The 72,089-nt window shown below is 40.3% G+C and overlaps 3 protein-coding genes across 3 annotated transcripts; 1 reads left to right on the forward strand and 2 right to left on the reverse strand.

Annotated features, from left to right (window-relative positions):
* The first annotated feature begins 11,112 nt into the window (after window positions 1-11,112).
* Window positions 11,113-17,191, forward strand: ninj1 (ninjurin 1). The gene is made up of 4 exons (XM_080846505.1): window positions 11,113-11,193; window positions 13,942-14,179; window positions 15,900-16,072; window positions 16,783-17,191. The coding sequence occupies exons 1-3, from the start codon at window positions 11,143-11,145 to the stop codon at window positions 16,040-16,042; spliced, it is 432 nt and encodes a 143-aa protein (XP_080702631.1). The 5' UTR covers window positions 11,113-11,142; the 3' UTR covers window positions 16,043-16,072; window positions 16,783-17,191.
* Window positions 17,192-17,770: 579 nt separating this feature from the next.
* Window positions 17,771-21,865, reverse strand: card19 (caspase recruitment domain family, member 19). Its single transcript, XM_080845619.1, has 6 exons — window positions 21,733-21,865; window positions 20,726-20,865; window positions 20,135-20,291; window positions 19,953-20,018; window positions 19,039-19,104; window positions 17,771-18,904 (listed from the first exon to the last, which is right to left on the reverse strand). The coding sequence occupies exons 1-6, from the start codon at window positions 21,737-21,739 to the stop codon at window positions 18,792-18,794; spliced, it is 549 nt and encodes a 182-aa protein (XP_080701745.1). The 5' UTR covers window positions 21,740-21,865; the 3' UTR covers window positions 17,771-18,791.
* A 16,444-nt stretch (window positions 21,866-38,309) lies between these two features.
* LOC308371249 (cation channel sperm-associated auxiliary subunit delta-like) lies at window positions 38,310-45,315 on the reverse strand (the record flags this gene model as incomplete). The annotated part of the gene is made up of 21 exons (XM_080846095.1): window positions 38,310-38,511; window positions 38,646-38,800; window positions 38,887-39,073; window positions 39,190-39,324; window positions 39,463-39,537; window positions 41,058-41,110; window positions 41,210-41,285; window positions 41,510-41,550; window positions 41,673-41,762; window positions 41,867-41,980; window positions 42,147-42,323; window positions 42,439-42,521; window positions 42,646-42,732; window positions 42,855-43,014; window positions 43,098-43,172; window positions 43,253-43,372; window positions 43,466-43,536; window positions 43,660-43,777; window positions 43,890-43,959; window positions 45,145-45,224; window positions 45,304-45,315. The coding sequence occupies 21 exons, from the start codon at window positions 45,313-45,315 to the stop codon at window positions 38,310-38,312; spliced, it is 2,181 nt and encodes a 726-aa protein (XP_080702221.1).
* Between the last annotated feature and the right edge of the window lie 26,774 nt (window positions 45,316-72,089).

The raw sequence follows: 72,089 nt of genomic DNA on the forward strand, positions 1-72,089 counted from the left end.
ATTACGTTTCCTTAGCTAGCTAATTAGCTAGCGTAGCAACTGGATAACCATAGAAGCCAGGTAATACAACTTAAACTGCAATTTAAGTTTAGTTTCTCAAAATCAGCTCACCAATAACTTGGGTTTTATGTGATCACAAACCCCTTGTGTGATGTTAAATGGTTTCACATAGACATTAAACAATCCTAAAAAAAATAATGGGAAATCAACGGAGCTGCCACTGTACGCAGGGGCGTAGCCAGGACATTATTTCTGGGGGGGGGGGGGAGCTCTGGCCAGTCTTTTATTTGGGGTGGCACTTGATTGTCAAAAACTACTATTTTAAAACTTACACACTGCATCACTCAGATAAGCAGTTTTCTTACGGATCATCTAGCCATAAACAATGGATTTAACCTTCCTATGGACACTACCGATGTCATATTGATAATCCCATGTTATTGGATTTGGTTTGTGTCTTGCGCTGTTGATGGGGGCGTGGCCCAACATGCTTCGAATATGGGGCTTGTAGCGTAAGTGACAAATGACAAGACGACTTGATAAAAAAAAATACTAATGCCTTTATTTCAGCTTTATACTTTCTGTTCAGGGTTTTTTTGTATATATTTTTTTTGCCGTCCTGTTAGATTGCCTGTCTGTACGTCCAACCAAATGTATTCTTGAGGTTCCAAACATTTTCAAAGCAATTTGGCTTTGAATGTGAGAAGTCGATCGAGTTATCTTCTGTCCCGTCATTTGAAGCATACCTTTTAGCTCCGGCATTGGTCTCCCATTATTGATCACTTCACGTTTTGATTGAGAGTCCAGTTTTGAGAAATGTTTTAGCTTAGCAATAAAATCTTCCATTTTCGGGGTCAGGGTCAAATATAAGTGTAAAAGAGAAGCAACGGCAGAACCAGCATAAACCGACTTTCTGGGGTAGGCACTGCCTCACCGTTGCGTTCAGGGCTGTAGTGGAGGGTAAACGCAAGTAAATGCCGTTTACGCACCTCTGGAATTTTGGAAATAGCGTTAACGCACCTCTAAAAGGCGTTTACCTGCACCTTAGTTCCCTGAGCCTTGTATTCTTCCGTTGGAACAATCCGAAATAAATTTGGTGTCATTTAAAAAGACCTAAAACCAATATTGTTGAACACATAAAGGCAGTAGTCGGAATCATTTTCACCTGCGTATTATGGTCTGTGACCCTCCAAGCAGTGCCTTGGTCCAGGAAGTATGTAAACACATAGACTCTGTTCCATTTTCCCTACCTACCGTACCTACCGTACCTATACTTATACGCAGTACACAGTACACACTCACTAGGTACGCAGATTCTCAGCAGGTGAGTGCTGCTCCAAATCTAATACTCCGTGGTGCACTTACCGGAAATTACGATCGCGACAAGCCCCGCGTTCGTCTTTTTCGAGCTGAGCGGCTCTGCCTGGGTCCGCCTCTTCCGCTACGTTGACAAGATGGCGGCCGTTGAGAATGGACAGTGTACCCTGCTTCCACACTCAGCGTTTTGACCGTTATGAGTACAGATACGGGTCCTTTGGGTATACTTCTTTTCGACGCGGAAATGGGAAATCGGAAAACGGAACACCCTACATACTCACACTAAGGATGGTAGGTACGGTAGGTAGGGAAAACGGAACAGAGGGATACACTTTGTGGATTAGCCTGCCTGCCTCCCTTTTCGGTATGGATTAATTAGCCATGGATATCAGGTGATTTTTGAAGAGACCATCGACCTCCCCGACAGATGCCCGCAAAAGGCCTCGGGGCTCTCGCACACCACCTTTATTGTGGCATAGGTACTGTTTGCCTCCCATCCGTGTTATTTCACTGCGGTTTTATGTTTATCTAGATAGTTCTTAATCCAGCAATTGACTTGTTGTGTTGACATCGGATGTTTATCCAATGGTTAAAGAACAGGGGAAGTGTTTAATTGCAGCATGGTTTCTTTTCATAATCTACCTTTTCATAATCTACCTTTAATCTACCTTTCTTTTGTCTCCCCCACCACCCCCTTCATTTTTGTGAGCCCTACAGATACTTTTCTTTACTGTTTTCTTGAAATTTAATAAACTACAAACTTTAAACACATCTATTCACTGTCATTGATTTAATTTGACTTTAACTGATAACATAATGTAATATAGCCAGGACAGCCTTACAGATTTGTGTTGCGTTGCTTCGCGCTACGTTGCAGGCGTTTCTGATCATAAAATTCATAGTTTACCCACCTCTAATTTTACCACTACAGCACTGGTCTCGTTGTCTCCTGTCTGTTTGAACAGGACATGCACAAATTAAGCAATTTTGATTATAAAAATGCCCGGAATCATGCAGAAATTACATTTATAGCACAGATCACTAGATCATTTTTTTTATTTTTTGTATAAATTTTTGTATACTGTGTATAGTGGAGAGCCTTTATAGGCCTTTGCATACTTTCGCTTCACTATCCCTGTCAGGCTTTACTCGGGGTTTGGACCAGAGTAGCTGGATTTGTGAACCAGCGTCTTAGACAGGTGAGCTATTGAGGGGACCCAGTTGCAGGATGTCGTTCTCGAAGTTAGTTTCTTTTTATTTTCAAAAACACAAAAGATACCTCCACAGGAGAAACTCCAAAAAACACAAAAGATCAGCAAAAAGGGCAAAAGGCATAAACTAAATAATATACTAAATGTAGCTCTCAGGCGAGCCTGAATGAGAGCTGCCTGAGGGAAGCTTCACAAAGGCAAAAAGCAGCTTGAGAGATGCAGAGAAAGAGCAGGGAAACTAGGCTAATTGTGAGTCAGGTGGCAATCACACAATGCAAGACAGGTGAGGGCACACAATAGGAAACAGGTGAGGGCACACAAAGAAAACAAACGCTTGTGTGAAAACATGTAAAACACCAAGTCTGTGAAAAGGTCCTTTTGCCACCAGAGACCGCCAAATTGTGGCAATGGCTGCCACGATCGTGACAATCCCACCCTTCATTCAAAATGAAATCCATTTACAGTGTGACGCTTGTTGGTAGATATCTTCCCTTAGTTTTTCTGATGATCACAACAAAGCGGAAAACTGGTACATCCTTTTCATTTTGCTAAGAATTAGAAACGAAAACACCAGGGGGCTACTCGATTACTTTCCCTCCCTAAAGTGCAATTTATGGTTGTATTTTACGTAGGCACGCAAGAGCCCCTTCCGTAGTGATGTACCCCTTCTTGCGTGCATCTCCCAATCTTTGAAACTATCCAAGAACGCTACGCCAGCCGCAAGGCAGAGATTGGTATAAACCCTTGTGGGAGAGGAGAGGAGAATTTTGCGTCTCAAACGTGACTTCAATCCATGGGTCCGTACGCTGCCGGAATACTTGGCAGCAGTTCAGTTCTTGGTCCAAAACTTTGTTTGACTTTGCCTGCTATTATTATTATTATTATTATTATTATTATTAACCTAGGGTATTTAGAATGATGCAGGATTTTTGCTCTAAAAGTTGGCTATCTTTAAAGGTTTTTTTTATCATCCCGATAAAAATACCATGTGTGTATAATAATATTCTGAATTAAAGTTCATGGTTGTGAAATTAATGCATTTATATATTTATGATTGTGTAATCAATTCATTGGGATGTGCATGTGGGCCATAGTGGTTCACATTGCTCTGCTCACAATTTCGGGCTGTCGGACTAATGAGTTTAGTGTTGTTGGGGTATAGGGCTACCATAACTTTGCTATCTGGACAGATTAGCATATTTTCGGAATTCCGAGTTTTCAGAATACTGGGCTTTCGGAACATTGACATGGCACCTGCTCAGACACCTCACAAATCCCCTCAGACGTTTTTTTAATACACCCACAACAGTCGGAGAGGCATAAATGAAAACGAGTCCCTTGATGCAACTTCCTGACCATGCAGTAACGCAGTTGTAGAAGCATATTTCACCCTTTACACTTACCAGACCCAAATTAACTTTGTGAAAAGGGTCTGACCATGCTCCATTGGGGTTTGTCTCCAGTCGCTTTATCCTAATTGGCATAGACTTCAGGCATATTTGGAAACCAATGGACCAGTCTTTAACCAATCAGCATAAACCACTTAGCTTTAAGTGGAACTTGAGAGCTGCTATTACATCATGAGAAGGCATAGAGACAGGGCGCAAATAAGTCCTGAAATTCAGTCCCACAATTCATTGCTCTCCATTGACTTTGTATTTGTATTTCGTCTGCTGACTCAAGCGTAACTTTTGCGTGCTGCAAAACAGCGTGAACACAAACACTGGCAGCCAAACGGAGGAACTTAAGAAACATAAGGTTTGAAAATACACAGGACCAGGGGTGCAACTGCCCAGTGTCAGGGGGGTATGCAGCAACAATTTTGCGCCCCCCCCCCCCCCCCACACGTTTTTTTTCTTTTCTTAAACAAATAAATAAATAAGTGTGCCAGACATCATCATGTATGGGCTTTAAATAATAAAGGGTTATTTTAAAGTATATCACTGCATGCCTACCATAATGGTAATGGTACGCTATGGTGCATACAGTATATACTGTACACACACACACACACACACAAATATATATTAGTAAATAATAAACAGTTGCAAACATTAACATTATAATGATAACCATTGCAACATAATGCCTTAAAACGCAAGAGTAAGCCTGCAAATAAAGATCTTTAAAGGTGATGATGTGTAACAATGCTGCTACCAAAATATTCTAGAGTGCTCTTTAGTTGCTACTAAATAATAACACGCCGTGCCTTTGCACTTGCCCATTCATCTAGTATTGCATCATGCCATTAGATAGCCTGTATGTTTGACAGCACAGCTAACATGAACAGCTAATGGTAACCATGGTAAACAGAGTTACGTTTCCAGCTTCTTGTTAGTTACTGTGAATGCGACCAGAGCCCGTCTGCCACCTTATATTTACCAGTTGTTATTTTTGCCTTAATAAAATTGAGATGTGTCATACATGGGATTGGTACAGTAGGGGTTTAACCAAAATCTAAATATATCATCAGCCTAACTGATGAAGCTTAAGCTAGCCATAAACCCTCATTTGGCTGCTACATTTCTATGTTAGCAAACGCTAGCTAGCCTGCTAGCTAGTCTGTTAACATTATTTGCAAGCCTCCAAGCACAAACTTAAAGTCACCTTAAAACCTACCTGTTGCCTTTCACCATCCACTTATTTAATTGCTGTCGCATCCCCTGACATGTCTTCTCCTTTTCCCTCTTTCTTTTTCTGTTCCCAAAGCTCCCAACAGCTTTTTTGCTTTATCCATCTTCCATCCATCCAACCAACTCACTACTCGTAGCTTAGTTCGAACTGCTTGTGTGTTTAGCGGTCACGGCCTCACGCTCCCTCTTCTATGTCAAAATTCTATTATGGAATCTTAAGAGATAAGGCGCCTACTCTAGCCTGTTTAGTCCTCTTAAATGTTATAAAATTAAGGAAATGCAGAAATGATTTAGAAACGCACAACAGCAGCTACATATAGAAAATACCCCAAACATGTTTTTTTTTTTTTTTACCATCGCTTTGGCGCTCCCATGGTGCGGCGCCTCTATGCGCCGCATACAGCGCATACCCACTTTTTGCGCCACTGCACAGGACTAAATGAGAAAATAAGACAAAGATGAGCAGGGACCAACGAGCAGGGGCGGACTGGCCATCGGGCAATGGGGGGAAATCCCCGGTGGGCCGACGGCCCAAACCGCTGGCCCATCAGTAACACATTACGGCTCACTTATTGTGTCTGTCGGTCTAGCTACCATTATACCTTGTAAGAGAGCGGAAGCCTAGTTTTCTCTTGGACCTAATTTATATGAATAGCACTGACTGAATTTTATACTCCTACTCGTGATCTGTCTTCACACTTATGGTGCCAGCAAGCTAGCGCTGATTAGCTAGTCAGTACAGGATACAATGTGTTGATTGGTGCTTTAGAAAATCTGCCAAAAGCGCTGATTGGCTCTTTAGAAAGGACGTAAAAACAGTGCCAAAAGTAAATTTGTAATTCGTAACCGGAAACCGTAATGCGTATTTGAAATCCGTATCCGTATCCATAATGCGTAACTGAAATCCGTATCTGCAGATAGATTTTGAAAGTGAAGATAGTTTTTGAAAGTGTAGATAGTTTTTGAAAGTGTAGATACATTTCGTATTTGAAATCCGTATCTGTAAATAGATTTTGAAAGTGAGGATAGTTTTTGAAAGTGTAGATACATTTCATATTTGAAATCCGTATCTGTAAATAGGTTTTGAAAGTGAAGATGGTTTCACAGATACAAAATCTATATTACAGATACAAAATCTATATTACAGATTACAAAATATTTATGGCATTGATCTGATTCCATATAAATAGGGCAATCTTATAATTTCTAATAACTTGTGTCAAATAAGTAAACCAGCTAGTTTGTTATGCTAAAATCACTGTGTTACACACAACACATACATTATAAACAATGTAAATATGTTATCTAGATTGTTAATATGTTATCTAGAGGCGTTGACTTGGCCAAGTATAGCTTGCGTTTCACAACACATACATTATAAACAAGAGCAATCCGAGATTTCTGACCTCCAGCAAGGGTTGACGTTGATAGTAAAGCAAGATCTATCTCTCGGGGCGAATGATTCACATTGTAGTAAAAACAAAGATCCGGATCCAGTTCATATGTTATAGATTGTTGATTCTGCTGCTGGAAGCAGCAGCCAGCAGCAGCTCAAGGGCCTGAGAGCCAAGTTGGGTTTCTTTTCTTTATTGTGTGGTCTTTCTCTGCTGCCATTCATTCCTTAAGGCTTTATAGTTATACGTATAACCATCTGATACTAGCCCAGAGTTAAGCATATTCATCAAGCAAGCTATACCTAGCTTGGAGTGTTACAATAGCCAGTATCATTTTATTCCATGTGTCCATCCAGGCAAATTGGTGGATCCATATGTTATTAAAAAACAAACATATAATATAGCTGCAAGCAGCGATGGCGGTCTCCTCCTCCAGACATTGCGAACCAGGGAAAATCTGGAGCGCACGCGCGCGCAAGACCAGAGGGGCAGAGGTAGACCGTCTATTGAGAAACACCCTAGCAATTAGCCAAGCATGCGTATTTCAAATATTCACCAAAAATCTACTTTTCATCTTACAGTCAATTTTTTTTCAGATTTGTGTTCTAAACATTCTCAAGTGTCTTCACATGAACTTGTGATTCAATCGGAGTATCACTTTTTGACCTGTTGATGTGTAAAGCATTGTTTTAGCGTTAACAATCTATCCAATTTGCTTTATATCAATCATTTTTGAAGATATGAAGTTGCCTTTGCACATGGCAACATGTTGTAGTGTCTTCCAGTGACATATCAAGTTTGGTGTTGATTTGTCAAAGATTTGCCAAGATATGACTTCACTTCCTGTTTGGCGACTTTTCTGCTGAATTTGAGTTGCTGTACCGGACAAACGGTTGTGAGGATCGAAATTCTGTTCGATAACTTTTGTGAGGCTAGGTCTGAAGATCATCTCTGGTGATTTTGATGAAGATTTGCCAAAAATTGTAGGAGGAGTAGGCTTTCAAAGGTTTTTGATAAAACCGGAAATAGTGGAAAATCTATATAACCGGAAATTGACGCCATGGGGTGGGTTTAATTCGTCTTGATCCAGGGAATCCAATGGTACCTCATTTTTTAAATCGGTCAACAATAAACAACGCTATGATGCGTCCAGCAAGCCTGCCTTGTCCGCTAGCTGCTGCCTGTGATATTAGTCTCATGAATCCTATTTGATGGGCTTGTACAAGTGTCTTTTTTTGTCCATTAATGTGCTATTTATTGGCAATTAAAATACATAAATATAGCTTATTGCATCATGTGTTGATATAGTGTGACTGCTGTAGGCAATTTACATGTACTAAATATTTCACGTAAGCACTCTTTGTGCGGCGGTCATATTATGCTCATAATAACCATAATATAAGTTGAAGGCAAGAATATGTTTGAAAACAATACTAAATGTAGAGTGTCCACATTTATAAATGGACAGGGGTGTAAACTATAATAGCAGAATGTGTGAATTGGCAAAGCAGTGACAGGTTGAATGACTCCTCCAACAAGTGAAAGAGGACCATTTTAATTCTGCATATGGATTTAAAGAAAACATACATTTTGACCTAACCATACCAGAGGAACAGAAGAAAGCATGGTGTAGGTTGCTGTAGTGACTGTGGCCATTATGAATTAACTTACGGAAATTCATTAAGTGCCTCAAATAAGTTTGTTTTCCCGTCCTTTTTATAAAATTTAAATAGCTGGACATTTTGGGGGTCGAAATTGGCAGGTATAGGCCCATTTAATTTGGGAAATTATAAACAATCAGAAGAAGGAGGTTTTGCTCTAACACAGATATGAGCCGCAATGTAAGGCTGAATCCCATTACACCCCTTAGCCCTTCGCCTTTCCCCTTCCCCTCCGTTTTGCGCATTCACGTGTAGGGGTAGGGCTCTATCCAAATTCACGTTAGGACAGAGGGTTAGGGGCGGGGGGAAGGGCTTTGCACCCCTCCAAACGGAGATTTTCCGAGGGCACACTTCAAACGGAGGGGTGAGACCGATTCTGACCGAATCCTGTAGATGGCGGCAATAAGTTGAGTCTGGCAGCTGCCATTAAAGAAGAAACATCGCGCGAGTCCCAGAAACAGCAGGAAAAGCATCACACAAATGTAAGTATTTTCTTTGTAATTCATGGTTTTAAAACTGGTTTGATGAAATGTTGCATTGTGTAAACAACAGCTGCAGGCGCCATGTTTGTTTATGTCTGGTGAGTGACAGCTGTCGCTCTCCGGTTACGTAACAGCTGACGCAGCGTACTGATGACGTACGGAATTGTTGAAGGGATATCCCAATTCGAAGGGCTAGCTTTTCAACCCCTACGCCTTATTGCTCCGTTTGAAAAGGCGAGGGCCAAGGGGTAGGGGTAAGGGTAGGGGTGAAGATTAGAAATGGGATTGGGCCTAAATGTGCTCATTACAGCGCCCCTTGTGGCCGGTTGTATGTGCCATAATGAATGAGCCTATGACATTTCCTGAAGATCAGCCATTCATGCTGGCAAATATTGGCTGCCCAATTATGATTGGCCATTTGATTGGCTATTTTTGAGCCAGCCAATTGGCACTTAGGTATAGGTAAATGAGGCCAAAAATACATATACCAAACTCCAGAATTTTAGCTTAAGCAGTTGTTGCAATATTGACATGAGTCTGTTGTAGTGCCCTATTATGTTCCCTTTAGTTTGGACCATTAAATCACAAGATATTGGCCATAGAGTCAAGATGGGCCACACCCTCAAAACAAAACAGTGGGAATATTTTCTTAGGTAGAAAATGGTTGGAATGAGTGGGTTAGATTCGGGAGCTTTCAAGGAATCAGAGAAAGACGAAAATTTGTTCTAACCCAAATGGTTCCCAAGAATAAGTAAAAACATAATATACTTCTTACAGCACCCCTTACAGGCAAAAGTCTGTCGACTTATTTGCATCAGCCATATCACCAATTTGGAATCAATGGTCAAAATTAGGTGAGTATGAAACTTATGGTTTTTGCTGCCCATCGCATTTTGTGGGGGCACAATAAACAAAAAGAGAACAAATACGACAGGGATGCTGAAGCTGCTTTGGGCACCTAAATATCCAGCTACTGACAACAACCCATGTACTGTTAAAAAAAAAGGTTTTCGCAAACCAAAATGATACACTAACAGTGAAGAAATGGGACCACATATCTTTCCTAAAGATTCACAAAAGTTCACATAATTGTGATCGCCTGTTGTGTCAGTAGATAAAAGACACCTGTTGTCTTTTTAAATGAATATAGGCCGATTCTGTCACAATCCAATTTCTAAAAGAATCCTTGTTTACATTGTTTCATTACAGTGACATCTCTAGTTATGGATAGACCAAGGTTTTGTAATGAATCAAAAAATCATGGCATAGCCTAACTCGGATCTAGGCAGGATTCCGTCTAGAAGTAAGGGTTTAGTAAGGGTTTAGACTGGTTTCCTATGAAGGCAGAGGCCAAAACCTACAGTCTGTGGCTTGTTTGAATACGCTTACGGGTTTGGCAAAATATCAGTAGGCCTACAAGTTGGTTATGATGTGGCGGGAATAGGATCTCACTACACCTTTTCTTTCAATCAGAAGACCGGAGGCTGGATGTAGAAATCTGGAGGTGTATTATTGTAATCAATAAGCTACAATAAGGAGATGGTCCATGGATTAGCTCGATCTCATTGTATGAATGGTCTGCATGCCATTTTAAGGCCTGTAAATTGTGGGGTGTGTTCTATCTGGCTGTTTGCCAAAACCAATCAGAAATAACTATTCCCTCTTCTCTTCTTTTCAATTGAATTCTTAATGCAATTATATAATACTAACTAGGGTCTCATAGGAGGGCGGTCACCCTACATCTCAACATAAACATTATCTCCTTATAAGCAATAAGAGAAGATATATATATATATAATGGTGTGTACTGTAACTGCCTGTGATGATAGTGTATGATTCCAGCGAATGTGTTATTAACATGTACTGTCAGTTAAACAAGCTAGTTAGCAAGCTAATACATACATGGTTAGCAGAATGGCTAAAATGCGCTAACTAGCTAGCAGCTAAGGGTTTGGGGGTAAAACTTGTATATTGTTGCAAGTTAACTTGAGTATAAAATGTCCGTTTCAACTCATGACAGTAATGTTATCTAGCGATTTATCATCTCAAAGAAACTTCTCCATTCAAAAATGATGCCTTAGGAAGATACCTTAGCAACCAGGAAGTGAGTACACATAGAAAGTTGCATGGGCTGAAAAAGTACATTTTCTAAGAATCAGATCACTGACTAATTACAGTCGTAGCCTCAAAGTGATCAGAACCACTTGCAGATTATGATAAATGGTTCTAAAGACCCTTAGCAACTTCAGAGAGAAATAATGGCCAATGTTTTGGTGGAATCCAACGAGTCTCCCATTGACTTCAATGGGCCGTCAAATGAGACTTCGGACGTCCCTGATGACGTCAGTTCGCCAAAACAATACGGTGCTCAAACTGGGGCAGTGGTTTAAGTTTTGACCCAAGCTTAGAAACCTCGGTTTCAAGGATAGCATCATAAGCTGAACATGGAAACTATGGGAATTAATGGAGGAACGGACCGTGACAGTGAAGGAGAGGTAAGATAATAGATGAACCCTTTAAGAAGCAACCGCCTAAGCGCTGCCTTATTGCCTATCTGGAACATAGAGGAGACTTGAGTGTCCTCGTGCAGCAGCGCTGCACAAAACACCGACATTGATAACCCGATTTTCGACGTCGTTATGTTTCAGAGTGCGGCAAGCAATTGAGCTAACGATTCAATAAGGCTTTCGTTAAGACCAGGTTTTGCTTCTTTAGCCACTTGAAAGCTCAAACTACATGCATAACATAGGCTACTTGAATTCCCTATGTTGCGCTATGGAAAGGCATCGGCTGTCGGCCAAAAAAGAAAAATGTGAAATACCTCCACTTAGGTTAAATGTAGTTAAGCTATTTAATCAGATTCCCATGGGCACCAGAAAACAGCTACAACGTAGCTGAAAAGGACATATTTTAAATCGCTACATTATTGTCAATGGCTTGTTGAGTTGTCATGGGAATGTGTGAATCATCTCATTGCGCCTTTCTTTGTAAACCGACTATGCATCCCCCTACCTTTAAGGATGTTTAGATTCTGTAACGGCAGAAGTGACTTCACTCTCCATTTGTATAATGTATAACGTATTATGACTAAAAGTTATTAAGCTATTAATTAAAAGTTAAACAATAATGTCCATTAGTTTGTTAGGCTCCGTGTCTGTATTGGTTTAATGTTTCACGCAATGTACGAGTGCTGTTATTTCAGTCACTTCAGGTCCGTCGAGGTTTCAATGCTGGCATTCAGCAGTCTCAAAGCCCACTTGTCACAGAGAGTAGGTCATAGTGCTACTGCTGCAGGAAAATCCAAAACCTATTGGGAAAGCTGCTTAGTTTTAACCTGTTAGACCTTCTTTTGTTATAAACTAGAGATTTCAGCCCTGATCAAGGCAAATTGGAATGCGTTAATACAATTATTTTTAACACTAGATAGGCCTATATGGAACATGTTCATGTAGGAAAGTGAAAAGTGCCACAGTCACAAAGTACAAAGTACTACAAAGTAGTCACAGTCTTAGAGGCCAGTCACTTCTTATATAACAAATGTGGTTTGGTGGTGCATGAGTCAAAGTCTGTCCTACTTTCTACGTATGCTCCCTCAATGTTGTAATATTATGCTGTATGTCTTGTCAATTTTGTTACATATTCTGGAGTATCATTCATAAATTATTACATTATTATATAACGTGAGAAATCTACACCTGTTGACCACATTGGTCTTTTAAATATCATACATCTATTGTTAGGTCAGCACCTCAGTTAATAATAGACAGCATCTCTGAGTGGCTGAAAGCTGGTCCTCTTGACCCAGGCCATTTTGTAAGCCATCAGTCAGCAATGTTTAATTTTTAAATAGAGGAAGTATGAACATGGTAAAACTGAAAATCAGCAGTGGTTTGAGAGAGGAGGGTGGGGACGATACTCTGTAGTGTTCACTATGGAGTTAACTAACATGAGGCAAACAGAAAAGGTCAGGAACTTTACAACAGAGTAAACAGGAAAGAGACAGCAAGAGTGAGAGAGAAAGTAAATAAAACAGAGAGAGAGAGAGAGAGAGAGAAAGAGAGAGAGAGAGAGAGAGAGAAAGAGGGAGAGAGGGAGAGGTGGTCAAATTACCACAGAGAGGGAGAGACTGTGGCTGTGGCTGTGGCTGTGAAAGTGAAAAGCCAGCCAGAGATAACTAGCAAAGTCTGAGGGAGTGGACCTGTGTTTGTGGAGATAGTGAAGGACTGTCTGTGCGCTGTTTTCATTGTGCAGCATTGTGCAGACACAAGGGTCGTATTGTAAGGCCTGCAGTCTCAACTCCTCTCTAAAAGAAACACAGGGGAAGAAAATAAGAGTTAGAAAGAGAGATACACAGAGAGAATCTGGAGGAATGCTTCTTTAAATGCAGTCACCATCGGTAGCATTTTTGGCCAGTTAAACCTCCATTGTGTGTTTTTTTTGCACTGCTGATGAAGCTTCTGATTATATCCGTTGGGTATGTACTATACTATTGGTTGTGTTTATGTTAAGTCGTAGTCATATATAGATATTATATACTTTAGTCTGAAGTTGCACTGCCAAGCTGCTTTCAGAGTGAAATGGACCCTACCTGGTCTGATTAATGAAACATGACTCATGAATACTCATGAACATGAATAACTAACTAATCACATGGGTTGCCTATTAGAGAATGAATGTCATGAGACTCTAGTTTCCAGAGTTATAGTGGAAAGTAAACAAAAAAGCCTTCCCACAATGGTGGGCTGGTTCCACTGTCACTCTAAATTGAAGGAAATAAGCTTGGCTTTTTACCCCCCTTGTTTCTCTCCACATGGTCACCGGGCTCTTTTACTTCCCATGAAGATGTCATCAGCACTTTCTCATTTCCTTCAGAAACACCCAGTGAAGTTTCCTGTGGAATTCATTGAAATGCTTTGCAAAACTGAAAACTCCCCTCTTGGTTACTTCCCTCTTGGTCCTTAAAACTGAAATACAATTATAATATGATGACTTCACAGTTCCCACACAGGGTTTTCTTTTTCAACCCTACATGGACATTGGGTAATGTTGGTTTGTTGGGTAATGTTGGGACTACAATAATAAGTCCGACACAAGTTGAGTGGCCTTTTGTAGGACCATATTCATATTCAAGTCTGATTCACATTGCAGCTCATTTGGGTTATTCACATAAATCAACATGGTATCATTGAAATTGAATTATAATAAAGGAATTGGTTTCTCTTCGCTCTTCGTATCTGTCTCAGACTCCTCGTCCAGGGCGCTGGCGAGGACGGTCCGATCCTCTCAACATGAACCACTATGCCAATAAGAAGAGTGCAGCGGAGAGCATGCTAGATATAGCCCTGCTCATGGCTAACGCCTCCCAACTGAAGGCAGTGCTGGAGCAGGGGCCAGACTTCACCTTCTTCATTCCCCTCATCACACTCATCAGCATCTCCCTCATCCTGCAGGTCCTGGTGGGAGTGCTCCTCATCTTCATAGGTGAGTGAATTGGTTGTGGGACAGGATCGTGTTAATGGAACTTTTGAATGTGCTCTCTCTCCTCTCCTCGGAGGTTCAATAAGTGTACGTGCACAGGTTCTCTCACCATCACATTTATTCTGGTTTTGTAAACATTGTCATTGTGTGCACAAGTACAGCCAATTGAGACAAAGTCAAAGTCATCCATCTCACTTCTGACTGAATCCTTTGACTTGTTTAGGGATAAATGGAAATATAAGGTCACAAATACAGGTGCCATTTTCGCACAATTAGGTGGGGGAGAGACGTCAAGATCAGAACTGAACTAGCATGAATCACCATAGCACCAGACAAAAGGAATTTCAGGATTTGACGGAGAATATTGCAATGCGAGGCTCTGTTCTGGTAGATTAAACACAGATGGGGGAGGTGGGGTCAAGTTATTTTATGAACCAGTTGAGAACACAATACCTGACAACAGAAATGGCCTTCCAGAATTAGTTTTGGGTTGACCCTAACCCTTACGAATACCCAACATGGAACCACGTTTAATACCTACTCTTCAGAAATGTACCGTTATTCTGAATTCAATTTCGACTTGTCCATTTCAAGTTTGGCATTTAACACATCCTAGGCCTGTCTAGGAAACTAGCCCTCATGTTGAAGCCCATACATCTCAGCTCCATTGTTCTGTTGCCCAGGTCCTTCCCTCTCTGTCCCTTTCTACCTCAATTCACAAGCAGGAGGGTTCATTGTTAGGGCCCTGAGTGAACTTTGACTAAAAGTTCGGAAGATCCACCAAACTAATAATACTCTGTTGTCAGTTGTCGGCTCAAATTAGTTGACCCTCTGTGTGCGTCACAGGACTGCTTGCACTGTGGAACTTCCCAGGAGTAAACAATACTCTTGCAGTGGAAAATCTTTGATTATGCCCTAACATAGGGCTGGGCACAGTGTCTGTGTAGGACTATGGGTTTTATTTATTATCTACACCAAGGGTATGTTTTCCCCCTGTGTTTCTGTTGGTTGGTTGGTTGGTTAGTTTGTTTTTCATTAAACTTGGCAGAAAGGTTTAGCATGGGCCAAGGAAGAATCCATTACATTTTGGAGTGGAGCTCACTTGAGGGGTGCCTGCAAAATTGTAGTTTCGCTTTCACTTAGATTGCTGGATCCAACATATTTTTCTACACCTACGCATTAGCTAAATGTAATTTGGGCACACAAACCTGCCCCACCTAAGTGAATTTCTTATCCTTTAACAGGTTGTTAATATTGACTTTTATCAAACACATTCAAAGAGGGTTTAGCCATCTCAGGCCTACAATCCAGGGCTTCACGAAATGTTTCTATTTTGAAATGTTAGCCACCCTGCTTTAATTTTCCCGATTTTATTATTTGCATCCACAAGATGCTCTGTGGGCCGATCACTGAACACAGATATTGCCCCAATAGCAGGTAGGGGTAAAGGCAAGACATGCATCGTGTAAATAATGTAATGTAATAATTTCAGCCAAGGCTCTACCTTTTTGTGCCTAAGATATGCTAAGGGTTTAACATGGACGGGGACTTATATTAGCATGGACATAGCCATTTATAACTTCTTCACCCTGCATGTCTAGCTAAATAAATGACAAAGTTGTTATAGCCTAATGTTAATTTACCAAATCACCCAATCAAGTGTTATCTCATCTACCATATGGATCATGTAAGTGAAGAATCTCCTTTTTCTCTTTTCACACAGTGAAGTGGAACCTTAATGATGAGAGCAAGCACTTCCAGCTTAATGTAATGGAGAACATCACCACAGCACTAGTCTTCATCATAGTAGTAGTCAATGTCTTCATAACTGCATTTGGTGTCCAGCGGCCTAACAACACTACATGATTCAGAACCCAAGGGCCCACCTGTGAAAAGGTAAATATGATGTGCATGCCAACTTTTTATGTCTTAAGTAACTTCATGTGTTGAGGGACAAGAAATTAGCATTTAGACATTGAATAACATTTCGTTTGGGATTTGTGTGTGTAAATACAGTACCATATTTTACTTAAATGTTTTCTATCTTGGCTACTTCTCTTTTAAATATAACACTTTATTGTTTGCGCAAACACATATTGTTTTTTAAAAGTTTTATTATTTTTATTAATCTGGTTTTTGGAGCGGTCTCAACTCCCAGTTTACCGGTCAGCCTAATGCTAATACTCAGCTAATTGATACGTCCACTGGTTTTGTTTTTTGTTTCTACACCTGGCTAAATACTCGACCACTAGTAGGGTGAAGAGCCGAGCTTATTTCCTTCAAACTTTCTCTCTGAGAGAGACGGTGGAATTGTGTGTTATCCCGGATATGATTAAAAACATTACACAAATTACAGTAGGATATTTCCAGACGATTTTGTACAAATGTTTCTCAAGTCCTGAAATTCTTCATCAAGAACTCAGAAACAAGGTGATGTTAAGAAATAATTGCAAAATGAGGCTGTAGATTTTTATCAACCAATCCAGGCCTAAGTTATTTTCACTAACTATAAGTATGAACAGTTGATGAATGCATTTAGAAGTTTTAGGTGGACCAACAAAATATAGTAAGAATTTAAAACATTTGCCTCCACATTTACCTGACAGGAAAAAAATCAAAGACAAATCTACAATCATGGACAGAATGAAGTAGACTAACCAAACATTTCGTAGACCAAAGACGGACAACAAACCTTCTGATGTCACAAGGAGCCTTCGATGCGCCAGTCTCAACTTGCATGGTCATCATTACATGTAGCTCTGTCTGCCACTCTTCAGATGTCATCAGCATGATTGAGATTATATACATTTCAAGAAAATATTTATTTTCTGCCGGAGATATGAAGGTTTTTTTTAATGCTGCCTTATGTTAATTTTATGTATGTATTTTATTAAGACTTCCTCTACCTCTGCCTAGACTAAGTCTTGTTACTGAGTGAGGGTTAACACATTTGTATATGTGTATGTAATGTACTGTACTGTACTTGTCCAGCTGTCTGTGTGAATACGTTATCTAAAGGTGCAGTTTGTGATTCTAATCCAATAGACTGTCAAATTAAGCAATCTACACATCGAATCCAAACCAATCACCACATCACTTCAGGAGAAAAGAGGTGAGGGATGTAACCTGATTGGCTGTTGAGCTCAAATATCAACAACCTTTTGGCCAGAATTACAGACTCAGCCTTTAAGGCAGGAGTCTCAACACAAGCAAAGATTTGATACAGAAGAACACAGTGACCCCCAGTGGACAATTTCACCTCTTCAGATGATCTGTTCAAATGAACACACACCTCTGATGTTAGAGACTAATGGAAATCAGTTATCATATTACTTTACTCAGGTCTTTTGTATACAGTTTCTCTGTTTTAGTGTTTTAAATATCTGACTGAGTCTCCATGTAGAGTTATTGTTTTTTTTTTTTTTACTATGGACCAAATTATTTAGCTTCAGTATTATGTTTGTGATTATTTGATATTCTTTTTGTATGACTTTATCCTTATTAAAAAAATAGTTTTTAAAAAAATCAAACATGTTCAAATCTATAAATATATATAAGCATTTGTGTTTTATTGTCACTTAAGTCACACTGGCAATAAGAAGGCAGTAAAACAAAAGTCCCACTCAATGAATAACAGCCCAGAGAAGACCAGGGCCTAGCCATGATGAGATCAAGGCTCATCCAACACAAACCCCTTAACATGTCCAATGTACTCTTTACAGGTTTACTGTAACAACTTGGGTGTAACATAACATTAATGTGAATACTTGCCAAGCCTAGTGAGAACATGATGAAGTTTACTGAATGTCAGCAGGAAACAATGATTACAGACCTCACATAAAAACATCTTTGACAGTCAAGGGCTGAAAAGGTAAGGCCACAAAGAGTATAAATAGTTAATGAAAAGCCATATTCTGCAAAGAAGAGAGGACTGTAATGGAGTAAAGACTGTATAAAGAAGTTACATTCTGATCGTAGAAAACCTATATTGAAAAGTTTGGGAAGCACTGAACTCGGCACTGAAGATCCCTTTCTACCACTATGCTGACAGAAATACACTTTTTTTCTGACCTTGATCATTTCCTTGTGAGGCTGGTACAAGAAGGTTGTACATTACATTCAAAATAAAAAGGCATCTTTAGGTTTCTCACTGATATGTCCTATATGGCAGTAGATGGATTTTGAAATTCTTTAAATAAAAGTACATTTCTGATGGATGTTATGATTCTGCTGCACCAATGTTTTTCCAAGACACGTTTAAGTAACAGGTATACAACCCATAGGATTTCTAAATAAAAACATTCCCTTCATGTCAAAGACACCTAATTAAACATATCTAAACACCACTGACAAAAGACAAAGAATAGCCTCAAGGATGCATTCAGCCGTAAGGCGTTGAAAAAGGCATAAAACGTACATAGATGAACTAATGTACAAAAGTCTCAATCATTGGAGGTAATGTCAAGTCATGCTTAAAAAAAAAAAAACATACTGTGTGTACAAATATGCAGACATAATTGCGAGTCCCCTGAATTCAGTACAAATTTGACAGCATGAGATGTTTTGGAAGTGCCCTGTGTGCATGAGATATCTTATTGGTTAACATGATGTTGGACTACTTTGGGATAGCGTCCTCTGTGTACCATATTAAAACCTCACGGACTTGGCGCCCCAGGCCCAGTGCGGCCAGACCCAGAGCCCCGCTGGTGCCGCCTGTCACTTTGGACTCTGCAGAGAGGAATGGATTTGAACAATATTCAGTTTTTGCTTCAAACACAGAATGAAGCATTATACAGCAGTCATTATTTGACTTAAAAAAATAGTGTTACATATCTTTGATGAAACAAAGACATGACTCTCACCTCCACAGTAATAGAGAAGGGCTACACCAACTGCAACACTGAAGCAACTTAGGAAAAACAAAGGACCTGTAAAGAATCATAACAAAATGCTCAGGGGTCAGAAGTGTGTGTGTTCTACAAGCCAGTTGGCTTATGAGCTGTGCAGTGTTAAAATCACTCTGAAAAACCTAGGAAAACTGAGATGTTTAACCTGGGCCTTTATTTGAGTTCTTTTTTTGGTTCAAAATTGGTCCAGTAAAAAAAAACAGCAACTACAAAAACGGCTACACAATGGCAAGCCTCAGTCAAATTAAACTGCTTGTTTTTGCCACTGACAGGCTCATAAATCATATCATAAGTGTCTGACCACATGGAAAGGATCCCTATTGAGAGTCACCTGCGTCTGTTTATCTCAATAACTGTAAAGAAACTGTAGAAAATGACTGTTTATACAGTCAGTGTTTTATCTGTCTCTTCTTCCAAGCTCTGACGTAGCAAACCAGTCATTGCCTGTAGTCTGTGCCTGTGTGTTGATCGCAAGTAGTAGAAGTAAGGTCTTGATCCATAAAAATAGGGCCCAGGTTAAAGTATCTTTAAGTTTTCCTTTAAAAAAGCATACCAACAACAAAGATGGCTGCCACAGATTTTTACCGCATTACCTATGCACTTCAAGTGTCTTAAGTAGGATGAACTGGTGCTGACTCCAGGTTTCAAATTTGAGAGATGTTTACACACACAGCTTGTTGACACATTGGCATACATTACATGTGTGTGTGAGTGTGTTGGACATAGTGTCTTAGACCAAGGGAGTGAACAAATAAGGAGACAATTGAAAACGTGAAACATTGGTAGCAAGAGGGAAGTAGAGAGACAGTAAAACTTTAAAAGAGACTGTTTAAAAAAGAAAAAGAAAACATAGCTCATATCTTACTTACCTCTGTCATTTAGCACAAAGCTCTGTCTAGGGATGGGCAATGGACTAACAACAAGATCTATAGAGTCTGTGCAAGAAAAAAAAAATGTTAAATCAAAGCAAGTTACTTAGCTGATAGACCTATATAAGACACAAACACAGAAAAGAAAACTACAAGGCCTATGAAGAATGAGAGGGTCTAACCTCTGCGGCGGAGGCGTGTGGGCAGGCTGAAGTACACCTCCTCCACGTGGAGGTGTAGTGCCCGGTAGAACTCACGGCAGGCCTCCTCACCCTTCTCCTGTAAATGTGTCAGGAGTTCGGCCAGCCTAATGCAGGTGGGGACGTCCAGATCCCTGAACTACAGCAGTTTGGAGAAGGTTACAGTGGCCCACAACCACACATTCTTTAATTCCTTTCAGCAATCATAGACATGACAGATGTATGGGGTAAAGTAGGTGTTACGGTGGCAAGTAAATTGCAAGAACAGAACTCAAAGAAGTAAATTGCCATTTGGATATCTAACACTCTAAACGGTAAGATTTCCTAATGAAAGCAAAGCAAATTATGGCAGCTGAAATGTTATTTCCTTCAGTAACACATGATTTTTAATAAACAGTTGGCTGTTTGAACTATAGACAAGTGTAAGCTAATCAAAGCTGTGGAATAGTTATTAATTCTGAAATGAAAGTGGGAAAAGAGGGCCTTAAGATGAGGCACTATGTCTTCCTGGAAAACACCTTTGCAGGATAATGAGTGAGTAAATCAAAATATCTCCCAAAGCTGAGCACCCACCTTTTTAGCCTCATTGTCAGTAAGGACTTGTGGATAGATCCTGTTGAGTTGCAGGATGAGTCTGTCTGCTACATCTGTATCTAGACGCCGATCGGACTTCAAGAACCGGCTGTCCGCTCGCAGCTGTTCCAGGAAGGTTTCTGACGAGGTAACAATGTAGTCAATCAAGCCATTGATACGGCAGCACAAACAGTGGAATGACCATTAAGTTATTTTTAAGTTCATGTGACCAATGTAACAATTATGAGAGGAGTCTTCACCAGTTATGAGAGATAACAGTTTTGAGAGTTTGAGTTTGACATCTTTCTCTGGATTTTGAAGAACAATTCAAGAATAAAAAATGATTGGCATTAACAGAAGACTAAATATCTGTGGATGAGCTCTAGCTACAGGTAGAAAGTCCAATGTATTATGGACAAAATACAACATAAGCACTAGGAAACGTTTCTGGGGTCAGAATTTAAAAGAAACGTATTGCTACTGGGGGGAATTCTTGTTTTAACCTGACTGCTTCTTTTAAATTAGCTCACGTGGCTGTAGACTTGTGAGGCGGTCAATCAATGTACGGCTGCCTTGAAACGCTTCCAAATTGCAAAATTAAATTCGAACAAACGCCCCTTATGAGGCTGACTTGCTTTATAATCCCACAACATGAGAGTTAGTTTAGGTTACTAAGACTTGAATAGGAACACTCGGTTGATGCAACTAGGCTAGTAAACATCCAACGTTTCGAGTAGATCTTTCTACGAGCAACCCAAAGCACAGCACATTGGTAAAGTAAGGCAAGAACTAGCCTAACTAAACCTTCGTTGTAGATTAAGCTAGGCTACTGACACTAATGAACTGGACACGGGCAGGAGAGCGACCTCAAGGGTAAATAGCTGGTGCTTTCCTGCTCACATACTTATTTAAAGAACACGATGTACCAATAACTGAAACACCATATCAACACTGAACAAAGGTAAATATAAGCGCTGTTTTTCAAAGTCATCAAACCCGACACAAACCTCCCATTGCAGAATCTTTCTACCCTGCCCTTTGTCCGGACACACCCATTATGGTTCTCCAAGCTGCCTAGAGGTTTGGTCAAACTAACAGGAAGTACCGTAAATGCAGAGATGGCAAGATGGCAAACAAGAGTCATGCTACCGATTGAGTTTTTTTAAGTGCGGTTAATTCGAGTATTCAGTTCGTGTCACGACTCAGTGCCAGTGCATGTCCTTCAGTGTAGTCAGGTCCTTTAACCACACTTCCGGTTTGCAAAAAAAGCTTATCCACACAGGTTGAAGGTTTCTGACATTTGGACGAATAAGGCTTCTTTTCCAATGAAGATTAAGAGTGAGTTTAACTTAATATGTTATCTGTCCATTTAAATGTATGCATGCATAAATAAATACATCAATAATCAATTCAACAATGAATACACAATATTTGTACATTTATACTCCTCATGCACAATGCTTATACACACTCTACAACATTACTGAGTACATGTGAGTTGAACATTACATAACTTGTACAAGTTATAGGTTATTTAAAATATACATGGACATGCAATATATTTTGTTAACACACACACATCACATACAGAAATGCATTTTGGTGCATTTGGCAACTGTTGAACAAAGGACAGCCAGCATTCCAACATTCCTTTCTTTCTTTGGAATAAAGCTCTGCAAGTTTTATCAAAGAAAAGGAAACGCATGATAGTTACACTTTGACTGTAACCTTTGTTTCTATTTCAGTTAGGAAGGTGACAGAAGAAGGATCTAGTCAATGACTTTTTACCTACAATATGTGACTCACCTGGGGCTCTTGATGCCCTGGTATTCGGGCCTCGTTATCTACCTATTTTCTAATAGTACACTTTATGAGAATATCATTTCACCCCCATATCAAGGAAGCACAATTTGTTGTTTTCGCAGCCACACAGTTTGAATGTATTCTATAGGCCAGTGGTTCTCAACCTTTTTTCAGTATTGTACCCCCTGTGAAATATTTTTTCAGCCAAGTACCCCCTAACCAGCGCAAATCATTTTTGATTGAAAAAAATATGTTATACACAGCGCTATGCCATCATTGTCTGATTTATTAAACTGTCAGCACTGAAGATTGAACATTGAATATTGTTGCATTGAACTGAGTGCGTTTGCAATTACATTTTAGTAAGAAAATTGTGCTTGTGCTTCACTGAAAATCTTTGTCAGTCTTGGTGGCAAGGAGGCAACTGCTGTGATCAAGCTCTTCTCCTGGCACAGTCTGTTTCTCTGCTTTGTTTTGATCACAGTCATTGCAGAGAAGGAGGCCTCACATAAATATGTGGAGGCATAGGGTAGTAGCTGCTCCAAAGCTTTCTCTCCCAGGTCAGGGTGTTCCTGCTTCACACAAATCCAAACTGTGTGAGTGTGGATGTGGCAAACTTCATCTGGAGCCCACGGTCAGATGACACTTCCATGAGTGTTTCCTGATTAGTGACAGAGCTTCCACATGCTTCGGACAAGAGAAATGGGTTTTTCACCCAATCCAGCTGTGTAGATTTCTCCTCCATGTCAGGAAAGTAGGAAATTGAGAATTAAAATGTTGAATCAAATTGGTATAATGTCCCACGATGACCAACTGGACTGGAGCTCTGTCCACATCCTCACTAGAGAGAAAATCATCCATCTGAGGAAAGCAGGTGAAATCCCCCTGTGCAGAGGCTCTTCTCCACAGGCAGCTCTGCTTTCTTCGGGAAGCCTCCCACCTTGTCATACAGGTTTAAAATGCTGGTGTCCTTTCCCTGCAGACATATTCAGTTCGTTCAGTTTGCTGATATATATCTGCCAGATAGCACATATTTGCAAGCCAGTCTGTGTGGCATTGGGGGATCTGTGCTCAATCAGAAAGGTACTTCAGATCGTAAATCCAACAGCCGTTTGAGTATTCTCCCTCGGGAGAGCAACGCACTTCTGTGTTCAGCTCCCATGTTTTCGCGAAAAAAATCGCGCTTATTATACAGTTACTTGCCAAAACGATAGAAGACATTCCTCCAGAATACCTCTTTTGAATGAGTTTGTTGCCATTTCGTGATTTCCGCTAAGAAAAAAACAGTTCTGCACGCAAATGCTGAGCAATCCACCTTCAAGTTTCAATGACCTTCCGTTACGTTAACTAACCGGACTACTTAAGAATGATAAGAAAGATGTGAATTAGAAGCAAACAACCCGTTGCCAATGACAGCGGTGATAAACTTTCCGCAGCAGTGAATATCAAGGAATTACAAACCTGCGAACGCAGACATTTAACCCACATATGGCCCATACAAATCAACGTACATTTTGGAACATTCTGAAGAGCCGTATAATAACTATTATATTAAATGATTTTTGAATGGAGGCTTATTTTAAATATATCTTTTAAAAATCTCACGTACCCCCTGGACTACCTTCACGTACCCCCAGGGGTACGCGGACCCCCGGTTGAGAACCACTGCTATAGGCCATGACTATAAACCTACTGTATTTTACTTGGTTGAGACTTACCATTCCTCACAAAGGCGATTCAGGCCTCAGTATCCATTTGTTTTCTCCAACATCTCCAGGATTTTATTTTGCCCCCATATCAGGGGGCACAATTTGTATTGTTTATCACTTGATTGGGGCTTCAGATCTCTAGTACCCACAAGGGTGATTCAAACCGCATTATCTATATTGTAGCGTGCTGCGGGAGTGTTTGTGTTTCCGTGTGTGTTATGAGTGATGTAGAATAGTCCATGGTGCAGAGCCAATGGAAGACTGAGTAATACATGTTAAATTCCATGTAATTTAGAAATTATTTGTGGTTTCCCTTCTTGTTAATGTTGGTGTGTATTTTCCGGTAGCGATCAGTCAGCATGTTATGATTTGTGCCCCATTGTGGTTTTCCTGGTGCATCTTTGTCCACCCCAAGACAGTCTGGTCTGTTTGCATATATAAGCCTGCTGTGACCACTGACCAGTGAGCCCCCAGCACCACAATAATGGAGACGCGCTTTAGTGAAGAGTGGACACCTACCTCTTTCAGGTCAGCAGAAGAAATTGGAGTTTCTCACAATTAAAGACCTACCATTAAAGAAGCCCTTCAGTATTATTTTGTCCACTTTATATTTGTTGATGATGCCCGGGATAAATTTGCCACTCACCGACGAAGTGAATGAGAGGGTCTGGGTACTTACGAAGCTAACCTGGACTTATATGCTTGTCAGTGCTACCCCACCTTCAGTGACAACAAGCATGAGGAGCTCACACTACAGGAATCCAGAGTTTGCAGCCACAGCGGTTGAGGGATTATATCCGCCTTGGCTCTCCTGGCTCTTCGTGGGCACGGCCAAGTCCTACGTTCTTCTGGGCCAAAACACTGTGTGAGACAAGCCAGGTTGAGTGAGAGCGAGGAGGAGACGGAGGCAATCTGCCAGGCAGCAGCAGCATTGCCCTTCGAACCTGCTCCTCAGCCAGAACAGACTGCATCCTTGAGGTCATTAAAATGCATCCTGAGTGCATCATTGGACTGGACCTGCTGTGGTCGATGTAACTAGAAGCTACAGTAATGCAGACGATTAGAGTAGGCCAAGTGTATGTGATTCAGATGGGGCTTACAATGCCCTGGTACCTACAAAGGTGATTCATGCGTCAATATTTATTTTATAAACCTGCACCTGCAACCTAGATTTCATTTAACCCCCATATCAAGGGTGCACAATTTGAATGTTATCAATAGACCATTACCTTAAACCTTGAGTATCATCAGCATCCTTATTTACATAATACAGATGAACAATAAATAAACAAACCATAACAAAACAGACAAAATGAATAAACAAAACACATTATACAATCCAGAAATTAAGTATAAAAAAATAACAGAGTAATTTAAAAAAAAAAAAATCAGAGAATCATTTTTAAACAACAGCACTGAGGCTCATCCTTAGCATCTAAAGGGCTCTTAAATTGGTTGACAAACAAATACTTGGTTACTTTCAAGTCCTCTTGAACAGTGTTCCATTTATGGGAAGCAAAACGCTATTTTACTTATATTAGTTTTGGTAACGGGGATTTCAAGGGAGATGAGGCTCTGTTACCGTTTGTTATAACAGAGTGATTTTAATTTAAAAAGTGGCATTAGATAATTAGGCAGTTTTCCCTCTAAGGCTTTATAAACATATAAAAGACAGTGTTATTCCCTCCTGTCTGCTAGAGTGGCCCAACCAACATTCTTGTATGAATTACAATGGTGGCTGCTGAAAGCATCTCCTGTATGTGTATGTGAGTATGTGAAGTGGCTGTGGCTTACCATGCCATATTTTCCAGCCACACGGAAATCAGTAAGAAAGTAGTAGGCCTATATGTGATTCAGCTGGGGTTGAATTTATGTAGCCTTCCCTTCAATTCTCAATCTCGAAATGACCCATCTAGACATGTGAACACCTTTTCTCTTGTAGGTACAATTTTAATTATGCCACTCCTCAGAATGTTTATGTTAAAAAACATTTTTTAGCCGAACAACACTAATAGGTTATGAGTCAATGAATCAGTTTTGACTTTTATTTTGAAAAAAAAAAAAGCGCCTAATGGCGGCCATATTGGAATTTTGCGCAGCTTTCCTTCTCACGGTAAGTTTCAGCGCTGCAAATTCATGAGCGCGAGTGTTGCTAGTGATTATAAAACACATCTTAAAGACGAAGCGAGGGTCGGTTGGCGAGTTATTTGCAAAAATGGCACCGGTATATCCTGAAGTAGCGTGGTAGCAAGAGAGCTGTTTCCTTTTTTTTTTTTTTTACCTATACGCAACTGTAGCCTACTGTTTTCTGAGTCACTGGTTTTTTTTCCGGCGCTCAGAGTCTCCCCGGCAGGCACGCTGATTCTTTCTCGCCTCTCTGGGCTCTGTGGCCACACACATATATTAATAAACACATATTCAGTGGGGAAAGTAATTATTTGAACCCCTGCCGATTTCGCAAGTTTGGCCACTTGCAAAGAAATGTGTGATCTATAATTGTAATGGTAGGTGTATTTTAACAGTGAGAAATAGAATCAACAAACAAATCCAGAAAATTGCATTTTATAACATTTATGACTGTTTGTATTTGATGCAGAAAATAAGTATTTGAACCCCCAAGCAAACAGCAAGAATTCTGGCTCCCAATGACCAGTTATGTGCCCAAGAAGCACACAGATTAGTCCTCATTAGGCCTAACAAGGTACACCTGATCTCAACTGGTGACGTGTATAAAAGAAACCTGTCCACACCTTCAACCTCACCACCATGGGCAAGACCAAAGAGTTGTCCAAGTATGTCAGAGATACGATTGTAGACCTGCACAAGGCTGAAATGGGCTACAAAACCACCGGCAAGCAGCTTGGTGAGAAGCAGACAACTATTGGTGCAATTATTTGTAAATGGAAGCAACACCAAACAACTGTCAATCGCTCTAGGTCTGGGGCTCCATGCAAGATATCCCCTTGTGCAGTATCGGTGATCATCCGGAAGGTGCAGAATAACCCCAGAACTACACAGGGGGAGCTTGTGAATGATCTCAAGGCAGCTGGGACCACAGTCACCAAGAAAACCATTGGCAACACACTACGCCATAATGGTTTGAAGTACCACTGCACTCACAAGGCCCCCCTGCTCAAGGAAGCACATGTGCAGGGCCATCTGAAGTTTGCCAATGAACACTTGAATGATTCTAAGGAGGATTGGGAGACAGGATGTGGTCAGATGAGACCAAAATCAAGCTCTTTGGCATCAACTCGACCTGCCGCGTTTGGAGGGGGAAGAATGCTGAATATGACCCCAAGCACACCATCCCGACTGTCAAGCATGGAGGTGGAAACATTATGCTTTGGGGCTGCTTCTCTGCCAAGGGTACAGGACGACTCTACCGCATCAAGGGGGCTTTGGATGGGGCCATGTAACGTGGACATTCCATCCCATTGAAAACACAACCTTAAGGATTTGGAGAGGATCTGCAAAGAGGAGTGGACCAAGATCCCTCCTGAGATGTGTGTAAACCTGGTGACCAACTACAAGAAACGTCTGACGTCTGTGTTTGCCAACAAGGGTTATTCCTCCAAGTACTAAGTCATGTTTTGCTAGGGGTTCAAATACTTATTTTCTGCATCAAATGCAAATAAAGTCATAAATGTGATAAAATGCAGTTTTCTGGATTTTTTTAGATGATATTCTGTTTCTCACTGTTAAAATACACCTACCATTACAATTATAGATCACACATTTCTTTTCAAGTGGCCAAGCTTGCTAAATCGGCAGGGGTTCAAATACTTATTTTCCCCACTGTATATTAAGGTATATCTCTGTTGTGTGCCAGAGTAGGCCATTTCTATCTGTGTCCTGATGAGGATTGGAATGTTTGAAACTGTATGTCTCTAAGGTCATAGTGTCAGTCTGACACCTGAGACACCACTGGATGGGGCAGCTGGACTCAGTATGGCCCATGTAATTTGAAGTCTGTGATTAACACCCCTCTCTTTTCAAATGAGTTATCGTCTGTCTAGTTAGAGATTAGAGACATGAGACGCTAGAGATGCTTTGAGTCTCTTCTGCGCTGCACAGTTGAATTAAGCGTGTATCCTGATTGAACACCATCTTGACTGAGGTCTGTTTCTATGGTACAAAATTACAATCAAAAGAGAGACCTTCACTTGACCATCAGTTCACCATAGGCTAGTAATTGCTGTAAGGGCTATCTAGCTTGGGTTGTGTGTAGTCATATCAGTAAAATACATTTTTTAAGATAAAATGTTTGTTCATCGTTGCGATCGTTGTTGTGTTTATGTGAAAGAAATGCAGTCTTACAGGGCAAAATAGCGTTTGAACATTGCAATTTCGTTTTCGTGGGGGGAAAAAAAGTAATGGGGGGGGGGGGGGGGGGGCAGGAGTGAAGCTCGCCTAGACCGCCAACTAATTAAAGATCTTACTCATTCTCGTGGTTGAAAGTCGGTAACAAACAGAGACAAAAACACAGCTTACTCATTCTCGTGGTTGAAAGTCGGTAACAAAACAGAGACAAATAGCAACATGGTCAAACAAAGTAATTTATTTCTTAAACGTTGTTGAAAGGAATAAAAATAGAAAATACACACTCACAAAAACACACAAAGACGTATAAATCACTCTGGCCATTTTCTTTGACTGAGGTGTCCCAGAATGTTTACACCTCTCTCAAAAATATGCATAGTGCTCTAGGTGAAGAAAAGTGTCACTTACTTATTATTAGCTGAATGCTAAACTCATCTATGTGGAGCAAACACCTTACGCCTCTCTCATCAATATGCATGCTCTAGGTGAAGAATAGTGTCACTTTCTAAGTTACTTATTAGTATAGAAACCACACAGTTTCTGAATGCTAAACTCACCTATGTGGAGCAAACTCCTCTGTTTACAAGGTTCAGAGTAAAAAACCTCGTTGTGTGGTGAGAACTGATAGAAAATCGTAAACAACAACAATTGCCGGTGGGGAGAGGCCATTTTTCCATTGACTGGAATCCTGCTTTATTAATTGTAGGTAACAAAAAATAAAGAAAATGGCGGCGATTGTTGTTGTTATCGATTTTCTATCAGTTCTCACCACACAACGACGTCTCATCTTTGCTCTTTGAATGTCGATATGTAATGGTATGGAGTTATTGAAACTTACTACGTGTAAAAAAGACTAGAAATTGAATGTTTATTTTTAAGCCTCGAAAGTTGCACTGGGTGCCTTTAAAGCATTGGTCGGGAACCTATGGCTTGCGAGCCACCACTGGCTCTTTTGCTGACGGCCGGGGCTCTCGGACGAAATGGGTTGGAGAAAAATACGGAGAAAAAAAATCAAGTGTAATCCAGGGATCAGCCTAGGCCTAGTAGAAGGCTTAAATAACAGTCAATACTAGTTCTATTAGAATGACAAGGCTTCGTGGCAAATACGTTGGTCTATCTGAGTTATTTAATTTAACTTTCCACCTCACTTGACTCCGTAACCATAGCCTGCAAAACATTGTTACATTCGCGGCTGGTTGCCATGCCAATATCTAACAAAGTCACAGATTTCCCTACATTTCCGTCAGGCTAGAGAAAAATATCGAAAAGGAAAAAAACGTATTGTGCATCCCTGGTGTTTCTATCGGCGATTTCGAAATAAAGGTTAGCGACCTGACCTCGTCTGGCATCTGGGTGGGCAAGTTCAAATCACTGAACGATCAGCTGGAAGGAATCGCACAGCTTGCGAGCGAGCACAAGTGGACTGACATGGGAAAGCTTCCATCTCAAGACGAACTGCTTCTAAAAACTTGGAAAGAACTGCCCATTACATATTGCACATTGCAATATGTTAGTATTGCTGTGTTATCGTAGCCCGACCTATTATCCCGCAAGCGCTGATACACGTTACTTAAAGGCATAATATGCAGGATTCCCTTGGAGCTCCCCCTAAAGGTTTTTACTAGTATTAACGTTTACTCCAGTGTCGTAAAAACACATTAACGATAGGTGCATGTTCGAAGTCGCGCTGCATTCACTTGTATACCGGTGAGTGGAGTCAGTGAGTGACTGCATAGTTTTATTCATTGTGATATCGGAGATGAATGCTAATTCAACCAAAAGAATGACATTTAGTTTAGAAGAAATACCGATCGTGTTTTGAGCCTACAATGTTTTCTAAGTGTTTGAATGTGGAGTCGCCTACGTGCGATCTATTACAATATTGTAACACCAAAAAGCTACAAATTCAGAATTTACATTAGAAAGTGTAATGACATTGGAACGTGTAATTTATTATAAGCTAGCTAAGTTAGGTTCCCATGGTTGTAAATTACTACGACTACTTACTTTACACATCTCCGTGAGACAGGGATGACACTGAAACTGATGAGTCTGAAGATACAGCCTATTCTTTCATAAATTACATCGGCAGGGATTTACATCACAATACATACATTTTCGTTGTTTTATCGACATAGGACAGATCACAATAGCTAACGTCAAAGACATGGTGATGAATGATGATCAGACTACGCAAGCTTCGATTATAAAGGGCGTGGAGGCCGGGGATCTATATGTCATTGCGTAATCACTGCCAGAAAGCAGGTCGAACTACTTCCGCACGAGCGGCGGGCATCGCCAAGAAAGTTACATAGCGTAGTAATTTGAGTACAGACCCCCGAAGGCAGTGAAGGAGGCGGAAATCGCCCTATTAAAAGTCATTGTAGCGGCACAATTTTTTTCAAGCTGTTATTTTAAGGTACAATTGTTACATACGGTACCTTTAATATTGATTTTTGGTGTCATCCAGGATCGCGGATTTCGGAAAACTTAAGTCCCTGCCCAAAAAGGGTATTTAAATTAGCTTTGTAGCAAAAATGGCACATATACGGCGTATTGAAGTGTATAAGATAGTGTTGTTATACTGCGTGTACAAACCAGCCTGATCCAAATAGTAGAATTTTGATTTCGCGACGTTCGGTGTAAATTATTTTTCTTGAGCTTTATTTCCAACGGCATTTTAAATCGTCGCCAACTTTGTTGCCATTTCGCGACTGTACAAAACAAATTGGAAAATACGGTAGAAATGTTCCCACTGAGAGTCAAACAAGACTTCGTGCATTGTCTACACACCTGTCACTTCTGAAATATGTAAGGTTGATTCATTAAACCATATTTATATTGATAAAAACATATTTGTTAAGCGGATTTTTTTGGTGGCCTGCGGGATAATAGGTCGCGTTACGATACCCATGTTCGGTTCCACTTATGCATGCGAGAAATCTTTCTCTCATATGAAAAATATAAAAACGAAGCTGCGCTCGCGTTTAAACGACAAAAGCCTCAATGCTTGCATGAAGCTTCACCTCACTAAATATGAGCCAGACTACAAGGCCATCAGCAAGTCTATGCAGCACCAGAAGTCGCATTAATCTCTGGTAGGCCTAATGTTCAATTTCGAGTGTTGTGTTGTCAACGTTGTTAACTTCATGTCGTTGTTACGCTGTAACGTTGTTAACTTCTGTCATTTCCCATTGCCATTTACATTTGAAGTTACTAGTACAATAACTTTTAAAACTAGTAGAACATGTATTTAAAAAACTCTGTTGAATAAAAGTAACTGTTAGTTAAATATCCAAACTTTTTTTTGTAACTGTCTTTTTGTGGCTCTTCTGAGATAAAAAAAAAATATATAGGTAAAAGTGGCTCTCCAGGCAAAAAAGGTTCCCGACCCCTGCTTTAAAGGGAATGTGAGATGACGCTCTGATTGGTTTATTGCATATTACGCCCAAAACACACCTATGGCTGAGTAACCTCCTTTGGACCAACCCTTTTGACACTTGCGCTGGGCCCAATTGTGTTTTTTTCGCCGTTAAAATAGCAACTGCGCCATAGAGCCGCCCACACAGCTACTTGCGTTTGGCGCCGTCCTACTTGCGTTTCTGGGGCCGTATTCACAAAGCCTTTTATCTTACCACTAGGAGTGCTCCTAACTCGCGCTAAAACATTTTACGTAGGAGTAATTTCTTAAAAGTGATTCACAACGCCTCTGAGACCTACTCATACTAAGGATAATACAAACTCCTAAGCTTAAGATAAAAGCACCGTTGCTATGGATGACGTCGATTCTCATGCACGAGTTTAGAAGGGGTGAGGACGGTGATTGGTTGTTGACAGGCTCTCTCATTAAAAACTCATTCGTGACGTCCCTCTAACAATCCCACTATATCAACTGAAAATAAGAGAATAACCTAGGCTTCAAATTAAGTCATATTAAATAGTTATGGACAGTGCAGTTAGCAGAATGCACACGCATGATGACAAGTTTGTGCATCCAACGGGAATGACACTTTGCACGTTAAGCGATCAATATAAAATATGGCAATTGCATGTAATCAAGGCAGTAATAATTAAAGCACCCAGCAAACTGTTAGGCTATTATATTTCCAGCCCTTGACCACTTCAAATATCAGCACATACGGCCCTTCAAGCCCTCCAATCTTAATTGATCAAAGCGAAACGAACGTGAAACGTAGCCTAAGCGAAAGCCTACTGGTCCCAGGACCAATAGCCACTGTCACCCCAGCGGCATTCAGCTGGTAAGTTCTCAAAAACCTGCTGCAGACCGCTTTCCGTTGAAATGCACAAGTCATCGGTACATCCAGGCCACGGTAGACGAAATCGTCCTCATCTTTTGATGGGGCAATTATTGTAATGTGTTTCCCGTCACTGGACATTCCTGCGATCGCCATGGAATTTACTTTGATCTTGTGTAAGCGATTGTCCAAAGGCAACTGGATAAACTGTTGGATGATGTGGGGTCTACAGTGCGTTGATAGTTTGATGAATTAAACGGCTGACTGATGATTCCCAGTGTCGTCATTTGCGTTTTCCGCGAAGCCAAATAGGCTATCTTTATGTTTCCAAACATTTCACTTCGGGACACATCGTTGTTTAAAGGCGTCATTGCATCCCGCGCTAATTCTACGACAATAAGAATACCTTCACGGTTTAAGCAATGTATTTTATCAATTCCAAGTCGGCTGCAGATTTTTTGTGAATAAGTCTTAGTGACTTAGGAGTCCTCATGAGGAGTTTTAAGCTGTCTTAGACTTAGGTGCTACTTTTAGGGATAAAATACTTTGTGAATTGCTCTTAGTAAAAAAAAATAGGAGTCCTAAATTTAAGACTGACACGCCCATTATTGTTAGGAGTTTCTCCTAAATTCGCCACTTATGAGCTACTTTTAGCCCTAAGATTCTTTGTGAATACGGCCCCTGATCGGCAAGATAGGGCCCTGTGTATGAAATGCGCTATATGAATACGCTGCGCAGTAATATGGAATGTTATCATAGAATGTTATGAGGTCAAATTGTAAGGTAATGCTGGATTTTACAACGGCTTTTAGCCAATCACAATCAAGGATTTGAACAATCAGTTTTAGAATTAAGCAATAAGCCCCAAGAGGCCGTAGTTTGCGCTGATTTTAGAACAGGTAAGGGAGTTGTTAGGCACGACGTGAAGCGGAGTGCCGTTAAACCCCCTTACCTGTTCTAAAATCAGCGCAAAGCACGGACTCACAGGGCTTATTGCTTTTCTAAACCTGTTACTAAACATATTTGATATGGTTTCATAAATAAAGACAATTCAATTTAAGAAACAATAGTTTAATGATAAACCGTCATTCTTCCGCCACTAAAAATGATAGTTCCTAAATAAATCGTTGCCACGCAACCCTTGAAGCAACGCAACAGCCAGATGGAACACTGGGTATGAAATGCGCTGTATGAATGCCTTGCCATTCGCTGCGCAGTAATATGGAATGTAATCAGGTCAAATTGTAAGGTAATGCTGGATTTTACAACGGCTTTTATATGGAATCAGATCAATGCCATAAATATTTTGTAATCTGTAATATAGATTTTGTATCTGTAATATAGATTTTGTATCTGTGAAACCATCTACACTTTCAAAACCTATCTACACTTTCAAAAACTATCTTCACTTTCAAAATCTATCTGCAGATATGGATTTCAAATACGAAATGTATCTACACTTTCAAAAACTATCTACACTTTCAAAAACTATCTTCACTCTTAAAATCTATCTGCAGATATGAATTTCAGTTACGCATTACGGATACGGAAACGGATTTCAAGTACGAGTTACGGATTTCTGTTACGAATTACAAAATCTTTTTGGCACTGTCTTTACTTCCTTTCTAAAGAGCCAATCAGCGCTTTTGGCAGATTTTCTAAAGCGCCAATCAACACATTGTATCCTGTACTGACTAGCCAATCAGCGGCGCTAGCTTGCTGGTAACTGGGAAAGTTGAGTGAAGCGGTGTATGCAGCAGTCATGGATCAGAGACCGAGAAATGGCACAAGTAAGAAGTCCTATATTTGGAGTTGTTAATAAAGTCATTGTAAAACGCACAATCATAGTCAGTGGTTTTCACTCCACTTTCGTTCCACCTGTTTCAAAGACCCTTGTCGTTGTATGGAAGATATTAGGATCTGCTTTGGTAGCTAACGAAAGCTAACGTTAGCATTTTCGTGACCGATCTCCTATTAATACATTTAATTAAGTTAACCATGAACCGTATTCATATGACCCATTATCACGATGAGAACATTTAGCAGACAGACTGCTATTGTCTTGTTCTCCAGACACATGCAAAGTGATGCTGGGGGTATACCATTAAGTGCATATGCATCCTCAACAGCTGGATAATGACCAGCCTGATTTCAAAACCACCTTGCAATGTCATTTTCGTTTCTTTTCATGGCACTTTGGGGTAGGCTATTTGTAACCATTTTCTGAAGTCCTTGAAAACGTTTTATTGTGTATTTTTATGTGGAAGCGAGTTTTCTAGCGTCTCAGTGGAAGAGATGTATGAGACCAATTTCTTAGTTACAATGCGTTCTGCAGCCAAGCGATCTCTGAATCGCCAGAGCCTAAGATTAACTAAATAGTACAGGTGTTCATCAGGCCTTTGGGCCAGACATAAGGCATGCTTGTTTAACTTCCCCCACGGCGTTCGTACACCGAATTGTATTCAAACCGTGCGGGGGAGACCCCAGATCTCTCCCTAGGCAGAGCGGTGGCAGATTTAGGTTATTATAACTATTGAATAATGAGCGGGCCAACAGTTGCCAGCAAGCTAGCGCTGATTGGCTAGTCAGTACAGGATACAATGTGTTGATTGGCGCTTTAGAAAATCTGCCAAAAGCGCTGATTGGCTCTTTAGAAAGGCTGTAAAAACAGTGCCAAAAAGATTTTGTAATTCGTAACAGAAATCCGTATCCCTATCCGTAATGCGTAACTGAAATCCGTACCTGCAGATAGATTTTGAAAGTGAAGATAGTTTTTGAAAGTGTAGATAGTTTTTGAAAGTGTAGATACATTTCGTATTTGAAATCTGTATCTGTAAATACATTTTGAAAGTGAAGATAGTTTTTGAAAGTGTAGATACATTTCGTATTTGAAATCCGTATCTGTAGATAGGTTTTGAAAGTGTAGATGGTTTCACAGATACTAAATCTATGTTACAGATACAAAATCTATATCACAGATTACAAAATATTTATGGCATTGATCTGATTCCATACTTTTAGCCAATCACAATCAAGGATTTGAACAATCAGGTTTAGAATACAAATATTTGATATGGTTTCATAAATAAAGACAATTAAATTTAAGAAACAATAGTTTAATGATAAACCGTCATTCTTCCGCCACTAAACAATATAGTTCCTAAATAAATCGTTGCCACGCAACCCTTGAAGCAACGCAACAGCCAGATGGAACACTGTGGGCCCTATCTTGCACCCAGCGCAATTGACATTGTCACCGACGCATGTATCATTCCTATCTTGCACCCGGCGCACAGCGCGATTTTCCCTCCAGAGGCGTGCTTCGAAATGAACTTGCGTCGACATGGGCGGGGGCGGAACAGAGAAGGCGTTTCTCTGGCACAAGTGGTATTTTGCAGTTTCAAAACAACGCCGTGCGCCATTGACCACAAAAAATCTGGTTTAATGTCAGAGGCGCAATGTCTAAAGTCTGTAACGCGTATTCAGAACGCTATTTTAAGGGCGCATGTGCTTGCCCGCACAGTATAGGACCTATAGGCTACACTTTACTTCTGTCGTCTTCACGAGAGATTTACACCATTTTTTTGGCAAGCCATATATAATTACAAGGAAAATAAAGTATTTACCACATGAGGAAATCATTGTGATATCCATATCAGTACCTGTTTTTTTTAATTTTTTTTTGCTGGGCGCAATTTTTTGCGCCCCCCTCTGAGTAGAGCCCTAGGCGACCGCCTATACCGCCCCTGTATGTATGTATGTCTATGGTTGTGAGTGACCGTAAACAACTCACTAGCTATCACCACTCTTAGCTTGCTCAGGAGGAGAGTATAGGCTAACAAACGTGATGTTCCCAATACTGTTTGTCTGTTGCATAGCAACGTTTGGTGGCTTTTACAACTTTTTTTGTGCTGAAAGGCAGCTTACTATTTAGTTACTATTTATAATGTTGCTGGCAACCGTATTAAAGCAATAAGGTACTCGAGGCAGTACTGTATCGTCAATAATGTTTTGTGCAAGGGTTTGCCTGCCCGACGCGAACAGTACATTATTGACAATACAGTACTGCCTCTCGTAGCCTGGTGACACCAGCCTACGTATTTCCGCCTGAATTGATTTCAAGCTCATACTCAGTCTGGCCCAACCCCATTGACAATCGTCTCCAGAACTCAAAATTTTGCAGGACCAATCAGCGAACAGTTCAGAGCTGTGACGCAAAACTCGCCTTGGAGGAAAAGACACGAAAAGCTATCGGAAAAGTTGTCTCAACTCTCGAGAACATCAGAAAATTAAAAGGAGAACAAGAGTATTTTCTTGTAAGTTTTATGATTGGAAAGGACGTCGTAGCTCTTCTCCCAACTGGCTTTGGGAAGAGTTTAATCTACCGAATGCTTACTAAACGTTGCTGATTGGTTAAGGGAACTCCAATGATTTTAAACCTCAAGATAAGCACCCGCCGATCTCGGAAACCAAAATGCATTGGGTTGGCCCAGACTTAAAGACGGAATGAAATGGAGTCACAGGCTGGTAATGGCCAGGCTATGCCTCTCGTACCTTATTGCTTAAATATCAAAAATACAAAAAAGTATGTTCTTTAAACTGTTAGCAAGGGGAAACGTGTTAAACGCTTAGATAAGATCCCATGCTATTATTACATCATCAAGGCGTAGTAGGCCACTTATGCTCAGAGAATATGCAGGGACTGCAATCTTTTTTTTTGTTTTCTTGTTATACGTTGTTCCTCATGACACCAACAGTAGCAGCGTTCCAATTCCGTTGTATGCAGAATAAGGTCAATACAATGACAATAAAGGCTTTTATGGCAACGACAGTTGGACAAAAATGGTTCAGTCACCAAAACTGGACCTTATGCTGCTCAGGAGACAAATGGTCAGCGAAGGGACCATCAGAAAGTAGCTGTAATCCAGCTTCACTTCTCTCCATTCAAACCCTATGGAGTGTCTCTCTCCACTTATTTTGCTGTGGAACTCAGGGTGTATTAAAGAAAACCTGCCAGCAAGCAGGCTAGGTTCACGGAGTCAGTTACTGTGGTAACTAATCCATAGTTTTAACAACCCCATCGTGCTAGCGTAGTTTTCTACTTAAAAATATAAATACAATCCTAAACTGCCTTGAAAACACTGAACTCTTTCGTGCAATGAATAGAAATATAGGAATAAAAAAGCTGCACTGTGACGAGTTTTATTCTTCTGCTAAGACTCATTCATGAACGTGAACGTGAACGTGAACGTGAACGTGAAAATACAGCACCAATAAAAGTGCGATTTGAACTCTTGAAACTTGTACTGTGGTCTAATCGAATTTGGTTAATTCTGATATCAGAAACAACATTGCATTTTAACAGTTCTCTGTGCATTCAACTAAGAAAAGTATTAATACATGTTCAGATGAATGGCATTCTGCATTTACATGTAATTACATTACATGTAGTTAACAACTGTTTTTTACCATCATCATCATATATATGCCAATTTAATGCTTGTCACTTTGTGAGGTGGGGTGTTCCGTCACACACTTATGAAAGAAGTCCAAATTCTGTCTCAGGAGGTAACCAATCCAGAGAAGTACGGTAAACAAGGCAACGAAGATTCCAGTGGAAACTACAGATGGCAGAATTCTTGCAGGAAAAGCTCCATAAACGTATACAGTGAATGTGGTGGTGAGTGAACAGTAGCTGGGGAAATTACCAAAGAATATGAATTATATACTCACTACGTGCTGACCAAAACATTTAAAACGAAATGTGAACATATCATATAAAGTATAAATTAATATATAAGCAAAGTATAAATATATATATATATATACCTGTAAGTTGGGTCCACAACTACAGCCTTGAAAATATACATGCCGTTGTAATTGGAGAACACAATCCTGTTTTTTGAATCCTTGTTAAGGACTTGATACTCAGCATTTGGATTAGTTAAAGGTGGCCCATTATAATCGTTGCAGCCTCTGTAATTCTGGAAAAAAGAAAACAATATATTTCACTGAAATAAAAAAAAAAACTCACTTGTTAGTAAGCTATTTTTTCACAACTTTGAATTACATGACTTGTCCATGCAGTGTTGGGGTCAGGGTTTATTTGATTGGCCAGCATGGAAATCCAGTCCTGAGGCTGAGAGACACACTTTGCCACCTTTGCTGTCTGCAGGTACTGGTAATTGTGCATCCCATGAGCCTCAAACATCACAAAGTCAGCCTTCACAAACTCCACAAAAGTGTCCCCCTCCCAACTGAAACAGCAGAGAACACACAGACAATTTTTTAACAAAATGAATGGTTCATGTGGTATTTTTAAATTGAATGTTGGACATATTGGTCATACTAGATCCCCATAAAACAATCTTACAGTTCAAAGGTTGGTCTCCATGGTATATTATGATACACCAGCAGGGGGCAAAGAAAGTCAGTATAACTGTATTTGATGGTCAGATCTTCCTTAGCCATGTTGGGCCTGAACTGAAGCTCCGGGTCATAGACCTCCCTACAAACCACACACAATATCACCTTAATTATCAATTTGTCTCAGAGAAATGTTGAAAAGTAAGACAATATATCTACGACAGTAGGTTGATTACATAATCCCTTCGTATTTTTAAAATGCACAGAAAGGCCATCCTACTTTGGGATGGTGTAAGAGAAGTCATCTTGAAGCTGTTCTTCGGTGAAAGTCCCCCTAGTGCAGGCTGTTGTATTCCTAGAGTTCATGCAAGAAATACGACTTATTGTGGAAAAGACAATGTCAATACAACAAAACGCAATCATGTCTCATCACCTGGGTGTAAACACGATCATGTATTTATCATAATACTAGCATAATTCACAAGCATTATATCTTAGCCTAAATGTTTTAGAGTAGTTTTCCATTATCAATAACAATAGTGATCTTTTGATTAATATAAATGTTAATAAACCATGCATGTCAGTAAACCGTTTTTAAACTTAGCCCAGGATTTCTAAATTAATTTCAATGCCAGACATTAGCTAGTCAAAGCGCTTACCCGAAAGAGCCCTTTTTTGATCTTTTTAATAGTTCCGATGTATTTTTTAGGAAAATGACTAAGTTCAATCAGCTTTAATTTAAAAAACATGTTTTTTATTTTTTTATTTATAGGGGTTAAAAAAAACTGAATTTGTAAATATATAATAAAAGCTTTCATAGCACCACATCGCCATCTATATTGCCAAAAGTTAGTAGTTGGCATGGTAACAAGCTTTTATCAGTAAAAGCTGTGCTCTTGATTTTCGCAAGGTACTTGCTTGCCTTTTAGGTAGTTAGCTCATAAATTAAAGCCAAAACTCCTTACTACTACTACTACTACTTTAAGGCCATACAAACAAGATATTGCCATACATTTCAGTGTAAACTACTGAGAGGACCAGAAGCTGCGATGCCGGTAGGAAATTGTTTCCAGCAGCTGGAAACATCTATGGGCAGTCCTTCAAGAAGCTTTGAGTAAAATATCAAGTTAATATTTGAAGAGGCTTACTGTTCCTATGCCTACAGTATTCAGAGCAGTCGTGGCTGAAATACTGAAATTCATTAAACATCTTTTTTTATTTAAAGGCACCCAGTGCAACTTTTGAGGCTTAAAAATAAACATTCAATTTCTAGTCTTTTTTACACGTAGTAAGTTTCAATAACTCCATACCATTACATACCGACATTCAAGCAGCAAAGATGAGACGTCGTTGTGTGGTGAGAACTGATAGAAAATCAATAACAACAACAATCGCCGCCATTTTCTTTATTTTTTGTAACCTACAATAAATAAAGCAGGCTTCCAGTCAATGGAAAAATGGCTTCTCCCCACCGGCGATTGTTGTTGTTTACGATTTTCTATCAGTTCTCACCACACAACGACGTCTCATCTTTGCTCCTTGAATGTCGATATGTAATGGTATGGAGTTATTGAAACTTACTACGTGTAAAAAAGACTAGAAATTGAATGTTTATTTTACATTGAATGTTTACATAAAGTTGCACTGGGTGCCTTTAATCCATTTGCATTCTTGGTTTGTGTTGTCATCGATACAGAATAATCACAAAACAGTGTTTATATACAAAATGATACGAAATATGTAAATCTTTTTTTAACTTTTGGAGGGCAGCATATATTACAGATTTATGGTCCAAGGCCACACATCTATTTGATCTTGTTCACTTTGTAATGCACTCAGGGAGAGTAGAAACCCTGCTCATAAAACGTAGAATACCTCATCACCCTAATCTGCTTTGATGGTGGGCACCCACTGATAACATGCGCTTTCTGAGAATAAAATGAGAAATGGGATTAAAACTGGAAGCACAAGAAAATGTCATCAGCATTTTAGATATATCTTTTAAAAGGTCTCCTTTGACCACGAACCTGAGGATTGAGGTCATTGCAAGAGAACTTTCTTTCCATCAAGTCAACAGTGATCGTAGAAAGGACTTTGTTCTGACTGAAATAAGAAGACATTTGAAAAGTGACACTGCTCTCTCTGAATCACCAAGTCACTTCAGACACTTTTTCACAATTGTTTCCTATGCACTGTATGACTGTCAGGTCCTAATAAACAGCAGCATTTTGTTATTTTGTTAAATAATTTCAGTTTTTAAATTCATTATATAAGAATGCCCCCCCAAAGCTTTAATGTCATTGACATCACAATTAAATCACTCTTACCGATTTCCTGTCGCTGTCACCAGTTGACGAACATCAATATCCTAAAAATGAGAAACATTTTAATAAATGGGTTTGCACCATACAAACTGATATAATAATAATAATGGAGAGATGTAATAGTTCATCTTGAAAAACCTTGTATAATCTAAGCCATACTTCTTACTATTAAAAACTTCTTAAATCCCTCTGCAGTTACACCATCCTCCACTATCGTCTCATGAGCGATTAGTGCCTCAGCATTTGTTAAAGTCACCTAGCAATGCAAAGGAATAGTAAATGACCATATGCAATGGTATAAAACTATTTTATTCTTTTATATTTATTTCAATGTTTATACTAGGCAAACCAAAACTTTACCACAGGAAAAAATGGACATAGAGGAACGGGGACATAAACCACAATCATATTGACAAAGCCTCCAATGTCAATGTAGAACAGCTTCCCATCAAAATTGCCAGAAAACCGCTCTACCTAAAAATACACACAGCAACATTTAAGAGCGCAAACTTCACTGCTTGATGAAATGTAAGACTATAAATGGAAGGAGACGGTAATACACAATATTAACACAGACAATCACCTGAACACTTGAATTACTTTACAATTGGTAGTTAGCACAGTGTATGTTTTAACTTACAGGGCAAGCTATCACTGCCGGCGTTGTATGGCTTAACTGCTCCTGCACACCCATTTTATCTTTATTGAAAGAAACTGGATGTTGCTCGAAGGTAGACGGTTGCAGTATTAAAAGGTCCCCGTATTGATCAAAAAAAAAGACCATTCGTGACATGTCACTGAGGATTCTACTTGGGAACTGTGGAAAAGTATGCAAGCTGAAAGTCAATGTATTTGGGCATACAACACACAATATAAATATTGTTCAGATGAAAATGTAAAGCTTAAAAGGTGGCCAACCACATTGTCCTCACTTTTATGACAGCTGCTTCCAAGCTAAGTCGACCATAATACAGTCCTCCGTCACTGGTGATTACAGCTAGGACTCCAGTATCAGCTGCAGGCAGTGAATATATTTGTAAAACCAAACGGGATAAGGCTAGCCATTTTCTTCTGCTACTGTGACAGACCTCCCAGTTGTCACCTTCATAGGTGCACAATCGTGTATTTAAATATCATACCTGTTGCGACGTCACAAACGGTAAGTCCAGGCGGTGGCAGATTTCCGTTCTCTTTTTCAATCTCGGATACAGGCACAATGACCATACCTAAAAAATACACAACTTCAAAACTAAGTATGATTATTGAGCTTCAGTATTTATTTCAATGTGTATATGTGTATGCAGTTTATTTGAACATGTTCTTCTGTCAACGGCCGAGTTATCTGTACCATTATTTGGTGAGTAAAGAACCATATGTGGTGACCAGATGACCAGATGACCCTTCATGCCTTCTACCTGGATGACTTGAACCAGTCCCAGGTCGTCCTTTAGTGGGTAAGTATCAGACCGACGAGAGCTGTCCTCAGGAGTAGCATGGCGGAAAAAGAACTGAGAGAAACCAAGGATGTCACATGTCTAGTCTCCGGGACTGGGCTGGGGTTTGTGCCATTTAAAACATAAAAGATTCTTACCCTTTTGTCTGAATCTACTACCAGAGCCACCATGCTTGCTAGTGTTGGCACAACGTATATTCCTACTAAAAACTCCTGTAAAATCAAAAACAGCATTCATATGTGGCATTTTGGATACATTTCAAAATCATAATTTCAATAAGATCCTGTCTAACCTTTGCACTAGACGTTAGGGGCATTGTAATAAAAGAATATCCCCCATCATTGGACAACAATACTTCCTGATGGTCCAAGGCACTCGCCTTGTTGTAAAGCAGAACTGTGTTACATATTTTCTGTGAAAACAAGAAAATTCAAGTTCCTATCTGTTGACAAATTTCTATAAGAAATTCATTTTCGTACTGTCTAATTCAAACTATTACATTTACCTTGCAGTTCCAATCCTCCTTGTCAATACAGCAATGCAGAGTTGAGACATCAGTCACAAATTGTCTCTGTCCTGAATAAAATGTAAACGTTTAATGAACACCTGTACAGAAATTAGCAAACTGTTATATCTATGCTTCTTGAGCAAGTTATCTGAACATTAGCAGGGTAAAAACTGAGATGTGTACATGAAAACCTTGAACAGGGACCCAGGTGGGTGAGTTTAGAACATGCAAGAAAGCCATGCCATCAATCACAACTACAAGACGTGACCCTGGTACAAATGCAGCTGAAGAGACAAATCCACCTCTTATCTGAAAAAAAGGACGGTCATGTTTATTTACACAATGTCACCCAACTCCTTTCCATCAGGATCTGGATGCCAGCAGTGGCTTAGGTATAAAAAAGATAAACTGGAAAACTCACATCATTCCCTTCATATGTCATGGGTACAGATGAATCTTCAAATGTGGTGTCTGTGTAAAAGACCAGTGCCCTGAAAAAGTGACCAAAATGATGTCAAAACAAAACACAACACTTTTCATGTGTTGTGACAGTGCCACATGAAATGTCTTATACATACATACATGTATACAAATACATATTTATGTATACAAATACATATTTAACACATCACTACATAGAAATGTTTTAAAGGTAAAAAACCTTGAAGGGTTTAACTTTTTCTGGGGGTGCTAAAATTGACCTGTGTGTGTTTTGCCACTAGTTGTAAAAGCCACATTTTATACAGAGGACCAAAGTCCATTTGTTTTTGACTGTAAATTAACTGTCTCTTTAAGAACCTTGCTGGCAATACATGGATGGGGCAGAACATCTGGGGCAGGTGTGCAGAAAGAAGAGAAAGGGCCTTTACCAAAATAACTCCTACAACCTCTCTCTACCTATTTCCACTCCATTTGTGTGTTCGCGTTGAGGGTCCGCCATCTCAAACCAATTTGCAGGGAGTGGAAGAAGGTTATATGGCTCTCGTCCGGTGTTCCTGTGTGGGACTGCATTGATGCAGGCTTCGCAAGCATGCACAACAGTTTTTTCGTGTCCGTGCAGCACCTTAACTCTACCTGTCAGTGGTCTTTCTGGTCACATGGCCGTATCCCAAAGTGTGCCACTGCCTCACCCTACCCCTGCATTAAGTGTGCCCTCCACAGCCACGAGTGTGACTACAAAACAAAGGTAGCGGGGAGGGTCTGGTTTAAAAAAGGTCCAAAGTGTGGTGTGTTTGGGAAATAATAGACAATATCTCAAAGACACAAACTTAACCCAAGAAGGCCATCACACAGAATTGCATCCTTGTCAAGAAAGCCAACTCATAAAGACATTTTTTAAAAAGCTATGTTGGGAGTAACTTGGAAAACAGGCTTGCCTTTGTTGGTGAGATCCAGCTTGTTTGTGTGCTTTTTGTTGTTTGAACTTTGAAGGAAGTTGGAGGAGATATTTTATATACTGAATATTTGTTGTTTGTTGGTATTGTTGTGTGGGGTGCATTGCGTTTGTGTTGGCTTATTTGTCATGGTTGAAGAATAAAGTTGTAAGGGGAGGAAAAATGGTCTGGCCGTTGTTTGTGGTTTCTTCACAACTCCTAAATAGGAATAGTGCAGCTGAGTCAGAGGGAACTGTTACAGTGTGAGGTTAAAAAATATATTCCAGATGGAATAAATCTTACCCCATCCATAGAGCTTTTCGTTTGTCACAATAGTCCCTGACAAGTACAGCGGTATTTGCTCTGTAATACCGCAAGAATACCTAATAAATTACATAAAAAGGATATGTTTCAGATCATTAAACAGCTTTTAAATAAAAAGTATCCAAGAATTATGCTCACCTTTGGGATCATTTGTTTTGCTGAAATGTGTGGTTCAAATGAAGTTCCATTTTCAGGTAAGGCCCCCTGACTTGAAATAGAACAATATGAAAAAAGTGTGAAGGGTTTTAAAAACATGAGCTTCAAACAGATAGACAGAAAGGCAGTTAGATAGACAGACCGAGACTGATTGCGTAAGTAACAGTTAAAGGATTTTGCTGTTCTAGATGAAGAGATAATGATAAAGAGATAATGGGACTTGGATCAGTTTTCCGCAGTTCAGGCAGTAATGATAAGGCACAGTCTGTGATTCTGATCCAATAACCCTTGTGGTAATAATTAGCAAACTGCTCCTCCTTTCTTTTTTAGTTCTGTGTATGTTCTCAAAACAACTCTGGTGGTCGCATACAGTCCTGGCTCTGCAAAGGGGAAACAAAGTGGCCTGGATCAAGCCTTATACTATTTTAGCCAATCAACACATTGTCTCAGGCGAACGGATGGGAGGAGTGTAATTTGATTGCCTGTTAAGCTGAAATACCAACAACTTTTGCCATGTGAGGCCTGCCGGAGGCAATAACTGTCTAAACTGTGTAAGGGTTCAAATACACATACGCCTTGATTCCTATGGTACGGCGCGCTTTGCATGTGCGCCCCTTCTCCACCACGCGTTACGTCTTTGTAGCGTTTTTTAGGTGCGCTTAAAAGTTGAACTATTCTCAACTTTCCAGCGCAAGGCAGGGAAGCGCACCGCTCATCAATGTCACACTCGGCCCAGGCAGCCAATCAGATCAAGCAACAGGCAGGCTTAACTACTTTATCACTTATTTCCTGTTTTGATGCTGGAAGATGTGGTATGATTAAGCAAGAGTGGGAGTGGGATTATCCCTTACCTACCCCACTCCCACGAGTATTGCTTTTATAAAACAATTCTACAGTCAACAATTAACATTTTAACACGACAAATAGTTCCATTTTCAACGTCAGAATTTTGAATGAACGGTTTTCATCAATGCGCTTTCATCGCGGAGTGATTATTGTTAGCTGTGAAAAGTCTGTTTTAGCCTCCGCACTTTGCCAAGGCGTTACTGAAGCGTCTGCGCCTGAAAAAAGACGCGTATGTGTATTTCAACCCTAAACCAGCATGACGTGTACTTAAATAATAGCTCACTATTTAGCGTCCTAATGCACAGGGGTTTGATTTACAATGCTATGGGGTTGGCAAGTGTGACGTCACGGATCCAAATCCTTAGCTGCCAATGTATACTGTAATGTTAAAGCCAATATTTACGGTTGGATTGTAAAACGCCTGCTAAGGTTACGAAGGCAAGGAACACCTCGTTGAAAAGACGAGACCACGAGGATTCATCTACATTTTAAAGTAAGTCGATCAGACCTTTATATCTCATTCAATGAACTCCATGAAAGTGCGACTAACAAAAAAGACCCAGTGCTGTTTGTGCTAACGTTAGCCACGCTACAATTTCAAACAGAGTTGTGAGTGTGAATGTTATGACAGGTGGCAGCTTGAAAGGGAAAGTTCAGGCTTCCATGAAGAAAAAAGAATATGAGGTGGAGGTGAGGAGAAACATTAGCTAAAATATGTGGGTGTCGACTAGAAAACTGATGTAACTGTTCGATGTTGACGTTTACTATGTTAAAATTGCTAGCGATGGATCCGGAAGTGACGATTTTGGTCTTGGTGACGCATCGACTTGCCAACCCCATTACACCACGGCTTCAAGTTAAGTAAATGTCAGACTCTTTTAGTACCAGGTTGCCAAAAGGTGTGTCAAACAATTCAAACAAATAAATGGCCAAATGTTTGTTGGAAGTTTTAAGGTACATTGATGATGAATATTTCTGTTAGAAGAAGATTGCAAAAGACAGAGTAGCCATGCTAACATAACCTTTGAAGAGACTATAATATTGATTTACAAACCACACTGCAACTACATCAATAGCCTAACATAGTTTGGAAGTTATGGTTTTTGTTAGTAGCTTCCCATCATGAAGCTACACAGATATGCCAACCCTGAAAATGCTTACAAAAGTCAGCAAATGGTTGGGATATGTTAAAGCACCACTCAGAGTTTTGTGTTTGAAGGTAGGGATGGGTAACGTTTGGGTTTTTTCCGATACCGGTGCTAAAACTATACTTTTAAAACGATACCGGTGCCTAAACCGATACTTTTAAAAAAGAAGCACCAAACGGGGATTGACGTCATTAAAGAAAGGCTTTTTTTATTGCAAGGCAAAAAAAACATTCTTCAAATTGAACAATATATTAACTGTTTAAAGTATACGCGATGCGCCGTGGCGGCGGACACAAACACTTAAATTAATTATGATGTTCATGTGTTTCTTTTAATGACAGCAGTCAATATAACATCTTACAGTAACAGTATGCAATTTTTTTTTTTTTTTAAATCACAATTATCTTGAGCTTCCGGGGGGGCGGGCGGGGCCGTTGGGGGGGCAGGGCGCCACCCTAATATCATTGTAGGGGAAACACTGCTTAACCTTGCTATTTGAACACACATGAACTTGTACTGCCCCTTTAGGAGACTAGGTTTAGTTTTGCTGGCATCTCCGTTTAGTCTTTTGTCTGAAGTTGGTGATCTGCCTTTGACTCTTGCCTTCTCTCCCCCCTTTAAACGCAATTGTTTTGTTGCATTTTCTGCACGTTGCGTTGTTTGAATCCTTTTGTGCGAAATACAGCCACACTCTTGACCGTTGACCTTTCGGCATTTTCTCTGTAAAAAGGTTGATGGCTAGATAGCTACTGTAGCTATACAAACGGAAGGCTATCGTTACCTGCTGCCAGGACGGAGTCATCAGAGTAGTGTAACGTTAACTATCGCAAGTGAGGTGATGCTTATGTTGGCTGTAACGTCCGTTTTAGGCCACCAGTGGCAGTATTGCTAGCCTGACGATGTCATACTAATAATTCTAGTCAGAATATGAGTCTGATACTGCTCCATTGGGATGTGATTATGGGGCGTGTTTCAACGGAACCAGGATAAAAAAAATGCCTCTTCGCTCAATTGATAGTTTTCAGTCACTTGACTACAATGGGTAGCTGGCGGGCAAAAAGAAAAGCGAAACAGCGAAAATGGCGACAAACAGTGGACAACTTCGAGCAGTGCTGCCTACTCAACTACGATCGCCATCAACCACAGACCATACCACTATAGCCGAACTTGTGATCCATTTACTGCACCCACTGACATCTTTATTTCTTCAATCTCAACGAAGTCCCTGCCTGAGCACCAGTGTGGAGATATTTACATATATCTCATTGAAAAGCTGTCCCCCTACACATCTCAAAAATATGAAAGCCTACAAAAGCACAGATAGTTATTTAATTTTCAGAAGTGAATGGGTTCACAACGCTGTCGTCTGGAAGGTGAAAACAAAACACATCTTCATAATCAGAGCATTAAGATGAGTGCCATTTAATAGCTAGCCAACAGCTAGTGAGCTACCTGCTGTTAGCTAGCAGCCTTTAGCCTACCCAAGGCTGTTCGTTATCATTTTACACAATGTCCTGGTTTAAACAAGTACGAACACCAGGTCTGGCGAATGACAACTTAAATTATCTTCCCATATATTTTGTACTGGCATTGTAGTATTACCAGTTGCATGACAAGATACACTAGCCTAGCCTACTTGCTTAGGTACTTGTCGCAATCTCAAAGCAGAAACCGGGTAATCCAAATTGAATCGTGTTGATGCTTTGTTTCTTGGCTTTATTACGTGATCTTTTCCCGTGTTAGGAAGTTATTCTGAAAAATGAGGCGACCAGAACAGGATGACTGCTTTTATTTCCAGCTCCAAAAGCAAGGCTACTTTACTGTGTGTCCGAGATACGTTGACCCAGAAGACGTCTACAATCAGCTGGCAGCAACGTGGGCGGGTTTTAAATGCGATAAAAACTAAATCCGGGCTTGTCTCCTCACCGATTGGAACAGCCAACGGAGTAACAACGGTCTAGCATTTTACTACCTAAGTCAGACAATGTTAAATGGCGGGCATATTAAATTATCTTGAATGAAAGGTGGTCGGTTTCTGTAAAAACTCCAGTGTTAGACAGCTGTGGAATGTTTGTTTTGCCTGCCAGCTGGTCATTCTGACGTCACGTGAAACTATTATTTGGACTGAGCTATAACCAATCAGAGCAACGTAGTCGTCATCGGGGCCAGCTGATAAATTAAACTTTTACCGAATTCCATAAGAAGGACATTAAAAACATATTTTCAATCGACACATGCCCTGATCGTGTTTCTCTGTTCCTCTTTGTAAATGAATGCGCTGTCGATGTCTTCTAAAACATCTCAGCTCTCCAGCGGCAGCCATGTTTGTTGAAAACAAATTCAACCCAAGCACTCTTTGGTGACGTGGTTGATTACGTTACTGTTGATCATCTTTCCATCATCGTATAAAGCCTGACCTGACAATTTGATTGGGCCGAACTCAAACCAATTTTTGTTCGGAGATAGTTTCTCCCCAATGGAGCAATGCCAGACCGAACTTCCAGACCTCAAATGTTGTGGGCAGGGCTAAGGCTAAGTATTTGCCATATTGGCACTAGAGGTCGGCCGATGTATCAGGCCGATTTTTGTCATTTTTTAATCTATCGGCATTGGCCGATATCTGTGTTTAGTAGCGCCGATTTATAGTCAGGCATGTCCGCGGGCAGCCCCGTGTTATTGGTACCGGCAGAACGCATGTGAAGGACCCCAACCCAAAACTTGTAATCCTGGGAGATAAGGTAAGGCTTAAATTCTGCTATTTCAAAGTTGTATGGTGGTAACATATTTACTAGGTTATATATGTTACAAGTAAACTATGAAGTGTTGCTTCACTTAGTGAAAGGGGGAAAAAAAAAAAATAATAATCTAGTAGCAGCTTGCTTGCTTACAGTAATATGTTGGCCCAAATGTTATGAGTTCTGCTTAAATTTTCCTGTATTGGAGTCGAAAAATGTCCGCAAATGAGGCGGCATTATGTTGCGCTACGTTATGCTACTCCGCCCCTCTCACAGACAGCTCCGTGCTTGGAGACACAGAGCAGCCATGGAGCAGCTCAGAACGGTGTATGACATTTGTTCAGAAGCGTGGTTAAGGTGACGCAGACAATAGCCGAGTTTCCAACTTATTTACATCAAAGAAAATTCACCTCAAGAACATGCACAGCTGCGTGTGTTTCTATCAACGTGTTTGCGAATAATGGATCGTTAGCCTGATGAAGTGATGTGTTCAGACCAATGTCTGTCTATAGCCTACGTCCACAGTAAAGTAGTATAACGTTAATAGTCAAGAATGTGAGATCACAAAGGGTTTAGCATTGCCCTTGCAAGTCTGTGCATCATGACAGTTATTTTGCTATTTATGTACAGCCGCGGAAAAAATTAAGAGACCACTTCAAAATTATCAGTTTCTCTGGTTTTACTATTTATTGGTAGCCTGACGATGTCATACTCATAATTCTAGTCAGAATATGAGTCTGAGACCGGACTATTGGGCTGTGATTATGGGGCGTGTTTCAACAAACCAGGAAAGAAAATTCCTCTTCGCTGAATTGGATACCTAGAACCAATCAGAGCAACGTAGTATTTCCATCTGATAGATTAAACTTTTACCTGATCCCGTAGGAAGGACGGCAAAAACATCTTTTCAATCGACAAATGCCTTGATCGCGTTTCTCTGTTCCTCTTTCAAAATTAATTAAATTAATCACGTTACTTAATTAGCACTCAAGGCTAGAAGCTACCATTCGTTTGAATGTTTTTTTTTTCTACGCGTTAGCATAACCTATCAATAATGCTCTAGAGTGCTTCAGTTAAGACCTATAATCCTGGGCAACACTCGTTTTGTGTATACACAACTAACCGAGTCAATGTAGACATATAAAAGTCGTGTAGATAGCTTAAATCATATAAAATATGTCCCACTAAGCTTCCGAGACGGCGCCATCTTTGTTCGATGTATACCGGTATTCTATCTATATCTGTCCATCAACGTATAAAGCCCGCCCTTACAATTTGAATGGTCAGATCACTTTTCGGGCCCGTTTAAACCCTCCCAACTAACTCGACTCCAGACTGAATCTCCCAGAACAAAAATGTTGTGGGCGGAGTTCAGGCTGGTATCCAGGCTAATTTATTGGTATGTGTTAAAGTAAAATGTACATTTTAGTTTTATTCTATAACCCACTGGCAACATTCCTACCAAATTTCAAATAAAAATATTGTCATTTAGATCATTTATTTGCAGAAAAATGACAATTGGTCAAAATAGCAAAAAAGATGCAGTGTCTTCAGATTTCGAATAATGCAAAGAAAACAAGCTCATATTCATTTTTAAACTACACAATACTAATGCTTACACTTAGGAAGAGTTCAGAAATCAATATTTGGTGGAATAACCTTGATTTAAAATCACAACTTTCATGTGTCTTGGCATGCTCTCCATCAGTCTTTCACATTGCCGTTGGGTGACTTTATGCTACGCCTGGCGCAAGAATTCAAGCAGCTCGGCCTCTTTTCATGGCTTGTGACCATCCATCTTCCTCTTGATCACATTTCAGAGGTTTTTTATGGGATTCAGGTCTCGAAATTGGGCTGGCCATGACAGGGTCCTGATCTGGTGGTACTCCATCCACACCTTTACTGGCCTGGCTGTGTGGCATGGAGCATTGCCCTGCTGGAAAAAACATTTCTCAGAGTTGGGGAACATTGTCAGAGCAAAAGGAAGCAAGTTTTTCTTCCGGGACAACGTTGTACTTTGCCTGGCTGAGGTTTGTAAAAGACCATAAGGATTGAAAAAAGCGGACTGGAGGGTCTTCTAGTTCGTCTTCTCTGATGAGTCCAATTTTCAGCTTTGCCTAACACATGGTCGTCTGATGGTTAGACGGAGACCTGGAGAGGCCTACAAGCCAGAGAGTCTTGCACCTACTGTGAAATCAGACTCATCAGAGAAGACGAACTTAGAAGAACCTCCAGTCCGCTTTTTCAATCCTTATGGTCTTTTACAAACCTCAGCCAGGCAAAGTACAACGTTGTCCCGGAAAAAAAACTTGCTTCCTTTTGCTCTGACAATGTTCCCCAACTCTGAGAAGTGTTTTTTCCAGCAGGGCAATGCTCCATGCCACACAGCCAGGCCAGTAAAGGTGTGGATGGAGTACCACCAGATCAGGACCCTGTCATGGCCAGCCCAATTTCGAGACCTGAATCCCATAAAAAACCTCTGAAATGTGATCAAGAGGAAGATGGATGGTCACAAGCCATGAAAAGAAGCCGAGCTGCTTAAATTCTTGCGCCAAGAGTAGCATAAAGTCACCCAACGGCAATGTGAAAGACTGGTGGAGAGCATGCCAAGACACATGAAAGTTGTGATTTTAAATCAAGGTTATTCCACCAAATATTGATTTCTGAACTCTTCCTAAGTGTAAGCATTAGTATTGTGTAGTTTAAAAATGAATATGAGCTTGTTTTCTTTGCATTATTCGAAATCTGAAGACACTGCATCTTTTTTGCTATTTTGACCAATTGTCATTTTTCTGCAAATAAATTATCTAAATGACAATATTTTTATTTGAAATTTGGTAGGAATGTTGCCAGTAGGTTATAGAATAAAACAAAAATGTACATTTTACTTTAACACATACCAATAAATAGTAAAACCAGAGAAACTGATAATTTTGAAGTGGTCTCTTAATTTTTTCCGCGGCTGTATTTGTGTGATTACTGCTAGATTATGGTAATTTGGTTTTAAAAGCAAAAGGTTAAAAACAAAAACAACACATAAGGGAAGGTTTTGTTTCTTTTACGCATTTTTCTAAATTAGTGTGTAATTGTTTTAATGTGAATAGAATATTGGAGTTGTACACTGACTTGAGGATGTCTGTTTCTTCTGTGTAGAAATTGCTGTCTGATGGCAGAACAAAAATCAAATCCAGTGTGGCAGCATTTCACAGAGCCAACACCAGGGAAAGGCAAGTGCAATATCTGCAATGGACTGGTGAGCTTGGGGTCTGAAAAAGGTAAAAAGAAAAACACCACAAATTTGTGGAGTCACCTGAGGTGCCACTACCTCGAAGCTTACAAAGATGCACAGAGGCTGGTGGCTGCAATGGAGCCCAGATACAAACTAAAAACTGAGAAGCACTACCGCACTGATGTTCTAGATGGTATCATTACGAAAGTGGAGAAGAAAATAAAAACACTCATTGCAGAGGATGCTGGCCCTTTTTTGTCTTTCACAACAGACTGTTGGTCAGGGGACACTGAAGCACTGATGAGTCTAACATGTCATTTCATTGATGACAACTGGGAAAGGAAACAAGTCATCCTAAATGCCAAGGCAATGTCTGGCTCCCACACTGGGGAGTACATCAGCAACATGTTCATCAGCATGCTGAAGCACTGGGACATCAGCCATGACAGAGTTGTGCTAGTGCTCCGTGACAGTGGTGCTAACATGGTAAAAGGCCTCAGACTGACAGACGTACCTGATCTCAGCTGCAGTGCACACACTATACAGCTTGTGGTGAACGATGGGATCAACAGTCAGCGAGTGGTGCTGGACGTTAATGCCAAGTTAAAGACCATAGCCAAACATTTCAACCACTCCGTGCTGGCAAAGCAGCATCTGAAAGATATTCAAAAAGAACTTGGACTTCCCCAGCACAGTCTCATTCAGTCTGAACCCACTCGCTGGAACTCAACACTCCACATGATGCAGAGGATGCTGGAGCAGAAACGCGCTGTGAACATCTATGCTGGAAAATTTGCTACTCCAACATCAGATCAATGGGACATCATTGCCAATTTGATTGACACACTGGAACCAGTTGAGGAAGTTACCCTCGAGATCAGCAGGTCAGAGGCTTCCATCTCCAGTGTCATCCCAAGCGTTGCAGTGCTGAAAATGTTGCTTCAGTCAGAGGGTCCTAACACAAGGGGCATAAAAACTCTGAGGGAGACGATGCTGCAAAGTTTGGAGAAAAGGTTCGCAAAAATCGAGGAGACCAAATGTTTGGTTTTAGCAAACGCTGCTGGATCCTCGCTACAAGAATCATGTCTTTGCCATGGACACACTGGCCAAGGCAAAACAGTGGATTAAAGAAGAGCATGCCATTGTGTCTGAGCAACTGAACATAGCCACCACGGAAGACCAAGGACCAGATCCGAAACAGAGAAGGGTGGGAGAGGAAGAATCACCTGGTGCCTCCAGTGCTCTCGAACAGATGTATGCCAACATCTTAGGGCCTCATGGAAGTACTGCTGAGGAGACTGATGATGAGCATCACATCTCTGAGCAGCTGAAGCAGTACCTCCGTGAGCCTTTGATTGACAGACAGACTGGTCAGCCACTGGAATGGTGGAAACAGAACACATCCCGCCTACACCTACTTGCACAACTGGCTAGAAAATTCCTCTGTCCACCCCCATCCTCTGTTCCTAGTGAGAGAGTTTTTAGTGTCATTGGGAATATTTATGATGATAAAAGAAGCAGACTAACTGGAGAACATGCTGAACAGTTGTGTTTCCTGCATGACAACCTACGGTTCTTAAACTGGGAGTACTGAAAGCACTTTCAGAAGTGAGGAAGACTCAGGCACTGCATGTTTACAATAATTTCCTTTAAAACTTCTTCAATGTTTTCATACATTTTCTTAAAAACAATTTGGAATATGCTGCGGTTTTATGCTGCTCAGGGAAGCTGTTTAATGCTGCTCAGGGAAGCTGTTTAATGCTGCTCAGGGAAGCTGTTTTATGCTGCTCAGGGAAGCTGTTTTATGCTGCTCAGTTGTTTACTTGAGGTTCTGTTTTATATACAAATTATATTCTGTTTTATATACAAATGTTTGTTTTACATGTTTTATGTTCTGTTTTATATACACATGCACTTTAAACTGTGTCAAATGTCATTTTCATTTTGTTGCTGGTTGCTAGTGTGTTTGCAGTACTACTGTTTATTTTTTATGTAACATATTTTTATATTTTCCAAGTTAATTTATTTTTATATTTTCCAAGTTAATTTATTTTATTTATAAAATATTTATTTATTCTTGAAATTAATATTTCAGTTAACACTTGCGCCCAAACAAAACTGGTATGTATGACTCAAGGTTCAAGTCAGAGTTCAATAAATGTTAAAAAATGTTAAAACAAATTGAGTGCATCTACTTATTATTAGTGTGACGCTTTAGCATGCAAATTAATGGGAAAACTTTTAGATATCGGCCCTAAAAATCGGCCCAAAAAATCGGCAGCCCATATCGGCTATCGGTTAACCCTGACCTCTAAGTATCGGCATCAGCATCGGTTATATCGGTCGACCTCTAATTGCCACCAGTTTTCGGTACCCAACCCTATTTGGAGGTGGAGGTAATTTGACCTGATATCTCATTGTTTAATAAAATGGGAGGAGTTGATATGCAGCATTCACAGTCTGTGGTCATCATGCTGGGCAATCTATGGGGCTGCTATGGGGAAAGATTTTGTATACTTGGACAGTTCATCCCATGTTCCTCATGTACCTACCAGAAACCTAAGGCCTGGTGATGCCTGGTGGCATTATTGGTGCTTCATCAACAATATTACTCTCGGCTGATAATTATGACTTGCTCTTTACTGAAATGATGGCAGCCATCACTCGAAAATTATTGGAACCACTCAGACACTGCACTTCTTTATTCTCCCATCTTAGGCCGTGTTCACACTTGACTTATTTTTTTCAACTACCAGCGCCTTTTTTTTTTTTACATGCAACCCTATGGGAAATAAGATGGCCGCCTTTTAAAAAAGTTTTTAGTTTTACTTTTTTTTGCATAGATTTTTTTAAAGTAACCAAGAAATAGACACTGTACAATATAAAAACCCCATTATTGTAACTGAAAAATACATCTAAGAGGATTTGCAAAGTGTCTGAGCCACCTATCTAATGTTAGCATTCTACTAGCTGTTAGCGATTAGCAATTCCTTTCTGTTTTTGCAAAGCATCTGCCCCAACTTTCTTTCCCGGCATTTATATTTATCTTGTACATAATCCATCGTCATAAACCGGAGATTTCAAGAGTACAGATGCCTATCAATATGCAGGATGGGTGAACGCCACCAAGATATGGCATTTGGAGAGAAAAAAAATATGTATGTGATCACAGGGCATGTAGCTAAGTAATTCAAACAACAATTATCAACCGTTTTATTTTAGTGGTGGTTAATTGATCATGAACAATTGCTGTGTATTATCAAAGCCAAACTCTCCTGAGCAAGCAAGAGTGCCAATATGGGCTAACGAGTTGTAGCCTAAGTAAAGGACTCAACAGCTCGCTAGCTATTAGCACTCTAGCTTGCTCAGGAGAGTTTAGCTTTGATAAGACACAGCAATTATTCATGCAAAACGCATAAACGGCGCCATGGCTGTTCACGAAAACCCTCCTCCTCGAATGCCAAAGCTAAAGCAAGTAATTGCAGTTTATTCGCCATAGTAGCTAGCTAACAATAGTAGTTGATAACCAACGGATAATAATGGGTAATAATGTATCGCTATGATTCCCGTTTTTAAGGTTACAGAATTCACACACTGAAGCGCTGTACGAGAAACAGCTTTGCAAGAGAAACAGCTACAAGTCTTATGTCCGGCGATGAGAGTGAAAAAATCAGCCAAGCTGTCACACTCAAAAATAACTCCACCAAAAGAAGCATGTGTACTTTTACACTGCACTTTTATAAAAAGGACTGAGAAAATAAATAGCAATGACAATGTACATCTTGTTGTCTTGTTTCGCTACAGTAATAAGTACTTGCTGGTTGATTCGTTTTGTGTGCTTAAGGTTAGCTAAGCATTAAATATCACCAGTATTTTAAATATTCAGATGTCCGACTTTTTATGTTTAGGTCTCAAAGGCTCATTTATGCCCTTTATTTACGTAAATAAATATGTCCACTTCCAACAATGTAACAATCACTGCCAACCAGTGTTCCCTCTAAGCTGCGCGCCTGTGCAATCGCGCACTGCTCGCACATTCTCAGCGCACAAGAAAATCTATGCTGCGCAAAAAAATTAAATTCACCATAATCGTCTTAATTAATATCTAATATTAGACCTAATCTAATCTAATTAATTCAACCAATAATGTGTTTTTTGTACCATTTTCAACGTAACACAGTGAGTGACAGGTGTCCTGCCAATGATACGATACGGTTTACCTACGCTACGCAGCCAATCATAGCATTGACATATTATGTGCACTGCCCATACGCACCATGCTGGTTAGCTAGCTAACAACAATACATAAAGAGACATGGCGAAACGAACGGTCAGCGCCAGCGACACACCCACCCACCAAGCCAAAGTAAAAAAGAAATACTGTTCTTTTAGGATGGAATGGCTGTCGGAGAATGTGCAAATAGAAGAACAAGCGGTGAAACTGGGTGAGATTTTTTCTTTTTCGAGTGAGAAAGGTCTAATCTGCAAAACATGCAACGAAGCCAAAGTAGCAAATGAGCTTTCAGCGGGAAAGGTGTGGACTGAATGGAAGTTGGACTACCTCAAGCGTCACATTCAGCAGAAAAGTAATTTGAAAGCTGTTGGAATTGTACGAAGACTCAATGTGGGACAGGGGATTTGTACATTATTGCGGGAGAGCGCAAAAGACAGAGAGAAAAGAAACGAGCTGTCACACAAAACAAAATCTCACCCCCAGCAAGTTAAAATTCTCATTGACGATGTTTTACTTGCCATCAAAATGAATGCATCAATGCTGTCAGTTCAACAAATCCACAATCACATGGCAAAGTATGTGAGTATACCAGAAAGCTGGCAAAGCAAAAACTATGCATTTGAATTTGTGAACTCAATCAATGCGATAGTGCAGAATGAGACTATGTGCAATGTTAAAAATGCACCCTGGCATACCCTGATAGTAAATGAGAGCACAGACATATCAGTACACAAAATGCTAGTCATCTATATTAAATACAGGGAGGAAAATGATGTAAACTATAAAACTGTATTTGGTGGCATCATCCAGCTGACAGCATGTACTTCTCAGGATATTGTGCAGGCAATAACTCAGTTTTACTCCAAACATGGACTGGACATGCAGAGAATAGTGATGCTGACCTCCGATGGTGCCTCAGTCATGCTAGGAAAACATAACGGAGTTGCTGCTTTGTTAAAGCGCCAAATCCCACACCTAACTGAACAACATTGTGTGGCCCATAGAGAGGACCTGGACATTGATGATGCCTGGAAAAATGTACCCATGATGCGAGATGTGGAAACTCTTCGGTACCGATATTGAAGACATTTCTAGATCGGGTATCGGTGACAATTAAAAAAAAAAAAAAGATTTTTGTTTTTGTTTTGTTTTTATGTTTATGTATATAGGTAGTGTATTATGAGTGCACGTTGCTATTAGTAGCGATTAGCATGCTAAGCGGATATTTAGTTATGTCCGGATGTTGATTCGCTCTAATAAAGATGGGTTCATCCTGTTAAGATTTCGACTGGATGAGCTATGAATGAGATTCATGTTGCCTTGTGTACTGTCCACAATTATATGTATCGAGTAATATTAGTTGTGTAATTGTTATCGTGTAGCATGCAGTGCTAATTAGTCCCCATTCTCATTGCAGACACTCACATATGTAGGATCACATGTATCGTCATGTAATGGAAATTGATGAATGCACATTAAAGGGAGATAAAGAATACTGCTTTGGTAATCGTGGGTCTTTTAACAGACTACAACCAGCAAATACATTAAGAGGTCACCATGCTCAGCCTCTACAATGTAACATAAAAGTTGGCGCTAGCGGATATATGATTGCTAACTAATATGAACACTAGCGCTAGTTAGAACGTACATTATTTGTGATTATTTTTTGCCTATGTTATGAATTGATAGTGATGACTAGACATGATGTCATGTAACAAATGAGCAAAAAATGCAACAAGATCTCATGTCATGCACTCCTCATTTCTCCCTCTCCCACGTGTGGTCACACACATACACACAGTTACCAGTTTCGCGCTGTTTATTAATATCGGTATCGTATCGGTATCGGCCGATACTAAACCTCAGATATCGGTATCGGTATCGGAGGTGAAAAAAGTGGATCGGTGCATCCCTACTTAGAACTGTGTATTCCACTTTCTCTCGGTCCACTGTGAAGAGGGCCAAAATGGAGGACCTAGCAAAGATTCTTGATGAAGATACACTGTCATTCAGGCCTCTGAACGAAGTGCGATGGCTGTCGCGGCACCAAGCTGTCAATGCTGTTCTGAGGAACTACACTGTGCTTGAAGAATACTGCAAAAGAGAATTCACCGATAACAGAGATCCAGTGGCAAAGTACTGCTACAAAAAGCTGAGTGATTCAAAGTTCAAGGTTACTGTCAATGCTTTCGGAGATGTTTTGAGTGAGCTAGCACAACTTTGCCTCACTTTTCAAAGACGCAACCTGACTGTGATGGAAGGACACTGCTTTGCTAGAGCAAAGATTGAGAAGTTGCGTTCCCAATACTTGAAGGAGAAGGATGTACAGTGGAGTGACCGTGTCAAAGAGGCAATGGGGACCTCCTCAGCTGATGGCAGCAATACTGGTGCGATTACTCTTTTCATTAGTAAGCTCTGTGATCACATGGATGCTCGTTTTCCAGAGGATGAATTAAAGGAGTGGTCTGCATTTGACATTGAAGCATTGAGCTCAGACATCAGTTTTGACTATGGATCAGCAGACATTGCCACACTGGCAAAGAAGTATGAGGCCATTCTCCACCACCCACAGTCTATGGAGGCCATTAGGCCTAAAAAAAAAATTGTTTTGGTTCCGGTTTCCGACCGACCCTGTCAATTTATGTGCGACCCAAATTATTTTATGAGCTTGGGGAAGAAAAAAAAACCCCACAAATACATTTTTTTTTAAGGCAGACTATAATTACTTTTTTGTACAGCACCTCTTCATCATGTACAAGGATGAGCGTATTCTCTCGTGAAAACAACGACTTTACGTGAGATCTGCATGCAGACGACTGGATCGGTAGCGCGTGTTATATGGTTGCGGGAGAAAGGTGGATATATTCGTGGTCTCCATTGTTTGCCCATGCAATAGCGTGACAATCGAAATTGTTAGATTGAGTATGAAATCTAAAAGACCCAAGATTACCAAAGCAGTATTTTTTATCTCCCTTTAATGTGCATTCATCAATTTCCATTACATGATGATGCACTTCATGAAACCCTTTACTTTCATTATGTACGCACACAATGCCTCACACACATGTAGAACAATGATGATTTAAGCATTGGAAATGTATAAGTTTAGGGCTCGTCTCAAGTGTCACGCATTGAGCATGACAGTCACTCATTTAGGTCTTTAGTCACGCACTCCCGCCGGCCACACATCGTATTTCTCACGCTGAAAAAAAAACCTCTTGGCTGTTTAATGTGCCGCAGCGCCAGGCTTTTAGCCAGGCATGCGTCCGTGCGTCTTTTGGACGCACTGTTCTAAAATAATAAGAATTTGGACGCACTACTTTTAGGCAGACGCCCTACAGACGCCTTAAGTTTTCGTCCCGTTTTCAGTCAGTCAAACTTTTTTAAACGTGTTCACAATAACTCTCAACATTGTTCAAACGTTAATGAGTGTATTCACGTTGTAACACGTAAAACAACAGTCTGCTACCGCTATCAGGGGAGCCGCATGCAGCTCTTTGCCGGCAGACGTGTGGCTCGGCTCCAGCTCGAGTGCTCGCTGACTTTTCTCTTGGTGTACAGAATTTTCATATTGTAAAATAAACATCTAAAATGCACATTTTGCACGCAATATATTTGGAAATACAGACAAAAGGCTGTCCGATTTGAATGGGGAATTTATTAATGTAAATTTTGTCATTACGCGATCTTGAGAGATGTCTTCAAGTAACGTTAATGTTCCAAACATGAAACATTCTCAGTGTGTGCACCCAGTCTCAGAGAGTTACTAGCCAGACTAGCAGGAGCTACTGAAAGAATGCCATGGATCCAGCAAAGCGTAAAGCTAAACCAAAATATGAAGATGAACACCGCACGTTCTTCCCTGAATGGAAGGAAATATTTGCGGAGCGAAATGGAAAACCCCTCTGCTTAATATGCCAGACGTCACTGTCGCATTTTAAAGCCTCAAACTTGGAGCGCCTTCTCTCCACACACACACAATGCTAACATAGCCCAGGAGTTCCTTTGGGCACAGAGCTGTGCAAGCAGAAGGTACATACTTTGAATTGTAACGTCAGTCAGAGAAACAGACCCGACTTTTTTGGGAAATGTACGAAGTACTCTGAAACGGTCACGTTGGCATCGTATCATTTGTCATGGAATATTGCTCGAGCAAAAAAAATCATATAGTGAGGGAGAGTTTGAAAATTGAGCAGAGGATATCTGACATTAACTATAATTAGCACCGATCTCAGCAGATGTCTTCAATATGTTTCATTTTGTGCCATATTTTAAATCTACATTTGTTAATTTCTCTTCCTAAATCCCACTAGAGGACACTATTTAAAAGGTTATTTTTTTTTAAAAAGGAGGCAACTGCTGTGATGAGGCTCTTCTCCAGGCACAGTCTGTTTCTCTTTTTTGTTTTGATCACAGTCATTGCAGAGAAGGAGTCCTCACATAAATATGTGGAGGCAAAGGGTAGTAGCTGCTCCTAAGCTTTCTCTCCCAGGTCAGGGTGCTCCTGCTTTACACATATCCAAAACAAAATCTCAGCAGATGTCTTCAATATGTTTATGCCGTATAATACATCTAAATTTGTTAATTTCTCTTCCTAAAACCCACTAGAGGACACTATTTAAAAGGTTATTTAAAAAAAAAATCTTATGGGGGAGCATGCCCCCAGACCCCCCTAGTTTTGCTGGGTCACTGGGGCTTCGTCACTTTAGTTTCAATTTCAAAATGGACCCCCTCTCAAAATGTTTTAGCAAAAAGCCTGCGCAGCGCCCAAACATGACCTGGCTGCGCTGCCCTCACCATGGAGGAATCAAGCACGTCTCCCCGAATCCCCTCGAGTTCTGCCGTGAGGTGCACAATAGCCAATCAGAAAAATATGTATCTTTTGTATCTGGGCGCGTGGTTGCCGGATTGTTTGTCGCTGGAGGACTGCTCTGCACGGAGAATAGAAGTGTGTGCGTTAATTGCTCCGTAGCTGTCTCTCCCTCTCCCTCTCCGGAGTTTTGGTTGCGGGTGGTCTAACGCTCCCTCAGAAGAAAGACGTACACTGCGTCGTGTTTTGACCACTGTTTTCCCGTACTTAAATTGTTTTGAGTTAATAGGCTGTGACAGGGCTGGACTGGGGACATTTTTCAGGCCGGGCATTTTCAACCAAGAGCAGGCCACCACCAGGTATTGACGGGGAAAAATGTAAGCGCGCTGTGTGCCAGCGTGGGTTTTTTCCACAACTGCTTTTTACATGCGTACCCCTTAAGCCTTTTTGTCACACCATGAGTACCCCTTTACTCATGGAGTGACTATCCTGCACACATTCGTTAATTTATCCACATACCCCCTGCAGTTTGCTTGCGCACCTCAGGTGGTATGTACCACTTACCCCTTGTTGGGAATCACTGCCTTAAACGATCAATGTGCACTAGGAGACACAAACATTTTAACACTATGAGAAGCATTATGAAAAGTTCTCCCAAAATACTGTTACCGTAGGCTTATCAAAAGTATGATCTATTGACCGTAGGTCACATTACTTTTTAGACATGTCATTTCTTTCAACCTTGTTACTTAAATTTAAGTAAAGGAACTATATTAAAAAATATTAATTAACTTCATCTGATCCACTATGAGTGTTTCAAGTCAGCGTATTATTTTACCTCATCACAAAAGCAGCCTTTTCATCAGATCGCTCTTCTCGGCTACCCTGTCAATGATGACATCTGTACAGTGGCGTAACGTGGTTACGACGGGCCCCGGTGCACGCTATTTTGACGGGCCCTATAGTTACTTTGGCGTTCCCTATTACGCTAAACAAAGCTGTTTGTAATCGATATGATTGTGACAGGTGTGTACACAAAGAACGAAATCTTGTTTAACTCGTTAGAAATGGTCAGAAAGTAGCCTAGATAGCACTGTTTACGATAACCCTGATCTTAAAAATGACAGACGTCCCACATAACGCAATTAACTAATTTATTAAGAGGAACAGCAAACAATGTATTAACAATATTTACAAGAAGAAGTATCAATAGGTTATTTAAATTGTGTATACAAGCAACGCAGACACGATGAAACTAACTAAATTATTAAACACAGACACACACGTTCTGTTTTCCATCCTCCTGGCCATGGTGCGGTCACGGATGGCCCGACACCTCTCACACTCAAAGTCCTCTTGCTCTTTGAAAGTAGACAGGACAGTGACAAATGTATTAGAAACATGGATAGCGACGCGCTACGACTCGCTGTAACGTAAACACAGGGTCAAAGTGTGCTAAAGCGTTCTTAAAACACAGATGACAAGCGACACACCTGCTTTACACATCTGAAAAACACATAATGAAACGGGTGCTCCACTGCGACTTGTTAAAGGGGTCATGGCAGCCCATCAAATACCCTTGTACTACTCACCTATTTGAATGGCATTCGACGAGCCTTGCGTGCTAGCAGGAGGGTCATCCGTAGCACTAGCAGACTCCACGGACTGGCGAACGTTTGTTGAAAAATCTAAATAATCTAATTTAGGTAGCCACCTTCTCCTGCAGCTCTTTTCTCTCTTGCCTTTTCTTACTGCCACTTTTGTGTTTATAAGACATTTTCAACAGACTCGTGTAGCCTTCACAATAGGGTATAGCAGTCTTGCTCCTTTCCTATTGACAGTTAGCAGCCTTAATGTCACTCTGTTACCCTTCTCGCGAGTCGAATATTTAAATGATCTGGGCCTCGTTTCCCGATAACGACGTATCTTAACGGCCTACATGGATTTTCGCGACATCGTAGACTAAGTAACACTTTCTATTTACGTGCGTTTCCCAACCATCAACTTAAAGTCAGGTGCACGAGCGCAACGTGCACGAGTTCTTAAGTATCTCTTAGGAGCTGTTTACGTCACGTTAACCTGTTTACGTTATTTGCTGTGAAATTAGCTAGCCTATGCGTGCATCGAACGTGCACTGTGCACTGAATTTGGGGCGGGGATAGTAACGCCATCTCCAGCAGAGTATTTAAACTGTGTTCCCATTGTAAGGACATTTATAACGATCTGTCTGAGAGTGGGCTGTCAAAGCTAGCATCATCGAAGTCATACAGTACAGTAGGCTACATACATTCAATAAAATTAACCTACATTTGAGTCCAAATGCATGACCATTCTTACCCTACACTTACCCTTACAATAAAGAAGTGATCCTATTTCAACCATAACTTCATTTTAAATAATTTCTTTCTTTATGACATTTAGTTTATAGTTTAGACAGCAACGTTGACATCTATATTCAACTGCATCCACTACATAATCTCAAACTTTATTTGTTGGTAACTCTCCAAAAAGGCTACCATTAACACATTTCTTAATGAAAAGGAAACATGCATCACAATAATACTTCAGTGTAACCTGTACCTATGTGGAGTGCAAATATGTCTTGCCATTACACTACCCAACAGCTCTACGTCTGCTAACACTACAGAATGCATAATTCCTACGGGCACTGCACTAGTTTTGTATAGCCCAGAGGTTCCGCTAGAGAAAAATGTTAGAGTTTTCATTTGCCGGACATTTAAATGATAAGCCGGCCAAATATCTATTTCTGCTTCTAAATTAGCCTATTGAAGAAAACTGACGGCATGCGTAGCTTAAATAATAACATAATCAGGTAGTTTAGAATGCAACATGCTTATTTGCCAGTTTACAATGGGGGAAAAAAAAACATTAATGTCTAGTGCGCGTCAATAAGTGGCCTTTAATCGCAACCTACTGTGGCGTCAAATTGAGCGCTGCAACATGGTCATTGCACTGCCTATGTTCAATGAGAGTAGAGATTTTAAAATGATTCGACCGTCTTGTGAATCCGTTGCATCGTCCTGCCTTTTCGCAGTGCTAACAAAACATTTTAATGTGACTATCAATTACCTCGCACCGAACTTATCACTCCATAACGACATAAACGCCCGACATTTCGGCTTTTTTCTCTGGTGAAGCTGTTTGAAAATCCAAGGCTTCAGGTATTCAGTGTTTGTAAAGTTCACTTTCTACATGAAGTAGTTGTGTTTGACATGAAGTAATGTTTGATCCTTCTCACTCATCAGTTCGCTCCTTGTTTGAAACTGACGGTTTGCGCTTTATTTAAAATGCAGCATATGCGTGTTGTTTAATAACTTTGTAACGGCAGATTAGCCTGTTCCTTTGAAACATAATAAGGGCAGTGCACGTTTGCTTTATAGGCCTAAATATTAGGATTGTTGTCAAATTCAGATTGTGTTTGCGAGACGGGATTTATAAGAAATTCCAATCAGACAATTTGACCGGTGAGCTCTAATATTTTCGGACATTTCATTTTTTTTTCGGACAAAGACCGGCAATTACCGGACAACGGAAACGCTGGCAGTATTGCCAACATTGTGGTGTGCCAATCTGTACTCAATGGTTCCAAAATTAGTATTTTCCCCACTAAATTAGTATTTTTCCTTAAGTGAAATCTGTACTGCGGTAATGGGTTCCACGTGCAAAAGTTTGATATGTACTTGTAAAAGAAACAATATTTTGGCATTCAGCCTACAAATGTAGACTTATTTGTAGTCTTTAAGATCACTTTTTGAGAAGGCGTCTTGTCTTCATCACGTGAATTTGGCTGTGTCATAGTGTATTTTGGCAAACTTTTTATAATGTGGTGGAAGTATCTCATATTTTATAAGCTTCTGTACACAAAATGCAACCCTTATAAAATCAAATCAAGGCTGAACAGGTGACCTTCTCAGTCAGGGTCATGCCACTGGACTGGTTCTCAAAACCCATTGACAGCAGACTCTTATTCCCTTGGACTTTGGTGCTGGCTGTTTTTTGTTTAATGGAAGACATGTGTGTCTTAACATCATAGAGTCCACTGTGGGCAATGCTAAATGTGGACCGAAATACTGTATAGTGCAAAAGGCATGACTGGTAGACACAGGACTTTAACTAATATAAGTGTATTCTTTGGTTTAACTCTGGGAGAAAGTCTGTTTCCTAGGAAATGGCTTCTTCTATTTTTCCCAGCCATTTTTTTAGATAATAAAGTTTGCATGCTATATTTAAAAACTTGAAATGAGAAAAAAATGAGAACTTGTTCGTCCACAACAGAAAGATTGTGCTAAATGAAAAGACTCAGTAAGGCAAATTGAGCGAAGTAAGAAAGGAGCTCGATTAGATGGAATACCGTGACCGCGAAAGTACTGCTCGACAACGACCACAAGAGCAGTGACAGCGGTGCTTGTGTCAGTTTTTTGCCACGGGAATAACTACAAATGCGGTCTGTTCCTACTTCAGTCTTTTGTCTGTTCATTTAGCTCACTCTTTTGACAGAAATATACCTCTATTCGAATGGAAATTCTGCGTTAACCATTCGTATTTGTATTAGAAAAATATATATCGCTCGAGTCAAGGAAGTTTTATTCTTGATCATTAGTTTAATGATTGGGGTTCCATATTACTGAGCAGTAGTTGATTAAAAAAGAAAACATCGCAGAAACGTACCCAAATATGTTGGTGACGGCCATTTGTAAAATAAGAGCAGATGCAACAAGGTAACTTTATCCATCAACGTCAAAAGTAAATAGTCTTCAAAACGATAAAACACATTCCCAATTGCCTGTGCGCACTTAAATAGATAACAATGAACCAAACTCCCCTATTGGTTTCCATGTCGCTGCAGCTATAATATCGACCAATCAGCACAAACGTATCACGTCGTTCAATTTAAACAAAAATGGCGCCCTCCGCGTTAGTAAGCAGGAGGCCAAATCATGACACATTTTTGCTTATTTCTCGAGTTACCGCAAATATTCTATTCTATAAATAATATTGCAAGTTGACCCTAAATTCGTAAGAATGAGTCATTATATTCGTATCGCCGTATTTCCACCACATTTTCGTATTAGTACGGATCAATTCGTACGAGTTGGCATCACTGCGCTGGTATAGCCTAATCTTTATTTTCAAATACTCAATATTCTTTATTTCTATTTTGATGGGAATAGGCAGGTGAAACAATGACATTCTCATGATGTGCTATACACTGAAACATCCTTTGGATTTCTTCTATAATAGGGCGAACGACGCCCCTGGTGGATTGCATCGCTAAGTGTGAAGTTACTACTGGTCCTGACCACACGTAGAATTCTTCTCAACGAAAGATACACTTAAACTAAGTGCCGCGTCGGGAAACCCGTCTGCAACGTAGGATTCCTCTTACGAACGATTTCAAGTGCTTTTTAGGCTAAGTGCGCGTTCGGGAAACGAGGCCCTGGTCCATTAACAGTGTTAAACATGTTACCCAGAAATCCCCATTGCAAATCTGAAATTCTGAATGACAAAATACCAAAGAAAATTACTTATTTGTTTCATTGAATCGTTTTTCTTTATTGTTTCTTCAATGTATGTAGGTTAATCATGTGCTGTTGTTCTAAATTGCTACAATTTTTTTTGCAAAAATAATACCCACCATGACGAAGATACGTACGGTATTATAGGAGTATAAATAGTTGTCGAGACAGCTCATCATTTAACTAAGGAAGTTAGTGCTGAAAACTTTAGCTAGAGTACTTGAAGGCCAGGGCCCGCGGGCAGATCTGCCTGTTTAACTTGCGTTAATGTGGCCTGCATTGTAGTTAACGTGGCCTGCTACGTTAGACGCGAGTTTGGCATGAATACAAAAATTATAAAAGGCCATGCCCTATGCCCAGTCCAGCGGTGGGCTGTGAGAGAGCCACCAGTACTTTATGTTACTTTCTTTGGATCTTTCTGTATTTTGTTTGTATGAATGTGTGTGTGTGCTTTCGTTACATCTTGTGATGTATGGGGTTACTGTGTAACCCTAACGTTCAGTTTGTAGTGGTTCCCAAGTGTGCGCATTGTGTGGAAGTGCATACCATAATACGTGGTGTAGTGGTGTGGCGGCTATTCACTAATGTATGTAGTGTTCTGAAACATTGTAACACGTTTGATTGCTCTGGTTCGTGTGCGTGAGTTGGGTTATTCCAGATCTTATAGCTCTTTTTGGTGGGTGTGTTACTGTTGCCAGTAGCCTGTATATCGCGGGTAATCGTGGGTAACTATGATGGCAGTGTATGAGGGTGTGCGTGTGTGAGAACTGTTTTTGTCATGTCATTAAATACCAGTGACCAGATATTTATTAAACTACAGAAATAAAATGTTTTATTTTGCTAAACTCTTGCCTCCTCGATATTCATTCATTTGATTAGCCTGGGCCCTGTTCATAAAATACGTGGCAGTTAGGGTCTGTCACATTTGGCCATACACTGCCATCATAGTTTAAGTTATTTGGTTATTTATGTGTTGTTTCCCTCATATTTTTAGGCTCTTGTTCAAGCCTACTTTTTCAGAAGTTTGTTGAATGTTTTTCAACAGCATTGCTTTGAGTAATAAAAACCTCAATATTTGGTTATAAATTGTTTCTTAATATTTTTATAGCTCATACTTATTCTAATGTGAAAAAAAAAATAATAATAATAATAATAATAATATCGTGGGGTTTATCGAACCGTGGGTCAAGAATCGTGATACGAATCGAATCGTGAGGTAGGTGTATCATTACAGCCCTAGCTACAGCCTGCCTTTTTACTATTTGACTCCGAACTTTGACTCCGAACTTTGTTTATAGGCTAAAATAAATTTGAGTAGGCCTATTCAAAATATATATAGGATATAATTTGAACGAATATTAGGCAGCCCTTTATATTCAATGATGTTATTGGCATTATTTTTTGTAAATGTGTTTGCTTGAACAGTCTATTCAGATTCCGAGGTTTCTTAACACCTGGTGGAGTTGTGAATCGCCAGCTCATTAGTCATACTAGCATGTATAAATATCCTGGCCATGGATGCATTAATCATTGCATCTGTCTTTCAAAGATGTCAGGTAAAAAACAAATGAGCATAAACACATTAGCGGAGGAGATGGTTGAAGAGGAAGAGACAGTGCATGTGGAGGAGAAAGAGACAGTGCAGGTGGTGGAGGAGGAGATGGTGGATGAGATGGTGGAAGAAACAGTGAAGGAGATGGCTAGAACAAAAGGGAGAAAAGTCCAGGAGCAGCCACCTACAAGACCTCTTTTGATAGTGAATGGACCTCTAAATGGCCATTTATTACTGTAGGAAGCACCAGCTCATAATACTGGTGCTCTATCTGCCGCCAAAAGAACTACTGTGCCCATCAAGGTGTGTGGGATGTCATAATTCTCTCTCTCTCTCTCTCTCTCAAATCGAATACATACTTTGTAATTGGTCGAATTGTCAGTGCCATGTGTCAAATCTTTTCTGCAAGTCTGAGCAATTATTATCAACAAAACACTTATAATAATATGGGGGGGGTCTGGTCTGTGGGCATACAGCAGGGGCGGAGCGGGTGGAATACGGCGGGCTGGGGCGTGGTCGGGGGGATATGTCACTCTTGCATGTCTTCAAAACTTGAGAGCCCTGTATGGCACATAGTAGCTATGGTCAACTACTTTGCCACTGAATGGGAGACGAACTGAACTTGTCACTATTCACTGAAAACTTAACTGAGCAGACAGCATTGCTAGTATTGTAAGAGTTGATACTTTTAAATGTATTAATTAGATATTACTTGAAATATCTTCAATGCCAATGGTCCAGGTTGTATTAACTACATATTTTGACTACAAATGTGTGTGTGTGTGTAACATGCTGGGAGTATCCATTGCTGCTGTAAAAAAAAAAAAAAAAAAAAAAAAAATCTACCTACCACTGGAAAAATAAAATAAATAAAATAAATTCCCTACCTACCCATGACCTCAATTGACAACCAACAGGAACTAGAGATGCACGATATATCGGCGGCTGATATATTTGTGGCCGATAAGTGGAAAAAATTAAATATTATTATTATACCGATATCATAATTTTGGCCGATAATTTAAGCCGATATTTTGAACGTCTAATTTCCCTCCAAATATGTTTTCCCGGGTAGCCTGTTATACCCATAGGTCCGTTGCCTGGCTACACTAAACGTTTTGAGCAGAGCAGGCAGCAGTCTGAAATATGAAATAAGCATGTCGGCGGTTTGGAACTATTTCGCAGTATCACAAGATAATAATAGAGTTGCTGTGTGCAATAAATGTTCGTCGGAGGTACAACGAGGAGGAAACCAGGCAAAGAGCTTCAACACCACAAACCTTATCAGCCATCTGAAATCTCGTCATAGAGACTTGTTCAAGGAATATGAAGCCGCTACTATCAAGAAAACTAAACCTGCAGGAGGTAATGCTACAGTCACTTCAATCTCAGATGCTTTTGAGAAAGTAAACAAATTTGGCAAAGATAGCCCCAAAGCGAAAAAAATCAACGACAAAATCATGGCTTTCATGGCACTTGATGATCAGCCATTCTGGGTGGTAGAAGATACAGGGTTCCGCGGCCTTATAGAACAGTTGGAACCCCGCTATACTATCCCAAGTCGGCGCTTCTTTTAAGATGTTTGTCTCCCGGCTCAGTATGATGTCATTGCAACATATATACACAGCATACTCACGACAGCGAAAGACATCAGCTTTACAACGGACATATGGACGAGCGATGTTAGCCCAACAAGTATGCTGAGTTTGACTGCACAGTGGCTAACTGAGGAGTTTGAACTGAAACGGGCCATTCTACATGCACAGGAATTCCCTGGCTCTTACACGGCAGTGGCCATCTCTGGTGCTTTTGAGAACATGCTTCAACAGCAGGGCTCTACAGTGCGAGTATTTCACTCGCATATGCGCCTAAAAATAGGTACGTGCGAACTTGAAAAATGATTTACGAGCACAGTGTGCGAGTGACAGACAGTTGTCAATACAGCGCCAAAAAGTGAAGCATTCCATTGATTTCACATGGAAACAAGTGACAGTGTTGCGACTGATGTGAACATATCAAGATGACGCGCTGAACTTCCTGCAAATGAGAACGACGATTCGCAACCAATGGGCCAGAGCCATATAAAAAGAGAGTACCGTAAATCCTCAAATAGTGGCCGGGGCTTGTATTTACTTAGGCTGCACAGCGCACCGGCCTTTATTTGGGGCAGGCTTGTATTAAGGGCAGGCCTTTATTTCTTACTTATCTTCTGTTATAGAATTGAATTATTTAAATAATGAGCATAATTGCAGTAGGCTTTGGAATTCATTGCATATGCGTTCAACACTTCCTGGCTGCACATCGCGTTGCGCTTTAGGTCGGGGTGTCAACGTAAAAAATAAACATCGGCGTTATGGTCTCCACTGTCAGTCACGGAGGAAAAGATTTCCAAAGCCTTGAATTTAATCGTTTTTCTAGACACTATTATACTTATCCTGGACTGAAAACATTTATTCAACGAGCTGGTTTGATATCCAGCCTAACTTTCTTTCTACCTCCACCTGCTAGTCGTAGCCTATAGCATTCCTCTCGGGTCAATGTCAAACTTCTTTGCTGCTTTTTCTCCCGAATGTTCTTCAGCAATCACCATCTCTTTTAATTTAATATCAAAGTTACGTAAGTCTACTACTGCTTTATGATCCCTTCTGGAAAAAGTAACCTAGCCAACTAAAACGTT

Source organism: Sprattus sprattus (genome assembly GCF_963457725.1).
Source record: "Sprattus sprattus genome assembly, chromosome: 10".
Classification (NCBI taxonomy): domain Eukaryota; kingdom Metazoa; phylum Chordata; class Actinopteri; order Clupeiformes; family Clupeidae; genus Sprattus; species Sprattus sprattus.

Coding starts and splice junctions, on each gene's coding strand:
- ninj1 (XM_080846505.1), top strand. CDS start 11,143: ATGGAAACTATGGGAATTAATGGAGGAACGGACCGTGACAGTGAAGGA. Junction 11,194..13,941: donor ACCGTGACAGTGAAGGAGAG/GTAAGATAATAG, acceptor TATCTGTCTCAG/ACTCCTCGTCCAGGGCGCTG. Junction 14,180..15,899: donor AGTGCTCCTCATCTTCATAG/GTGAGTGAATTG, acceptor CTTTTCACACAG/TGAAGTGGAACCTTAATGAT.
- card19 (XM_080845619.1), bottom strand. Junction 20,019..20,134: donor CACACGCCTCCGCCGCAGAG/GTTAGACCCTCT, acceptor TTTCTTGCACAG/ACTCTATAGATCTTGTTGTT. Junction 19,105..19,952: donor CTTTGTGCTAAATGACAGAG/GTAAGTAAGATA, acceptor GATTCTTTACAG/GTCCTTTGTTTTTCCTAAGT.